We start from the raw sequence: 69,908 nt of genomic DNA on the forward strand, positions 1-69,908 counted from the left end.
TGACCCAAGTTACACAAGTCAAACAGTAAACAAGGAAACCACAACAGCATGAACCACAATGAGGGAAAATGTGATCAAAAATCATGCTACAGCATTGCATTCTCATGTTTCTTTTAAAAATTTAACCATTTTAGTTTTTTATTTGCTCAGAAGAAGGACAAGGGAGCAAAATAAAACCCTAGGAGCATCTGGTCAAAAACCAAAATTAGGTGTCACCTCTACAAGTATGTATTTCCCAGTGTTATATTAACCTCTATTAAACAAATTATTTGGAGAGTTTCCCAGTGTTACATTAACCTCTATTAAACAAATTATTTGGAGAGGCAAAGGCTTCCACTGAAGTGTGCTTTCATGTTTCCTTATGTCTGTTTGAAAATGTTCTGGGAATATAATCTTTTGCTCTAAAACAATCCACACTTGCTTCTCTAGACCCTGAGGTCTTGTGCTGCTATTAACAGTATTTTTACTCCTAGAATCACAGAATAATTAAGGTGGGATGCAATCTTGTGAAGTCACCTGCTTAAAGCAGAGTTCACCTAAAAGTCAGACTGAGCAGGTCAGGGCCCCATTCATTTACGTGCCAGTGATGGAGGATCTACAGCCCCTCAGGCATCATTCCAGAATTAAATCACCCTCACCATGAAAACATTCCTCCTTAAATCTAGCTACAGTTTCTCATTCCTCAGGCTGGCTGCTCCCACCCTCTTCAGAAAACTCTCTTTATATGCTAAACCAAAGCAGCCCTATCCTGGGCTGTCACCCACCACTCCTTAAAGAAGGGATGAACCTAGATCTCACAGCAGCTTTGCTGATCTGCTTTCTTGGCACTGTGCAGCACATCACTTTGCCCAGATCAGACCCAGAGAAAGGAAGGAATATAGATGCCTGCTCTGCCATGAGGGAGGACAGCCATCCAAAGCTGTTGTCCCTTCTTTTGGTGTTCTTTGGGCTACCTGGTCTCACTGCTCTGGGACTTCATAACAAGCCAGTTGTCCCAACAGATTGGTGTATTTGATAGTGTGGATCACAGGTCATTAATCTCTACATTTACTCACTACTGGAGCCAGCACCTTCTGTGTTCCCATCTCTGTATGCAAGAGAAAACGGAGGAGAGGACTAGCCCAGCCACACAATGCTTTAAGTCCAAAGAGCACATTTCAGGAAAAAAGTGACATGCTGTCCTTCCCCACTGCTGGCTGGCAGCTGTGGAGGAAGAACAGGAAAGCACTAGGAATGCAGGAAAACAAAAATATTCATGTTTTCCTTTTCCATTGTGTTGGTTGTTTTTTTCTTTCCCTACTCTGACAACATGTAACTGGAAACTGAGGGTCATCATCAATGTGCTCCTGGCCACTCCTGGCTGCAGGTGTGGGAGATGCACACTGGCTGAATGCCTTGTAATGATACATACATGTATTTATTTACTTATAAGTTTTTTGTGCCTGACAGACTGATATCTGGCAGACAGGCCATGGACTGTACATTAATTAACAATTCAATTTCAGAGCCACATACAATTCAGCTCTTGAAATATTCCTCACTTCCCTCCTCTCCTCAAACCCAGGGTACCCCTTGGAACAATGCTTACCCACAGGGTTTAGGAGGGGAAGTCTGGGGATGAGACAAGCTCCTGCAGTACTTCCTTGTACTTCCAGCCTTGGAAGGGTTTTATGCAGCTTTTATGTGGACTTCATAAGCGTCATGGGGACTGGGAGAGTCCAACAAGATTTGCTATAAAATAACAATACATAAAATTATTTACCTGAGCAGTGTGGATGAGAGCCAACAGAGCTTCACAATCTCAAACAAATCCAAGCCATCTCAGCCCTCTGTTTTTCCAGTCCATCACAGCTTATTTGCTTCTTTGCCTGATCTGCCCATAGCCTGTTTGGGATGGACCTGCCACCACTCTGTGCTTCACAAAAATCTTTAGTCCAGAATAGGCATAAACATTTTCCCATAATGTCATGTAATTTTTTCAACTTCCAATGCTTTAGGAAGCATTTCTTTACCAAGAGAGTCAGCTCTGAATTGTTGTATGTCCCTTCCAACTGAAACAGTACATTCTATTCTGACTATTGTTTTCTAGTTTGTCTATTCTAGTCTATTGTGTTGTCTATTCTATTGTATTTCAATGGAAAAGGATGTAAAATGATCATCTAGTCCAACTGCCTGACCAATTCAGGGCTGACCAAATTCAAGAATGCTTTTTAGGGCATTGCCCAGAAGCCTCTTCAATACTGACAGGTTTGGGGTATCAATCAATTCTCCAGGAAGTGTGTTCCAGAGTTTGACCACCTTTTCAGTAAAGAAATGCTTCCTAAGCATATTTGATTCTGTTCTAACTCCCTATAGGCTCAAAGAGAATTAAGCTCATGTATCTTGTTTTATGACTGAATTACTCTCAATGCACAAACCAGAAGCTCTGAGTGTCATGGGGCTCAAGGCCTGTCTGTGCACCTGGGAGCATGTGGGAAGGTTCCCTCTCTGAGAACTCAGGACTGGCGATGGAGGAACCTGCAAGGAATGGGAGTAAAGGGGCTTTTAGGCAGCATCTATCTGTCTTGCCCAAAATCCTAGCTAGAGATCTACACTCCTTTGCCTGCCACACCAACCACCAATTCCCAGTGCTCCTCCTTTCCTGGGCTGCTCAGGACCCATGCAAACCTGTGCAGTTTGATCTGCACCTCTGGGGAGAGCCCACCCTCTGTCCCCTGACAGATGGATAATGCTTTCCCAGAAGTGAGCTTCTGTCCCAGCAGTGCTCCTTCCACGAGACTCCATTTGGGAAGACCCAGGGAACCCTGGGTGATGGTGGATTGTCCCTTCCCTTCCCCAAACCTAGGGGTTCTGGGCTTAAGGATGGTGGAGGGCTTGTTGTAACAGGGTCAGTGCACAGCTGCCTTTTACACAGATCTAGACAGTTTTGGCACGCTCCGTTGTAAAATGTCATGTTCCCCTTCCTCTTTGTACACTCAACAGGCATCCATTATCCTGACCCCACAGAGCCTGCCAAGGGTGGCCTGGGAGTTCCAAGGGAACAAGAAGCTGAGAGGAGACAATAGCACAAGGAAGAAATTATTTGGAGGCAAGAAGCAGGGTCTCTTAAGAAGTAAGTCTGAAGCAGCCTCAAACCTGCCAGCAGCTACTGCTGAAGCTCCTTCCCGCACAGCTCCCAGGGAGAAAGGGATCACTCACCTGCAGCAGACACTGCCCACATGCGACAACCTGGCACACTTCCCTGCTCCAGGCTGGCAGCAGTGCTTTTTCCAGGCTTTCCTTCCACTGGATCCAGCTAACGAGGGAGCCCACGGGGAAAATCTCTTCCCTTTCTCTTGCAAGTGCCTGCCAAGAGCCAGGTGAGGCTCCCCTTCCTGGTGCCGCGGCAGCACCGAGGTCCGGCGGCAGCCCTCACCTCCTGCCCGGGCAGGTGCATTCCCCAGCTGGGTGGCGTCTCAGCAAACCTGCTGCTGCTCTTGGAGACGCTCCAGAGCCGCGCCAGTGTGCAGGTGCTACCCCTCCCTCCCTCCTCGGGGAGGATCTGGTCTCTGGTCACACACCGATCCAGGAAGGTGGCTCATTTCCCCCCAGCTGGAGGTGAAGGGGTGCCAGAGCCAGGGAGCAACTCCCAGGCAGTAAGGGACAGTGCTAGGGGACATTTGACACACAGCCAGTATTTGGTATTGAATAAAGTAGCTCCTGCTCTGCTGTATAGATTAGGGCCATCCAGTCATATCAGGGCTGCCTCTTTCTGTGGCAGTTGTTCAGGCAAGCACTCAAGTCAGGCAAGATGTCACTGTCACATCTTCCCACCAAAAGGCAGCTGCAGAGCCCGCTCCCTGGGAGACAGCAGCACCAGCAGAGTTTACCATGCTGCAGAAGAGCTGATTTCCTGGTAGTCCAGTGGGGAAAAAGGGTACCTATTTTGAGAGGAATCAGGGAAACAGGAAAGCATTCATTTAAGAGTTGAAGAATAACAAAAGGGAGTAGCAGGAATGTTGAAGTCAGTAGGAGAATGGGACTCCCTGACTGATCAATGTCCTCTCCTTCCTGGCTAGGTTTCATGATAGCAGAAGGGATCATTACTGTTAGTCTGAGCAGCTGGAAAATCTCTGGGGAAATGCAGGAAGAAGAGAACGGGACTGAACAACAGCTCTTGCCTGGCTAATGGAAAGGGAGGCTCGGTTATTAAGTCACATGCTACTTTTTTATCAGGCTGTGAGAAGGGAAGCTTATGATATGCTAATCAAATAGAAACCAAGTAGTGTGACAGGTTCAGGAATTTGTCTGAGAAAAATCTGACATGTCTTTTGAGACTTGTGAAATATCATCAGTCCAAAGGATGTTGTCCTACATGTAAAAAAAACAAATGGTATGTGATAGGTTTTCCTATACAAACACCTCTGAACAGTGAGCTTGACCCTATCCAGAAAAACCTGGTTTTTTAGTTGGCCCAGTTAGCAAAGAAGTCATCTAAGGGGAAACCTTATTTAGATAGCCATATAGTAATTTTAAAAAGTGGGCTGTAGCTTTATAAGAGCATGAAATGCTTACCAGCTCCTTTAGGGAGGTACCAGTAGGAGAAACAGAACAATGAAGGTCAAGAGAGGAGGAAAACAGAAAATGATTTTGCACCCTGAGAGAATTCAGAAGACCATTAGCACACAAAACAAGACTGCAGTTACAGCTGAGTTCTAAAACATTTATAGAGCTTGTGTGTGGGAGTTTGACCTTGGTCTGCTTTTCCCAGTATAGAAGGGGCTTGTGCATCTATTTTGCTTCCAGCAGGTCTGCTGAAGTTTACTTGTAACACTCTGCTGTGCCTGATGTTTAATGCTCCCCTATACAAGCAATGTTTTAGCTGCCCCTTAGACACTAAGATTGAGTTCAAAATCCTCTTCAGCCTAGTCTGGCAGCTGAAGCTACCTAGGCTTCATCTGACAGGCTGTGTATTGCCTTTAAAATTTGCTAACAAGGGTGACATAGGGGCATATTTTTAAGCATATCAGTCACCATTTATAAATAATTCGCTATCTGTATAGGCATATTAGGAAAAGATTCTTATTCAGAAAAGTTGATTGCATTTCTCTAAACACAACTATTAAAGCAGTGCGTTGTATGATTCAAGCACTCAATTTGTTCTGACAGAGGGAGGGGAAAATTATACCACACGAGAGCCTAGCAAATTAAAATGGGTGTGTCCTGAAAATTTTAGAGGGAACTAGTTTCTAAAACATTTACTAATTACATTAATTACATCCTCTTTCTGTACAGGAAGTATCAAAATGATTATATGGGGAGGGGAGGAGGAAGAAAGGGTGTTAAGCTAGCCCATTAACAGACCATTAACTTCTTCCTTTTGCTCCTGTGAAACCTATGTCCCATACAGGTTAAAGATGCAAAATGGAAAAAAAAAATAGACTAAATAAACTTAATTCCACATTCATGGACAAAGCATGCTGCTGAAGTCTCCAAAATCATTGGAACCATCTATTTTGCCATGGTATTGCCCTGGAAATGAGTCTAGTATTCCTGATGGTAATGCAGCTTACGTTACCCAGCCCTGGCACCACCTTCTTCTGTATGATATTAGGAGTATGTTAAAAGTACTTATCACTTTTCCACAACTCAGGATAGGAAATGAAACAGCAATATACTGGATATTGTAATACCATATAGTTCCATGCTCAGCTAGTAGCTCAGATTTCTGACAGATGTGAAATACTCCTCAGGGGGACAGTGTGTCATGCACTGACAACAAAAGATGAAAAATTTAGGGGTTTCCCCCCCTCATTATTAAAGAAATTACTCCCTGCCTTTTTCTATGTATGAGTACTTTGCAGAGTGACTTATTAGGAGAATTTCACTGAAAAACTGAACTAAAGGGAGTGTGGATGTTGAAACAAACAAAAATCAGTTTATCAAAGTTATAGGAGTTATGACACAAGGTTTGAACTTTATTCCAGATTTGGGGAGTTTGAAACTCGGCTGCCTTTTTTGTCCTGCTGAAATTATTGTAGCAGATGAGGCAACACATCTCTAGACAGAAAGCAGAGGACTCTAAAGACTCTAGCTCGGGTGTGCTTGAGTCACAGGTTGCCCTCACAAGGTAATTGATTGTTAATCTGTGACTGGATACCTGCTTAGAATAACAATGACATCGGTTTTAAGAGCAGCAATCCTTTGTATGGACATAGGCAATTTAATACTGGAAAATAAAAGGCTGATGTTGAATTTTGCGGCACAATGACACCAAATTAGAATTCTAGCAGAAAAGACTTACAGTTTGACCATTCTCAAGAGAAAGGTGAGTACCTAGCATGAAGGCACAAAGATTAGTCTTACACTCACTAACATGAATTTATTTTTTTTTTTTTTCTTTTGGCTACTAAGTCTCATGAAAAGGGCAGATTTCAGGAAAGTAGAAGAAGTGCTTAGAAGATTGATTGTTTCATAAATGCTCCTAATGGAAGAGTATAGGATCATGTAAGTCTACTCTATGCAGTTACATTTCTGATCTTGCCAGGAGGATATAATAACATAAGGCATCCTTGAACCATGTCAGCGTTGCTGTGTCTTGTGGCTTCTTCCCAGATTCAGGTCAGGAAGATTTCTGACTGAAAGAGACTGAACCTGGGTGGTTCAGGGCTTGCCCCATCGCCTGGATTTGGTCGCGCAGATACTGAATTTCTAGCTGCTGCATTTCTATGATTTTTTCACTTTCCATCTCTGGATTCAACCTCAGGACAGCTGGGCTGGACAGAAGTTCACCAGAGGGAGCTGGAAGATAAAATAGAGAGGACATAGTGCAGTAACAAAGGCCAGCTAATACAGTTCTTTGGCATGAACAAAGGAAAGCATCTTTCAGGGTTGAAGGAGTAGATCTAAATAGTAAGAATCTGCAGATTTTAGCAGATCCTACAATTAACATTAAAATTAACAGGTACCACCAGGCAGACAAGCTAGAATGAAACACAAACAGTAATAGAATTGTTCACCAAGGACAAAAAGAGTTTCTGTCATGAGTACTGACAATATGGAAAATATACAATAACTATTCACCTGTGTCTTGAATTGCCTTTTTGTTCTTGTTTAATCTCAGTGCTGACTGGAGGTCGTGCACCTGCGTGTTGGCCACCCTCAGTTCTTGCCGCAAGTCATTAATTTCCTTAATCAGACTCACATTTTCCTGCAAAAACAACAAGCTCTATAAGGAAAGGCACAGGTACTATCTGGCTGAGCAATATGGATCTTCATATCTCTGAGAAAGACACTGGAAAGCATAGAATCAGTATCACAAGCAGAAGGTGCCAGGCAATCAGGAGAGTACACAACATTTCAGGAAAGATCACATTAGATATGACTCAGAACATAACAGTATTCAAACCACGTTAGCTCAAAAAACTAATATTTGTTTTGCTTTTCTGACTGCAGCCGCACTCCAAGGTATCATCTTCTTTGTCAATTCCAAAGGGAAGCTCAGGGCCTTCCTAAATGGATCCAATTAATTCAGAATTAATGCAAAGAATTCCCATCTCTCCCTCCAGTGTGTATTATTTTGCTTTTCATTTGTCACTATGTATTTGTTCACTTAAATTATCTTTATCTCCTTGGAATTAGTCAAAGCCCTCTTCATTAATTCTGACAGACATTACTTTTCCACACTCCTTCCAAATTATTAGGAAATATATAAAGCATGTGGAGACTTGAGGTACCTACTGCTAACATGCTGTTATAAGGAAAAGTTAGCAATGTATTCATCTTTTGTTCTTTTTTTTCTTAGTCTGTTCTCAGTCTATAAAAGTTCAATTCTCTAATTTTTTAGTAGCCCACCATGAAGCATCTTCCTGAAGGAGCTGTGAAAGTGCCAGTAAATATAATTTACCCATTGTTGCAACAGATTCAAAGACTTCAGCAAAACCAGTATGGGTTAATACTATTTAAGGATGATAACACTGCTGCTCATTATTTAGAAACAGCAGCACCATTAACTAAATATTTCTTTTCTGTGTTCAAGAGAGTGAAGTGGAATTGTATATTTGCCTCTGACAAGGACAGTGAAATACCTTACCATGTCAATAACTAGGGCAAATGTTAAATGGCTCCCATCATATTTGAACCAAGAATAGCAACTATTTCAGCTACCTGTGGTGTGTTTTTTAGAACTTTTGGAACACAGTGGCAGTATTTAAAAAAGATGGATGGCAAAAAGGCATGTTTAGGGTACCTCACAATACCAGTTCAAGCACTAGGGAACCCTCTAAAACAACAGGAGATAAGAACAAAGGATGAATGAGATTTTCCCATTAAAATTGTGTCTTCAAATCTTGTTTTCTACTTTTGTTTTAATGATAATTTTGGTTGATAGAGATAATTATGTTGCCACAAAAGATTGTGCAAAGCATATGACTCAGTTCCTTCAAGTATACCTATAAAAGTGTTGGCACCACACAACTGCAGGCTGGTTAGTAGCCAAGCACAAAGCTCACTGCACCTCTCAGTATGGGGCTGCACTCAAAGAGTTCAAGTTGGCACAATAGCTCACGGCATGTGTGTGGCAAGATTATCAAGACTTCACACTAAAGCAAGTACAGCAGCTGTGCTTTAGTTTCTCCTCAGCTGAAAGTTACTGACTGGAGGAAGAGTGTGGGATTCATTAAGATCTGAACTTGTTGGGCAAGAGGAGTCGCTCTTGCAGTGGTTATGTTGGACTATAAATGCAGCAGGAGTTGTTGTGATCAGGAAGCTCTGGAACTGTAATATTTTCTTGAGTCTGACTTGTCTAGTGCGAGCCTTTAAATACAGATGAAATTTGACTCTTTGCATTTATTCCAGATTTTGATCCTGAAAGAACACATGAAGTGGGTAACTTCCAATAATCAGTCAAGGTAATTTTCTTTTGACCAGCTTTCAGGGTTGGGTGATAGCATTTGTCTTTAGGTGTACTTTAGTCATGAGCACCTTCATATGTTCAGTCCAAGAGATTACCTGCTGCTGTCAAATGAAGATCCTGCTTTTGGTCTATCAGAAAATATAATACAGAGTATCTTGTATGAAGCAATCTGGGCTATGTAGAAATGTCTTGTTTGGTTTGCTTGGTGCTAAAAGACTGTTGGTTGACACTGATAATATTTTCCTGAAGAGGCTTTCTCTCCAGAGAGATTAGCCTTTAATTCAATATTTACATGCTGACAGAATGCTTGCACTGCAATGCAACATCACAGAACAGATATATAAAATAAATGTTCATGGGAAAGCTCATTGTCACGGGATGTTGTGGCAAAGACCCAATTGTTTCAGAAAAGGGACTGATCAAATGCATGGATAATGAGGCCATCAGGTACAATGACACGTCATATGGATGCAATCTACAGTCTAGGAAGTTCCTACAGTGCTGACTGTCAGAGACAGGTAGGACATAGAGAAAATCTCATCCTATATGGGCTTCAACTACTTCAAGGTTATTCAGTGTCTCTGTTTTTATGTGTCCAAAGAAGCCATTACATATACAGAAGGCTGGAGGAAAAACTAATAGCTGAATAACAGGCAACTTGTCAACTGGCAAGAATAACTAAAATTATCTTGACAGTTCTAATCATCTGTTGCAGCAATCACTAGTGGAGTGTACCTATGAGTAATCTCTCAAAGAGGAGGGCATAACTCTGAAAATGTAAGCACAACTGAAGAATAATAGAAATACAGAGCTAGAAGACTGTCAAAATGTCATATTAGGATTTTCAAAGAAATCCTAATAGAAGTTTGTCTAAACTAGTCTTAAAAGCCCCTGTGAAAGACTGGAAGGCCATGATAATGCCTGCTGGTTGTAAAATCTCATTAATCTACTGGACTTCAGAGAACTGCTTTTTCTTTGAAGAAACCAGGCTGGTTAGAATGTTTGATATCTTCATCTTCCAGATGTTTTATTAATTTGGTTTTAATCATCATTTCATGTTAGGCTTACTGATCCAAGACATCATCAAGTATTATCATTATGAACACCATCTGTCACCCTATTCCAGTAAGGAAATTCTTCAGGTTATTTTCTGAACCCATCTCCTTTTGTGCCAAAGGAAACATCTAACTCAGAGAAAGAGTAAAAAAAAATTAAAATAGTGTCAGGGAAGAAGATTGCTGCTGTCTAGCCCTGAAGAAGGAAATGATGAATAAATAGCAAACAACAGATGACTTAGGAGGGGATGAGATTTAATGATCCTGAGGAAGCATAATAAAGCAACAATGTAGGAAGGGCTACTGAGGGGAAAAGGAAATGCTGACTGAGCAGAAGGAGAGCATGTTAAGAAAAGACTAGAAAAGCTGTCCTTCTAGGATGTCTGGTGTGGAGCTTTAGGTCCTCCCATTCCAGATAAAAACAAATTGGATCTTTGACCCCAGCAGTCACCAGTTTACTTTGCCTTGTAAGAAACAATGATTCTGAGCAGAAGATCTTAGTACAAATAGACAAATTCCCCATGTATTTCTGAACTTCCTTGGAAATTTTGGATGTGAAAAGCAGGAAGTTCTTCTGAATCCACACCAGTAGGCATATGACTGTGTGGACAAAGAAGGGTCTTTTTTATCTTTTCTTCCTCCAGAATTACTTCCTAAACATTACTACATAGCAGATACAGCTTGGCACCCAAACAAGGGCAAATTGACTATGATGGCATTTATAAATACTGTTTGAAATAAAAAATAGGTACATTAATTTCCTTAAAAAACATCCTTGCAACAGAAGTTCCCCATCTCCTTTCAGGGAGTGGGAGAACAACAAAAGATATTTCTGACTTCTGAGATCTTGCTCTTTTTGTTCAGAATAGTTAATGGAAGCACTTGAAAAATGTAGGAATTTCTGGCAAGAAAGCCAACCAAAACTATTTCAAAGTCCTAAGAAACCATAACAGAAAGGTTAATAAAGTCTCTTTTGTGCAGCCACTTCCTTTGTTCCCACTCCATACTACAAGGAAAAGGCTTATTACCTGCATGATGCGCATGTAAGCAGTGTGGTGCATTTCCTTATCCTTCATCACCTTCTTCCTTAAAACTGCCAAATTCCTCTCGTTATACTCTTGCTGTTTCTTGTATTGCTGCTGCAAATCTGCATCTTCTGCTTGAGCCTCCACCTGAGAGGGCACAGCATGTTGCCTCAGTTATTCCACTACTAGACAAAGTCATGGGCAAGGAGAAGGCAAAGTCCTGACTCACCATGTCTGGTTGATGCACATACTTGGTGTAGAGTTCACGGATACCATCTTTCATTTTTTTGGAATCGTTAATGAATCTCACACAATTATGAAGATCTGCCTTAAATCGTTTGATGAGGGTTTCCATATTTTGCCTCTGCAAGAATGATGTAGTCACATTCTTATTTGGTTCATCAGAACGCTCCATCGTGCAATTTTCTAGAAAGTCTAGTGGAACTGGTGAAAACTCTCACATACTTTCTTCCACTTCATTAAAAAAAAAATTAATTAAAAACTCACTGGGAACATGAGCACTACGTGTTGAACAGCAGTCATAGATTTTAGGAATAATAATAAACCAAGATACTTTTATTAGGTAATATCAGTGACAACCTACAAAGATGACAACTGAAAAACAATGGCTCATTATGCTATTGCCCACTGTCCTTTCCCAAACACAGAATCACAGAATATGCTAAGTTGGAAGACCCACCAGGATCATTGAGTCCAACTCAGCCCTGCACAGGACATCTCCAGGAGCCACATCATGTGCCTGTGAGCATTGTCCAAATGCTGTCCTACCTACTTATTTAGAAACAACACACCAAGAGTTAAGGAGAGAAGGCAAGGGGCAAAACATATCAGATGCATGCACAGCCTGCTGATTTCACATCAAGACTGACTTCTCATTCTCTCTTGGTTTCTGCCAGGCCTCTCTACCTGCTTCCTCACTCATGCACATCCTGCTATGCCCCTCCACCTTCACCTGCAGTCCCTTTTCCTCCCTCATGTCTGATACATGTCAAACAAGGGGTCCTTGACTCCTCCATTAATGAGACCTTCCTTTCTGTCATCCTTCTAATGCCTAGGTGGTATCCTACATGCTGCTCCTGTTTAGGCCAAGTGTCTCCAGATTTCAGGCTTAGGCAGGAACAAGTAGTTCAGCATTCACCTCACTGTTCTCTTAAACTCAGGACAATATGTGTTGACTCATAAATAACTGGATTTATTTTTTTAATATGAATGCTCAAAGTTGGTTGGAGACTTGGAAGTTTTGTGTCTTTGTCCCCACTGACCAGAGACTCTCTTGGTCCTTGGACACAGTACCCCTGAAGTAACTGTTTGCTCAGATTAATGCTTCACCAGTGTTCTGTCCCTGCCAGTGTCATTCTGTGGGATCTGCGTGTGGGGGTATCCCATACCTTTTCCATCTCTTTGTGCACCTCACCAGCAGTTGTCTTCTGTTTCTGTTGCAGTTGTGTGATGGTCAGCTTCAGCTCTACGCTCTCCTTGCGGAACTGTTCCAGCTCCTCCTCCATCTGAAACCAAGCAGGAGGAGGAAATCAGGGTTAAAAGGAGACGTGAAAAAACAACACATAACAGGAAAACCAGAGGCTGGAAATACAGACTTGAGGGAATAGGTCCCCCTGCAGGCTGAATGACAACATGAGAAACGTCAATTTTGTAACAACACTGCCCTCTGTCAGAATATACAGAGACCACACAAATGAATGTGCAACTCCCTGTTGAGTCACATTCATTTAAATTATGTGATACCCTCTAAATTCCTTGAGCTGAACGGGAGCTCTACTGTTCCATCTGAATAAAAATGGATAAGGGGGAAATGGACAGTCAATACTGGAAAAAGTAAGGGCAACAATAACTAGGCCCTGATACTGAAAAGAAACAAATAGATGAAAAACTGTGGGTATATATGCAGAACACACAGGAAAAAACAATAAGGGTACTACAGCATTTACTTATGGCACAAGATGGTGACCAGAAAAGACAACAGGGATTTCATCTTGCTAGTCTGAAATACATACAAATTGTTGATTACTTTGCATTTTATTTAAAAGACTATGTCACCATAGTCCTAGTTTGGTTGAGCTAAGGATACATCTGTGCAGAAATCATAGTAAGCTTCAATCATAAATAAGTTCCCTCAATGAATTTGCTACATGCTAGCTATGAATATGTTCAAATTTAACATGTACCAACTGATGAATATAATTAGTCATGTATCTAACCCCTAGCAGAGTTATATTTGCATAAATCTGCAACATTTCTGAGAGAAGAAATTTACTGTCTTCTGCCAGATCAGTAAAAGCAGTGTCTTGTAAATGCTATAGAGCACATGGAGGGCAACCACATAAGCATAAGATCTATTTTTAAGCAAAATTTAGAATTACATACAGGAACTTAAATAGCTATGTTGATCACTGGTAGTATGTGATAGAAAATTAAATAGCTATTGTCTACAGATATTTTTATTAGCTGCACAGATATTGAATCAGTGCTATGTATCCTTGAAAGAAGTCAAGGAACAACCAGGGTGGACTTTCATGGACTTGTTGGGTCATGTTTGTATTTAGACAATGAGCTTAGTAGCAGAGGTCAAATGAGAGTGTTACTCACCTCACTGATCTGTTTCTTCATTGTCTCAATATCATTTTCACGTGACCCTATTTGCTTCTTAAACTCCTCTATTCTGTAATTCAGTACAAACTTGAAATTTTGCAGTTCCTGATTTTTCATTTTTAGATCATATACATGCTTCTCCTGGAAGAAATGGGTACAGAGATCTGAATCAGATCTAGCACTCTTACACAGATCCCTAGGACAAGACACAAATATGGAAGAGACAAAACCAGCAGTCACAGATCTTGTGGAAAATTGAACTCCAGTTGCAAATCTACAGATTAGATGGGAAGGGGCAAATAATGCTGATCCATCTACAGATCCCAGAACAGGGGATGAGAAACTTGAACTTGAAAGAAAGAAAGAAAGAAAGAAAGAAAGAAAGAAAGAAAGAAAGAAAGAAAGAAAGAAAAGAAAGAAAGAAAGAAAGAAAGAAAGAAAGAAAGAAAGAAAGAAAGAAAGAAAGAAGAAAGAAAGAAAGAAAGAAAAGAAAGAAAGAAAGAAAGAAAGAAAGAAAGAAAGAAAGAAAGAAAGAAAGAAAGAAAGAAAGAAAGAAAGAAAGCTCCCCAAGAAAAGCTCAGAATGCCAAGTAAAAACCAAAATCCCAAACTGGAGATCACAAATTCCTTAAGTTGAAACTGAGTTTCCAGTCATGGGATATTATCACAACAAATACTATTAAAATAAATATCTCTATTTAATTAAGGGAGGTGATTTTGTCCTCATCCAATTGTCCACTTTCTCACCTTCTCTAGGATAGTTTCAGTTCTCTCTTTAACATCTGTCTTTAGTGCCAAGATGTCCTTTTCCAGTGATTTAATGATGTCTTGCAGCTTCTGCTGTTCCAGTCTCATTTCCTCAATATCCCTGTTTCGGTCCTTGAGCTCTTTCTGTAGGCTGTTCAACTAGAGAGGCAAACTAGTAAGAACTTTACAGTCTCCAAAACTGTGCACAGCTTGGTCCTCTGATTCTGTAGGATACTTTGTAGACAGTGTGGGATAAAGGATATCAAATTAAGATATGATGAAGGAGCAGCGCATCAGTTGAATGCCTCTAATTCAAAAGGGGGTTGAGTATCCATTTTTGCTTTTTCTGTATATTCTGACAAGAATACCCACTGCACTAGAAGGAAGGAAGGAAGGAAATTGCATCCAGCAGCAAGAAGGGTATGGATATTATACCTAAGCATCAGCTGCAGCTAACACTCAATCCGTGGAATATTCTCATAAGGTGAAGGCAATACATCTCTAAAGAAGGAAGACTGGAAGGATGCTCAGTTCATAGCTCTTGGATACCCTCAAAATCCCTGCCTCAGTACTAAGATCTGAAAAACCGAGGAAGTTGGAGCCAATGGATGGCGCTGGACAAACTGTAAGGACACATGAAGAAATCCCTGAGGTCTAAAAGACAAACTGAAGACAGTACCATGATAGTAGAGGGTATGAAAAGAACCTCTCTGTCTCCAGATAGATACTGGAGAAAACAAAAAAGAAAAAATGTCTCTCTAACATCCTTAGGCAAATGTAATACCCAGATAATAAAAGAGGTAAAATATTTTATGTCTCCTTAAAAATCACAGTAAAGCCAGTAAAAAATGATGATGCAAACAAAACACAGGGATTATTGCATCAAATGAAGCAGTAGAAGTATTTTACTAATAAAGCAAAGTATTCAATGATAGAAAAATTAAAAGTTCATTTCTTTCCTGTCATAGGATGAACAATATTATTTATGGTTTAAAACTATGTGGATCAGAGAAAGTGTACTAATAAAAACATACCTCTTTTATCATCTACCTCTAATCACATCAGCAATGCAATCAGCAGACAGCTTCTTCTTCTGCCCAAATACTCTAAACATTCAAACTAACCTAAGAACGGGCTATTGTTCTCATATGAAATGCCACATATTTACAGACTAGATTAATGGACTAAATTGACATGCCATTAATCACATTCAATCCTTAGTTCTAGGTCTTCTTGTGCAGGTCTGATACTAGCACAGAATAAAAGATACCCTTTTATTCATGACTCCTATTTCTCCTTTCAGTTGCATGTTGGACTCCTTTTCTTTCAAGAGCTGTTTCTCATACTTGTCTTTGAGTTCTGAGATTTCTTTGTCTCCATCTTCATAAATTTGTTTCTCCATTTCTTCATGTGCTTCAATCTGCTTCCTTATATTCTCCTTTGCCTGCAGTTAAGGAAAACAAACATTAGAGAAGGCAAGTGCAAGAGACGAATAAAGGAGAGAAATAAAAGGCTATTTGTAACTGTGTTTCTCCTGGGAGAATCTATGTTTAGTGGAGTATTCAATTGCAGCAATATCATCTAAGATAACTTTTTAGTGGATTAAACTAACTTTAGAACTTTAGAAACTGATAACATACACATTGCAGTTGTGGTTTTGTTTGTTGTTTTTTTTTTTTGTTTTGTTTTGTTTTGTTTTGTTTTTCTGTTTTTTTTTTTTGTTTTGTTTTGTTTTGTTTTGTTTTGTTTTGTTTTGTTTTTGTTTTTGTTTTTGTTTTTTGGGTTTTTTGGGTTTTTTTTTTTAATAATTCTTAAGACTTGAAAGCTTCAAGTTAGGAATCTGGCCCAAATACTAACATCAGCAAATTTGTTAGGGCTGCAGAAATCACAAACCAGTATCACTTAGGATCTTTTAAAATTGCTGTTTCTTCCAGCCTGTGTGCAAATCAAGGTTCCTACCTCTTCTAGCAGAACAGATTTATGTTTAAGTTTTTTCTCATAATGTTCTTTTAGCTCTGCCACAGCCCTGATTTTGCTTTCTTCCAAATTGTGCAATTGTTTCTCGTATTCCTCCTCCATCTTCTGGGATTTCACCTGAAGCTCCTGGTATTTCTCATTTTCCATTGAGAGTTTCTGACTACTGTCAGATTCTGTTAACAGGAAACATATGAAATAGATAAAATCAATAGAAAAGAGGAGTGAATCCTCTCCTTCTGCAGCTATCACTGCCTTATTATTTACTGTCTTTTTGGCAGCTGGTTGCAATAAATTACAAGTATTTAATCACTTTCTTCATCAGTTATACAGGGGCTTTAGACTCTGTAGCCATGCAAAATTGAAAACTAATTTAGGCATTTCCTTGGGGTGACAACCATGGCAGAGCTGTATGAGCTCAACTGCTACCAAGTATGAGTAGGCAATGGAGTTATTTATGGAGGGACTCCTTGGTACTAATTTGCAGTATTTTTATCTTGATTACAAATCTGGAGTCCAGGTATTTCCAGGCTGTGTGCACCTCCTTGCTGAATTGAATGACTGCACTGCTCTTGCACAGTGAGCTGTGCATAAAATAAATGAAGAAATTACTAATGTCAAGAACCTCTAAGATACAGGGCCCACGTGCATGTTCTCATCATGGGGATGTGCATGGTGCAGTTTAGACAACCATTTGGTCTGCACCAAATATCTACATGACATACATCCATTTTTCTTTATATTTCTGCTCTAGTAATCCCCCCCTGTCACATCATTTGCAATCAATACAGCATTTCCCCCAGTTTCTAGTTACAAACATTTGTTGTAGTCTAACCTAGCCGTTGCACCTCCCTGGCCTGTTTATCCATCAGCTCAGACAGTTGAACCTCATGTTGTAGCTGCTGTTTTTCTTTCTCTTCCTGTAAAATCTGGGGGAAGAAAAAAAAGAAAAATACATTTTAATTTGAAACTAGACAAAGCAGTGTCCAAATTGTTTGTGCTCTTGCCCCTGGTGAGGACTACATACACAACAGAAATATGTTTGAAATCTCTCACCAAAACTGAGATGCCATGTGTCACTAAAACAAGTTTTCCCATATATTAGTTTGTTCTGACAAGTTAAGCTAAGGAAAGCTAAGGAAAAGCAGCAGTGTTCATATAATACAAGGTACTGATCCTAATCTAAAAAAAAAAAAGTTTGTGAGCTACAAAAGCCTCCACTGCTTTATGTATGCCTGCCTGAGGAGAATTTGCAGTTCCATAAATTATTGTCCAGATATTAAAGTTCAAGCTGCTTCCTGTCTCACTTGAAGCAACTTTGAGGTCCTAAAATGCTGACATTTGCATAGTATGACATAAACCTATGCAAGAGTGAATTTTAAATGCCATTCACTTGAAATGTCAGCCTGCCACTATAAATTACTTAATCTTCTAAAAAGGCACAAAGAATTGGAGCAAGAAAACAGCTGAGAAATTTCCCAGAGATGCTAGGAATTGTACCATAGTTATATTATTTTCACCTTCTTATTGCAACAACTGGAAGGGATCTTGCATAAGCAGAAATATTCCATTTGTCTGATGGATACAACTAGAAAGTTTAGCCCTTTCAGTTTAAAGCTGTCAGTTTAATCTTTACATGTCAGTACATACTTGGACAGGAAGTCCAACTTGCTTGCCTAGAGAATTATATTCATCTTCAAAGGCATTTGTTTGCAAGCCTATAATCAACAAGTCTAAAGAATTTTCAGTGTAGCTGAGATTATTATAAATACATAGCCAAGCACTACTTATCAAAAGACCTGAAGAACCGCAGGAAAAAACCAGCAGAGATAAAAGAGAGGTAGAGGAATCCACAAGAAATTAAATGGCTTTCTTGTACAAGGTTAGGTTCTACAAAAGAGTGGAAAATAGAAAGGTTAAAACTCAGGTTATTTAGACAAAAAAGCCTACAATGAGACAAGCCCAAGAATCTGAAAAAATACTTGAAGAAAACATTAAAATGAATAATTAAACCTCCTCAAAAAATGAATATCAAAAACCTACTGGAACAATTGTAGGGCCAAAAAACAAGAGACGTATAAAAAGAGTACTTGAAAATTACAAACCTGTAAAATACTACAACTAATAAATCACTTGGCAAGCTTTCATACTGAACTCCTTTATATGGAGTCAAACAGAAATACTGCTTGAAGGAACTATGCACAACTTGAAAAAATAAGCAGTAACAAATCACCAGAACAGGACAATATTCACCCAAAAGCTCAAAAAGAACACGAGGTTGACAGGATTGAATCATGTGATATATAATCCCTTGCTTTGAGTTGTTTTACTGCCAGAGAAATTACTACTGAATCCCTTGCCTTCTACATCTAAAAGAATTCCAGAAATATAACAAATTACAGGTCAGAAATCCAGTGTGTGCACCAAACAGATGGATAGAATAGCATTAGCAGACACAGATAAATAAGACACTGGGAAGAATTATCATAGCCTTTGCTTTTCAGGGGAGCCCTGCTTCATGACCACAAAGAAATCAATAAGCACACAAACAGAAGACATGCAGGGAATATATTTTACCTTTATTTTCAAAAAACATACAAGAAACCTCAGCAGATGTTCTTAAAAATCTAAGCAGACAGGACATAAAGAAGGCAGCATTAAGGAGAATAATTGTTAGATCCTGCAGCAGCTGCAGCTGCAGGAAAGGAGCTTTTAAGGCACAGTGCCATTTCTACTACTGATCCTCAGGCTGAGGCAGCATTTATTGTGCTACTTCTATGTGAAGATACTTACAGGCTACCTAGGAGAGCTCTTGCATCCCCTTGTACCTATAAGATACTTGACACAAAGGTAGTTTCATGCTTTATAAATATCAAGAACATTTTAAACTAGAAAGGAATGATTTTAGATGCTGTATGGCATTTCTACATATGTAATGCAAGCTTGAATTCAACTCTTCAGTGAAAGATTTCTTAGTATTTGGTTCTGCAACATGAATCATACCTGGTGTTTAGTTTTAAGGGAGTCTATTTCCTGAGTGAAATTCTCTTCCAATGCTTTTATTTTTCCTTCACAGTACATGTCCTTGAGACGTAGCTCGTAATCACTTTCTGTCTTTAGATCTCTCACACAAATCTGCAGGTCTAGTATTGCCTGACTCTGTTAGGACATGGATAAGAAAACAGTTTTAAGAGAGAGAATATTTGCTCTTAGCAACAGCTTGTTAAGGATGTTTTATTTACATGCATATATTTATGAAAACAGCCTTTACAGAGAATCTTCAGACAGACGACCAAGAAGTTCTAGAAGTAAAGTTCCTTTGCTGTCTTACAAGATAGTTTATAGAAATTCATCTTCTGACTTCTCTACTCCATTAGAAGTGTTTTCAAGAGACTGGGGAAAGTATTAGAGAAAAATCTAATCCACACTTGCTGTTTGTACAATGATGTTTGCCTATTGACAAGCCACTGCAGCAACTTGGCGTAACCTCTTTGACCAAAGCCATATAGGACTGGCTGGTAACAAGCATTATGGAAATGCAATTCACAGAAATCCTATGGTTTATGTTCACAAGTTGCTCCTCCTACCTTCTTGTCTATATCTGATCTCATGATCAACACTTCTTCAGCATACTCAAGTTCCTGCTCTCCTTTCACTCCCCCACCTTCTTTATCACACACTTTCCAGATAAATACACAGCCATCCTCTGAGGCAGTCAGTAAAAATTGGTCATCCCTTGTTACTGTCATCTTAGAAGGAAGAGACAACAAAATAATAGGTGAGACATGGAAGAATGGAGATACAGTTTTATTTTACACCACATTTTTCTCCCCACCCCCATACTCTCTTAATTTCTACCCCAGAAAGTCAACTGTGGAAATAATAACACAGTCCTACTACCAACATTTTGATTATGTCTCCTACTCCTGTTCCACTCCAGTTGAAACAATAAAGGGAAGGAAAAGAATATGTGTAGATACTGGATCTGCTTCTGGTCTCAAAGGAAGATTTTTAAAAACCTGAAACAGAAAAGACCATCTAGACATTTATAGCACAGACAGGCAATTTATATGACAATTCCAAAGGACTCTAGTGTTTTTCTTTGAGAAGTTGCGTGAGCGACAGATGGCTAAATGTTTTCTTTTGAAGGTACAACTAAGCTCAGCAAGAACTACGTAGTAGTAACTGCTGTCACCTCCTCCAGACCTCCTGTGGCTGCCTGATCTGCCATAGAGTACCTGGGAGCTGATACAGCTTACAACTGAGGTGAAAGTAGAGTTACAGTATTTGAAGTCCATATTCTAATGTTGGACTGTGCAAGGATAAGTCAAGGTGCTGTAGTTGACAGTGGTACTTAAAACACCAAAATTATGACCAGTTTTAACAACACAGAATATGTGGCTTCCTGGAGAATGAGGACCTACCAAAGCACACTGAGGAGCTGGCAGAAGTGCTCACTGAGCCATTTCAGTCACTTGGCAGCAGTACTGGCTCAGTAGAGAAGTGACAGCTGTCTGGAAATGGGCGAATGTGATGCCCCTCTACAAGAGAAAGTGGTGCAGGAACCATCCCTGGAGATATTTAAGAGATGTGTAGATGTGTTGCTTGAGGACATGGTTTACTGTAGACTTGGCAGTGGTGGGTTAACAGTTGCACTTCATGACCTAAAAGCCCTTTTCCAACCTAAAAGATTCTATAACAAAATTACCTTTCTCTTTCCAGAAGGAGCTGTATCAAAGTTCTCCATCCAATATGCCATGTTTTGTAATCTGGTGCAAGCCACTTTTTAGACAACAGCTTATTCCCTGACACATCTAGAGACAGGACTCCTATGAATGCTGTGATACTCATTCTCCATGTGCAGACTCAGCCTTAATTTTAACATATTATGCTATGAATTGAGAAGGAGAATCAGCCCTAAAGGAGCTGTGTGCAGCTGGCACCACAGGGAAAAGAAAGAACTCTGTGCTACCTTTGTAACAGCACCTGCATGGGCCTGGTACTCGCTGAAATCCTTCTTCAGAGTTAATGGGTACTTCATAGCTCGAATTGTCCCCAGGGAGGTACCAACAAATATCATGCGCCCGGAACGAGAGACAGCGACAGTCGTATAAACAACGTCGTAGGCAGGCACCTCCTGCTGGATCTACAACATCAACCAACAGCACAAACCACCACACAAACCTTGTATTACAGTAACTATTTGATTATGCTGCACGAGCAAGAGTTATACCTCTGCCTTCAGCACATAATGCAGGTAAAAGAATCTATATGTCTATAGAAGTATAGCCCCAACTATCAGTAATTAGTATTAAGTTTTATACATTTTTTAAAAAATTTAGATTTAAAATAAATATTTTGATATAAAATCTCTGTTATAGTTACCAGTATTAAAATTTCAAGCCAAGCTGATGTGTGATATAAAAGATGTAATGGTTATCACATACAATTTACTACTTTTCTGGAAAAAAAATACATGTAGATACAATGGTAGATGTGATACACTTGTATTTCAGTGAACAGTTGATACTATATTGCCTAGTTAGTTTGATAGCTGGATTAGAAGATTTCTAGGTAAATGCAAGTACAATTACAAAAATATAAAACTATGACAAAATTTCAGGTTTCATTGTAAAGGACATAAGAACACAAAAGTGTCAGTAAATATCAGAGCTTTCAAAACCAGACTGATTCCTGTTTACCAAATGGATGCTAAGGAAAGCAAAGCATCAGTGCCCTCCCCAGAGAACGTAGCAAAATCCAGGAGTGTTTGTTAGCTCACCGAAGACTCTGAAATTTCTTTGAGAGTTTGATCAGATCCAACAGCAAAGATAATTTTGGCATCATATGTCAGGGAAATGCTGCTGTAGATGCAGGTCTTGAGCACACACTCTGACTCCTTTTTACCTGTCAACAAATTCCACTCATACAGAGCACCATGTGTGTCACAGGAGACAAATTTAGTGTCATCTGCACTCCATTTAATTGCATGTACCTGGCAAAAGCAAAACACAGCAAGGAGCTTGATGTGTAGGTTATAGACACACAGCATGGAGTCATTGTACTGATAAAGCCATGACAACTTCAGAACCATGCTTCAAAGTCTTACTGAAAAACCTCTAGCTATTTCTCAACCAATTCTATTTTAACATTAGAAAAAACCAAACCCAGTAAGAACTACTTTATGAACACACTATCAGGAAAAAGTTCATTTCAATATGGAGTAGTAGATTTTATCTTTATAATATATTACTGGGATATTTTATTTTGTTCAGCCAGCTGCCAATTGTTCACCTCCAATTTAAGAGCAGGCTTTTCAGGTGTATCTAGTGCATGAACATTTTGCCTTCTGACCAATGAAAAGTGAGTTTTCTATTTCTGTTTTTACTTTTTGGGACCATCGCAAGATCCAAAATTGTACTTTACCTCTTCAAAATGCATTTTATCAACTAGTTAATATGTTAATAAGTTGTACTGTATAAGATTTGTTTACTAACCTTCCCAGTATGTCCTTTCAGATTAGTAACATTCTCGAAGGTGATGCTGGAATAAATTTGAATCACATTTCCATTAACTGCAGCAAAAAGATGGCCTCCATTACTGAATGAGCACTATGAAAAGAACATAACCACCCATTACTGTAGATGGAATGGATAAAAACATTCATGCATTGAATTTCAATTTCATCCTTTAATATCAAATTGTTGTATGAAAAGAAAACTCCACTACATAATTAGCCACTTAGAGTTTTCTTAATCAATGCTTTCCCCTGTAAAATTCAGTTCTGGAGTATTTCTGAGCAAATTATCCCTTCTGCTGCTTCCCAGGTACACACTTACACATCAGCCTCTGGGCCTGTTCTCCAATAGTCAGAATCAATTTCTCTAAGCTTTGATATAGAACATCCTATATTCTATTAGGATGTATTGGAGAAGTTTTTATTTTCTGTCATGTTCTTCAGCACTCTGTTCCCCATAACTCCCCAATTTCATTTTTGCACCACTCCTTACCTCTCTACACTTTTTCACAGCAAACTCCTTGAAAACATGCATGTCCTCATACAGGAGACTTATAAATCGTAGTTTGTCAGAAAACCCAACCAAACAGAAAAGGCCAGTGGGATGAAGTGATACTGTGTATGCTTCCTCCTGATATTCCTTACACAGCTGCAAAGTGCTGAAAGAGAAAACCATTGAGCAGTATGGAACAGGACAAACTCCCCACTGTACACTTGACAGGATATTATCTGGCCCAGCAAGGACGCCTGCAGCTAAAATCTGACTCTGCCTTGTCCTTGAGGAAGTGTCTTGTTATTCAAGACAAGTAATGATCACAGAGATGTTACAGGAAACAAAAGCAATTTTGACTTTCTTGTTCACAGAGAAGGTGTGGAAGGTGCAAGAACAAATCCTTGTGTACTGTAATACAATGAAGAAGGTAAATGAATTGCTGATTGCAATCCTATACAAGCATCTCTTGAGATTTGTTTTTCCCTCCAGGGAACATCAAGAGCTGGAGTCATTTTGCTTAAGATCTATGCCTAAGAAGTGGGATATGGGGCAGCAATATCTTAAGACAAAGCTGAATGAAAGAGTTTTTTCCAAAACACAAGAAGTCTGACACAAAAACAGCTTAATAGAAAAGGCTTTGTATTCTTTTGACACCAGTTTTAAAGGCACTGCATAGTCACACTCCCCAAATCATGTCAGTAATACCATTTACATCCCACACCACACAAGAATTTTACCAGAACAACACTCTCATTCAGATGAGATTGCTGCTGTTGCCTCCTAAATACAATATACAAAAAAGCAAGAGGTAATAACAAATACAAACAACTCTTTACTTTGTCTTGTAATTCCAGATGCGGACAGATCTATCCAGGGAACATGTAGCAAGAATGGGTTTCCAAATACACATGTCCAGACCAGTGATTGAATTAGAATGCAATGGGAAATTCATATATGCAAAATAAGATATCTTCTCCTGAGAAGGAATGAGAACATTAAGAAATCACAAATATTTCATTGCAGGCAGTAAGGCAGATAAAAAAAAAAATCTATCATGAGTCTTTGCATACAGTTGTAGAAGAGATTTGAGGGAACTACTTAATCCTTTCACTGCAGTGGTCTGAACATAACAATGCTAAAAGCCTAACAATGTTAGTTTTAAGTTTATAACTAATAATCAAGAAAAGTGATGCAGGGCACAGCAGTGAGAGCAGAACATAATTGTAGGTATATAAAAAAAGGCAAATTAGATAAAGAAATACAACTGGACCTGCAAGAATTCAGTTAATACCTTCTGGTCAGGCAGATACTTTAAAAAAGTCAAGTGCTGAGTGATAGAAAACTTCACCAGGATGTCTAGCTACCTGATGCTGGAAGTGAAGCACCAGTAAAATTTTAGGCTGCATGTGGAAACAGAACTCCTAACTACAACCCCTCTTCCTGTAAAGATCTTTCCGTATGCCTGTACACAGATTAGGTACTCAATTCCATAAAAGCCTATTTCATGATAATACATTTTTCACTTATCTTTGTGTTATTTAATTCCTTCCGAGTAGGGGAGGTTTTTCATTATGTTTGTATTTCACAGGGAGGTTTCACTTCTAGCTAAGACTTCAATAACTATCATTTTAGAGTAGAAGGAGATTCCCATGGCTGTTCCAGCTTTATCATTGCAATAAAGTTTGTGCATATTACAGTGGAGCATGAACCACAGAGTTACATTGAGGATATCTCAGTTAAAGCCTGAGTGAAGTGGTTCAGCAGTAACAGGCACCCTTTAATGGTCTGAAGTGTTCTCTGTCATTCTGCTGAATAGCATCAGGTATTCACAGGGAGAGAGGCTTGAGCAAGGGGCTACAAAAACACTGCCCTCAGAGAAGCACACAGAGCACTTCAGATCTTGAGCTTTAAGGGTTCATTTGAAGGATTTAATGAGAATGCATCACAGAAAACAACACTGACTAGCCTGTATCATTACAATACTGGACATGAAAGCTGTGGAATGTGACTGAACTGCACTTACCCTTAGAAGCTTGGTGGAGAACATAGTAAACATGTAGAGCTGATTTTTATTTGTGCTAACAACCATCATTTCCTCAGAAGGGCTGAAGCATATACATGTAATGTCCTGACTGCTTGATTTTTTTGGCTCAGTGCTGAACAGGTCCTGAGGCAGCTGCACAAAAAAGGCATCCCGTGGCTTGTGCCAGGTTTCCATGTTTTGGTAGTAGGCATGCACACACACAAACTTTTGTTGTAATGCTCCTCTAATAAGCACATTCATAATATCAGCAAGACAACTTGGATATTTAGTAGCACATAACTACTGCAAGGCATGGAATAGAGGACAAGAGGACAACGTAATGGTATTCATAACATCACAGCTGAAATGAAGTATCAGGGGACATTTCAGTAGTAATGTGAATTACTGCACTAAACAAGAATTAAAATGGTAGTAGAAGAATATCAAGGAAAAAAAATAGCCAAGTGTCAGAATGAGAGCTGCCTAAAAATTGTGATTAGGATAACAGCTCTTTGTAATGTATCTTTAAGGTAGATAAGTCTTCTACAGGATCTCATGCATAGGGACAATCTGACCCTTTAGAACCAGTTGATTAGAGTTAAATGTTCTTATCCAGAGATTTCAGTAGGTCAGTGCATACAGTTTGCTATAGAACAGTTAGAAGAATTATTTAAAAGTGCACAGGTCTCATGACAGCTCTAATAAAAACCTGAGGGGATAAAAGCTTCTCCTTGGGAAAAAAAACAAGCAGCCAAGTTCTTCAAAACTGATCTAAACTACCTCTTAGTCCCCAAAGTCTCCACAAACAAGAGTTTCTTAAAGGTTTCCTGAAGTTTAGCAGCCTCAAAGCACATTTTATATGTGGAAAGGAAAGATACAGAACTACCTTGCAGAAGGTCATCAGGCACTGACTTTCAATGTTACCTTTGTCAACTCCTTTCAACATCACCAGGACAGTTAGCTAATCCTTACAATGCAGTTTACCAGTGTGCTAAAAATTATTATTAATAACTGAATCAGAAACACACACAGTTCTCTAAAAGGGGCTCTGCTGCATAATTGCTTACAAAAGCTTTTTTCCTCCTTACCCAGACTTCTTGTCTCTCCTCGTACACCTCCTTACTGGTCTTCTCGAACAGAAGAACAACTCCTGGGCTAGGTGAACATGCAAAACCTTTGGAATATGCTGCAACTGCAGATATTTGAGGCAAAGAATGTTGTTGTAAACCATTATCTTCAAAGGCCAGTCCACTAGAAAAACCAGAAATGCAATTAGGAAATGCATAAAGACTTAAAGAAGCACAAATCAAAAAATGCTAAGCAGCAATTGACAACAAAACTAGACAGGAAAGAAGTAACTAATCTGCCTTCAAAAGCATGGGACTATTACTAATAACACTGAAGAAATTTACCTCTCATATTCTTTAGTTGTGTCTTCTTCTTGTTTCCTGTGTGGTTTTCTGTACTCCAAACTTGTCTCCCAGTGCAGCTCTCCAGTTTCAAACAAGATAAGTTTGCCTGTGTCAGTGCCACATATAACTTCCTCCTCAGACAGCCAGGCATGGCACAAGTAGTTTTCTGGCTCTCCCCTTTGTAAATTCATCTGCTTTAAATATCCTTCACTGTACTTGAAAAGTTTAAAAAAGCCATTTCCAGTGATACAAACCTGGGTATTGTCTTGAGGATTAAAGCTCACCTATGGAACAAAAAAGAGAGGAAGTATTTTTTCCAACTATGTTCACAAATAAGCAAAGATTATACCTGTCCTGAAGACTTTCTGTACCAGATACAGAAAAACAAACAAGGGAAGATGGTTCATAGAATAGAATATTGGAATACCAAATATTACCAAATACCAATAGAATACAGGAATACCAAAGAGAGTAAGAATTAGCCACCATAACTACAGACTGCAGTTTTCTCCCTTTGAAAAGTGTGTCTATTAAAGTTAAATTACAAAAATAAGGCCAAAATACCTCTTTATTACTGATTAACAAATTTTTCCAGTAGCAAGCTTCTAAAAAGTGGGACCATTTGTTCTCAAAAGGCCAGGAATAAGTTCTGTATACCTGTGTTTCAGGCTAACAGTATGTACATGAATTCACACAATTAGGTGTTTATTTGTGAAAATAATGGAATAGCCATCTCAATAATCAACATGAAGGATAGGAAGGGTAGTTTGAAGTAATTTTTTATGCTTAATGGGACTTTACACAGCCAGAGCATTTACACTCCCCTCTTTTTAGGAATTGAGCTCAGGCATTCAAAAATTCAGCCAACCTCTACTTGTAGCTGTACCCCAGAAAAAAATGTCAGCTGGAGTTCAACCAACACATGAACTGAAAGTATCAGACCTCCCTACTACATGAAAGAACCTAAAAAGGAGCACCCAAACCCGGATGCAGAAATCATTTGTGTGCCATCAGCCTGCTCCTAGCCACTCTTCTCCTCCAATCTGAGCACAGAAGACTGCAGGAAGGAAAAGGTGCACTGGGAGCTTCCAAGAAGTGTGTTACAACTACTGAGCACAGCACATACATTTAGTGTGTGCTTTTGCAGGAACACAAGGGACACATTGCACACTCACTGGCCTGTTGTACTGGCCCCGTAACATAGATCTCATGTGATATAAGAGAATCTCATGTGATACAACAGATACAGACATGAGAATGTCTATTATGGGTCAGTGCAAAACTTTATTTAGCCTAGTGTCCTACTGCTGAGGGAGGCCAACAGTAGATGTCAAGAAAGGTTAGAGAAACGGTATGAAATATACAGTGTGGAGCCCTCTCCTCCTCTTGCCGTGGATAAAAAGCCACGTGCCACGGGAAAATGCACTGTGCACATGGCATGAAGGATGAACGTATGTCCAACCTCGCACCTGCTACTTGTTGAACTAAAGTTTGTTCGTTTTATCCATCTTTTTGAAAAGTGAAGCATGCTCCCGAGGAAGCAGTCAGCTGTGATCGGGAGTGTTAACAATGAGCCGCAGAGACGCTGGCACAGCTCGGGTTTGGAAGTTTTGGAGGCAGGCGGAGCGGGAGCGTTACCTGGCAGGGGCCGTCGCCCGCGGCCTGGACGCGCACGGCCGCCGCCAGCTGCTGCTTCTCCCAGAGCCAGCAGGTGAGGTGCCCCTCGGGGGGGGCCGTGGCGGCCGCCAGGAGCCGGCTGTCGGGGGAGAAGGCGAGGGACACCGTCTGCCGCGCCGGCAGCTCGTCGGCGGCCAGCACCTTGCGCCGCCGCGCCCGCTCCGCCGTCAGCTCATAGACCGCCAGCACCGGCTGCTCGCCCGCCGCCTCCGACACCGCCAGGAACCGCCGGTCGGGGCTGACGGCCAGCGCCTGCACGCCCCGGCTCTTCTCCGTGCCTGCGGGGAGCAGAGCGGTCAGGCCGGGCCGGAGTCGGGACCGGGACCGGGGTTAGGGTCGGGAGCGGGGTCGGTGCCACCTGGGATGAAGTTGTGCCACTTGTGCTCGAGGTGCAGCCGCAGGCAGCCCGCCCCCGCGGCGTGCAGCACCACCTGCTCCTCCAGGAAGCAGACACCGCCGGCCACCCGCGGCCGGCAGCCGAACACGGCCACGGGCAGCACGGCCGGCCCCGCCATGCCGCCGCTGCCGCCGCCGCTGTCGCCGTGGTGACCGCGGCCCCGGCGGCCCCGGCGGCCCGGAAGCGGCGGCGCACGCGGCCGGAAGCGGCGGTGGCGGCAGCGATGGCGGCAGCGGTGGCGCCGCGTGGGTCCTTCTCGGACTCCGGCTCGGACTCGGAGGATTCCTCGCTCTCGGACTCGGAGGTGAGCCCGTGGCCGCCGTGGCGAGGCCGGTGGGGAAGGGCCCCCCGGTACCGGCGGCGCGGACCGACCGAACTCTCTCACAGCTCCAGGAGGCCTTCGCGAGGGGCGCGCTGAAGCCGGGGCTCAACGTGGTGCTGGAGGAGCGGCCGAAGCGGCGCAATGACACGGTGAGCGGAGAACGCGGGGGCCGGGAAAAGCCCGGTCCCGGGCCGCGGCCCCAGCGCGGGGTGCGGGAGGCTCGGCGGGGCCGGCGGGCTCGGCGCTCTGCGCTGCGGCGCCGCTTGCGGCTGTGTCCTGGCGGCCCCGAGGAGCAGCCCCCGGCGTCACTCGGCCACCGGGCCGGGCCAGCCGTGCGGATCGGTCCGTGCGCTGCTGCGCTGAGCTGTGCTGCTTTCACAGGACGGCCTGAAGCAGTGCCTGGCCGAATTCAGGCAGCAGCTCGCGTGGGTGGAAAGGCTGGACGTGACCCTGGGCCCGGTCGCGGACCCCGTTTCTCAGAGTGCTTCTGCGTCTGATGCCGTTGACCCTGAGAATGATTTCCAGAGAGAGATGAGTTTGTAAGTGCCAAAAGGAGATTTCCTGTAGTGTCCCAGTGTGTTGCTGCGTTTTTGGAGTTGCATTTCACCAGTGTGCTACAGACTGCTGCTACACTGGCTGTCACTGTGCTACTCTTGGCCATGTTATTTTAAATTCGATGGCTCTGAATGTTTTCCAAAATAACTTCAAATTAGTTCTAATATATTCAACTGCTGTGTGACTGAAAAGAAATCATTTCCCTCTTTCTTCATCCTTTACTGAGTTTATTTTAAAAGCTCCTTGATAGCAGGACTAACTCTTTAACACAAGATATGGATTTTTCTTTGTGGGTTTGTTTTGGTGCTCTTACAGTTCCCTTGTTTTGCTTTACCTTTTATATTCCAACAAAAAAAAAACCTGTAACTGGAAATAAGATAAATGTATATGTGCAAGATATAAATGTTAATGCTGTACTGGCACCTAAGCTGCTTTCAGTAGCACTGGACGTGCACAGAATGGTGTTGTAATTCCAGACTAATGCTTGCTAGGTCCCAGCAACAGCCTGCTTGTGTGAGCAGTGTGCGACATACAGTGACAGGGCTGCTGCAGTGACAGCACCAGTGCAGTGACAGCTGCTGCAGTGACAGCACCAGTGCAGTGACAGCTGCTGCAGTGACAGCACCAGTGCAGTGACAGCTGCTGCAGTGACAGGACCAGTGCAGTGACAGCTGCTGCAGTGACAGGACCAGTGCAGTGACAGCTGCTGCAGTGACAGGACCAGTGCAGTGACAGCTGCTGCAGTGACAGGACCAGTGCAGTGACAGGGCTGCTGCAGTGACAGGACCAGTGCAGTGACAGCTGCTGTAGGGACAGGACCAGTGCAGTGACAGCTGCTGCAGTGACAGGACCAGTGCAGTGACAGCTGCTGCAGTGACAGGACCAGTGCAGTGACAGCTGCTCCGTGACAGCTGCTGCAGTGACAGGACCAGTGCAGTGACAGGACCAGTGCAGTGACAGCTGCTCCGTGACAGCTGCTGCAGTGACAGGACCAGTGCAGTGACAGCACCAGTGCAGTGACAGCTGCTCAGTGACAGCACCAGTGCAGTGACAGCTGCTGCAGTGACAGGACCAGTGCAGTGACAGGGCTGCTGCAGTGACAGCACCAGTGCAGTGACAGCTGCTGCAGTGACAGCACCAGTGCAGTGACAGCTGCTGCAGTGACAGCACCAGTGCAGTGACAGCTGCTCAGTGACAGCACCAGTGCAGTGACAGGACCAGTGCAGTGACAGCTGCTGCAGTGACAGGACCAGTGCAGTGACAGCTGCTGCAGTGACAGGACCAGTGCAGTGACAGCTGCTCAGTGACAGGACCAGTGCAGTGACAGCTGCTCCGTGACAGCTGCTCAGTGACAGCTGCTGCTGTGCTCTCCCAGCTACCGGCAGGCGCAGGCGGCTGTCCTGGAAGCCCTCCCTAGGCTGCGTAAGCTGCAAGTTCCCACGAGGAGGCCGGATGATTACTTTGCAGAGATGGCCAAATCAGACCAACAGATGCAGAAGGTACGTGCAATGAATAGCTTTCTTTCCAGTGTAATGTGTGTTTTAGCCTGGGGTAGAGATTAAATTTAAGGTGTGACGTGTGGGTACTGACCTTCATCGCTTTTCGATTCCTGTGACAATGAGTTTGAAACTTTGCAACAGGAGATTTCTTTTTGTTTAGGTTTTTGGTGCAATATGGGGATTTTTATAACAGGTTGGATGATGAAGTAGAAAAACATGATTTATACTTTGTCCTGAATGGGTTTAATATTAAAAAGGGAGAATTTTTCCTAGTATGTGTAACAGTGGATGAAAAGTTGCCTGTGTTTTTGCTCTTTGTCATAAAACTTGCAGTTGACTGTGGCTTTAATGCAGTCCTTTTTTTCATGTTTAAGTATCAGCTTTTGTTTATTGTCAGTGTATTGATTGTTCAATTGTACGTTATTGAATGAATCTGTTTTGGATAGGAAATTAGATTGGTGTAGGAAATAAGACTTTCACACATTTACTTCTTGACTGTAGCCTTTGTTCAAAATCGAGCTCTATTTTTTGGTTTAGATTTGGAAAAAAGACTACATTGTATAAATTAAAGAAGCATGAGCTGGAGTCTAGTTTGAAGGTTCATGTATCATTGGGTCACTGTTCTGCTTTCTGATGGAACCTTTCTAGATAAGATGAAGAATGATAATTAGCTGGTACTAAGGCTTAAGTCAATCCTGCACATTACTGTTCTCTTCTTTTGCTGACTTGCATTTGAAAAAAGTTTTTATCTCCTATTGGAGTTATTAGACTGAACCACAAAGATCTGTGTTGAAAGCTTTGTAATTCTTCATAAGGCAGCATCCTTACAAAAATGGTTGTGAACAAGGAGGGAACAGAAAAGATGTTTTCTACAGGACTGTTGTCTTTTCTTCAGTGCTTTACTTTTAATAATGACAAGAAAGAAACTATTAAGTCTTTTTCATACATCCAAATAGACTGACAAGATACTCTCATTTCCATTAGAGCCCATTATAAGGCTTTGTCTTCTCTCTTGTGTGGGTTTTGTCTTTTTTAGCCGGATTTTGGCTACAGATCAGTACAGAAATGATAAAATTCTCTTTTTTTCTTTTGTGTTACTGATAAATTTTGTTTTTTCTATTCTTTAATTAGATTCGACAGAAACTTAAGAGTAAACAGGAAGCAATGGAAAGGTCTGAGAAAGCAAAACAACTCCGTGCAATGAGAAAATACGGCAAGAAGGTGAGGAGCTACAAAAGGGACGTGCAAAAGGATCTGTGAAAAGAATTTAGAGCCTGAGTGGGGAGCTGGAAAAGTGTGACCACGAGAGTCTGGCTAAAACACACAGATGAGTCTAGTCTTCTGTCTAGCTGCTCTGAAGGAAAACAGAACAGAAGTATGGGACACTGCAAGGAACAACACTAACATTCTGCTTCTAATCTCAGGTGCAAGTTGAGGTTCTGCAAAGAAGACAAAAGGAGAAGAAAAATATGTTGAATGCAGTCAAGAAATACCAGAAAGGTAAAGTAAACTTGTCTGGGGGAGCAAATGTGTAAGGGCGGTAGTGATGTGTGAGCAGTGTAGGCAGCGTGATGTGGTCACTGTGTCTGTAGTTCTGGGCCTTGAGTTTGGAAAGCTGCTACTATGCAGAATTGTGTGCCAGTGGCAGTGAAAAACCTCCCAAGCAGCTGTTCTTCAGTGAGGATGACGTGTTGTTATTACTTGCTTAGAGTGAAAATTTGTATTTTCTGAGGTGTAGCTGTGCTGTCTTCACTCCTGCAGGTCTCTCTGACAAGCTGGACTTTCTAGATGAAGAGCAGACGTCATCTCAAGGGAATAAAAAAGGCAATGCAAGTCAACGGACAAAGAAGGGGTGAGACCAGACACGAAAGATAGTTAAACACAGAATGTCTGAATTTTCAGTCTTTTTAGGAAATAATTTTGGGGAACAAGAAAACTGTTCTATGTAGTATTAAAGTAAGTCCAAGGTGGCTTTCTGTCACTAAAGAGAATAAGACTATGGCCAAAATGGAATGGAGACTGAAATGTGGTAATTTCTGCATCTTTGTTCAGAGAGGAAAGGTACATGATGGTAGATGGGAGAACATGAGTGTCTTGAGTGTCTAGACCATATTTATGTCTTGAGAGCTTTCTGAAACAAGGAATGCAGGCAGTGATGCTGGTTGGTTGTTTTTCAGACCAAATGCCAAAAGACGATACAAAAACCAGAAGTTTGGTTTTGGTGGGAAGAAGAAGGGCTCAAAGTGGAACACAAAGGAGAGTTTTAATGATGTATCCAGCTTCCAGTCAAAAGTGGCTCACAACAAAGGCCCAGGAAAAGGAGGAAGAGGAGGAAAAGGAGGGAAAAAAGCCCTTAATGTAAGTAAAATGTTGAATGAAAACGATCCTGGTTGGCTAGGAAGCCAGGCCATGTCTGGCAGGGAGAGATGAGTGCATGATAGATGCCTCCAGCATCAGCATGTCTTTGGGACTTAAGCACAATTCAGTTACTAACAGAGTTGGGGACAGTGGTTTGGTAGGAAAACAAGAAAGGGAGTTAAAAAGTGCTCTTTGCTACCTATGTGCCAAAACCTTCCTCTCCAGATGTTCTGACAAATACCCTCTCTTTGGTATCCTCCCCAAGCTATAGAACTAGAACAAAGATGGAGAACATGAAAATAAAGATCTGAATCTGTCTTTTTGTTTTTTTTTTTTTTTTTTTTTTTTTTTTTTGTTTTTTTTTTTTTTTTTATTTTTCAGAAGAGACCTGGAAAGAGAGCAAGGCAGAAAATGAAGAACCGAGCCCGCTAAGAGAACTGTGCTCCCCAGTGGGGTTCCTGTGTTTCTTTGTGTTGCAAGATGTGTTTCTGCTGTCATCAAGCAGTAAACTGTGGAGCAAGCTGGATGCTTTGCAGTGGCAAGGAAAAAAAGTCAGTGGAAACCAGTGCCTTATCACTAATTTTTTCTTACTGTCTGTTTCGTTGAAGGATTGTTTTCTACTTAAAGCTTTGGTGTGTGAACGCATTAATTGGTGTGCACAGAACTATGTGTAACTCATGTTTAGCTGTTCAATGAATGGTGGCTGAAGCCTGCCCTCTGTACCCTTCATTCTGACAGCTTTTTCCACCACTACTGTTAAGATGAAGTTGGTGACCTTGAGTTCTGGTTCACGTTGCCAATGTCAAAATAAGAAGTCTGAAGCTTTTTGAGATGTTAGAGTGTTTTTTTAGACTATTTGTGTAGGTGGGTATAGGAACAGCAGTGAGACGAATACAGAGCCTTACAGATAGGTTTATTTGTGTCACTGTTGTCAGGTTGTAAACCTGGACAGATTAAAGTTCTCTTTTCTATTGCCTCTCACTAGAAATCTGCCAGACTTGCTAGAGAACGAGCAGGACCTAACACATTAGATGTCATTAACATTCTATCTGTGGCCTTCCCCCTGTGCTAGTCTTTAGGCTTCTCTCCCCGTGGTGCAGGGTAGCCATGGATGGTAATCTCAGTTGTCTGGCGTGGGAAGTAGAATCTGATATCGCTGCGGTCGACAGGAACCTGGGAAACAAAAATGACAAACAGTCAGGAGCTTTTACTAAAATCAGTAGTAGTAGTAGTCCCTCCTGGGGGGAGTGATGCAAGGTATTCCACTGCTGAGAAATGTCCAAATGGCAGAAGAGCAGGGTACCACTGTACTGTTCACTGCTTTGTCATGGTCAAACCTGCCAAATAAGGAAAACTTAGCAAATTAAACAACATCATCGTTCTGACTCTGAAAATCGAACTTGCTTCCCTACACACACGTTTAGTTGCCTCTACTCTGTCAGACTAATCCTACCAGCAGTTCCTTAATACCACAGAGCCCAGCTGGGATGTCTGTCTCTACTCTTGTCATGAGTAACTACTTTACTTGATATATAATATGAAAAGTCAATGAAGACTATCTTATTTTCTTATTTATCTTAGTTCTCTTTATAACAGTCCAAAATTTGCCTTTCCCAAAACGCTAATCTGCAGAGTCAGTCATCAGTATAGCTGTTTGCCAGATATGATTGATGTCTCAACTTGTTAATCATATTTCTTTCCCTTCTGTTTATTCACACTTCCCTAGATGAATCCTCACTGGTGAATCTACTTTGGGTATACTTACATGATTATTAATTTTATGGTTCTGCTTGCAATTTATTTGAAAGATGCTGTGCAGCAGCACATTTCTTTTCACAGTACTTCTGTACATCACTTCCCATTGCTCACTGCACCATTTCTCATGGCTGAACGCTTTAATAAACAGCCCTGAGTACACCTGTGGCATTTGGCAGTGAGCTCTCACTGTCACTGTAGATGTTTTGCAGTCAGGTTTCTCAGGGGAAGTGTACTGCATCTCTGTTCACAAGTTTCTGCCAGTGTGAACAGTCCTCTTAGGTGTAAATTTTAAAAACTTGTTTTCTGTGAACAGCTCTGCTCACTCCCTGTAATTCTTGTTTTCCTCGTTTGTCACAAATTCTTTTCCTGCCTGAGTACTTTTCAGTGTGGCAGGCTTAACATCTCTGAATCCTGTAAAGGGCTGAGTCTTTAAACATCCTACTCACCAAAGGTGTTGTATGCCAGCCAATTTCTTGGCTTTCAGTTTGTGGCTCTGAGTATTTCTTTCTTGGCACCACTGCTGCACGGTGAAGAAGATTCAGGAATTCATCTGTTATTTTAAGAGACACAAATACAAATGAAAAGTGTGTTTAAAAATCAGTGACCCCTGGACATGTGTTAGAATGGGACATCTTAACACTATCCAAGCAACAGCAAGAACAGCAAGGGTAGAGGCAGCCTCTGTGCTTCTGTGAATGATACTGTCAGAATGCACGGTGACATTTCTACTCAAATATTTCCTGAAGAAGTTTCAAGATTTGCCTTACAGTACTGTCCTGTTAATTCTGGCGTCCCTGTCTACTGTACTGCATCTTCCTTTTCCTACACCACATCTAATACAAACCAGTGCTCCATGACAGCTCTCAACTTTCACAGTTGCCTGAAACCTGCAGCCTTTCCCTGGTCTGGTTTGCCACCCTCCCCAGTCCTTGAATAGAGCAGGCCAACCTTACCTGACCCATTAAGGTTTTTTAGACAAAATTAGCATGTTAGAAATAAGGGTGCAGCTGCTCTTGTTACCAGTGTTCTAAAGTAAGACTGGGCAGTCATTTCAGCAGTTTAACCTGCGTGGTGGTTGGGTAGAATCTGCAATGGCAGGCAACATGTACATAGAGAACATACTTCCAGGTATTTTTGTTTTCCCAAAAGGTTTAGATTCTCAACTAAAATTTTATAGTATGAATATAAGGAATTGTATATATTTTTAGCTGATATATATTTTAATTAAAAATAAGAGCATAATTGCATGGCTGCAAACTTGTGCTAAAAATGGAAAGTAATGGGAAAGGGCCTTAAAGTGGAAAAAAACCTGCTTTACAAACAAAAATCATAAATTAGTTTAACTTACTTATATGGTCACAGAAGGTGTTTCCACATACATGATACTTTAGACTGATTACAATTATTAAATCTTACATGTTAATAATTTTCTTATGTAGTTACCACAAGCTTTTCAGAGACTTCTTACCATCTATTGGCTCCTGTACGTTCTCATGCCAAGACATTGGCTTCCTAGCAACCATGTGAACTGGAGAGAAATGAGACAGGTGAATGGCTTTAATGTGAATTTGGCATCACAGCCAGGTATAGAATATGTATTATTGAACTGCATGTGCATAGAAGAAACTGAGTTAGAAATACTGATTAATGGCAACTTCTAGAACTTCTAGGAAGGGAAGGGCATTAACTGTGCTAAAGGCCCTTCAACAGGATGCTGCCTGTGCTTACCGTATCAGAGTCCCACCCCAGGCAGGGCATGGCCTGCAGAGTGCCAAGTCTCAGGAAATTAGTTCTCTTTGTTGTTTTATTGAAAAACCTAGACCTGAAAGAATCTACTTATATCACCTGCCTGTGCTAGCACAGACTGTGAATTGGCAGGTAGAAAGCAATCAGGACCTGAAGGAACAGGGTGTAGTCTTGGGGCCTTCTACTCTACTTTGGCTCTGTATTTACATTGAATTTTTAAGTCCCACATCCTAAATAGTTGCCTCACTTCTGTGTGGTCACTGAAGGCACCATCTGGGCAAGTGGGTCATGTCTTGGTTCTGTCTCTGAGTGTGCAGACCGGTTCCTCAGGCAAAAGGGAAGTGCACCAGTTGCCCTTTCCAGCTTTACCCCCCTCACTGGCCACTGCTGCCCCACTGCGGGCCTTCCTCCGGTCCCCCCGACTCCCCTCACGGCTTTTCTTGTCCCCGGCGCTTTACGCCGGTTCCCTGTGGCCGCGAGGCCTCACCGGGGTGGAAGGGGTTCACGGTGTACTGCGTGAAGAGCAGCTGCCACCGGCGCTCCTTCTTGGCCCGCTCGGCGTGGCAGCGGTTCTGCAGCGCGTCCGGCGGGTCCCTCTCGCCGCGCCGCGCCTCCATGGCCGCGCCGGCTGCGCGCGTCCCGCGGCCGTGGCAACGCCCGCGTGCTGCCGGCGAGGCCGCCGATTGGCCCGCCCGGCGCTCCGCCCCGCGCCCCTCCCTTCTCGCCTCCTATTGGCCGCCGAGTTAAAGCCCCCGGCGCTGATTGGCGGCGGCGCACGCGGCGCATTTGAACGGTCGGCGGGGCGATGGAGGCGGCGGAGCTGCGCTGCACGGCGGCCGTGGAGCAGCCGCTGCCGGGGGGACTCGCCCCGCGCCGCCGCGTGATGCGGAACGCGACCGTGCTGCTGGGCCGCAACGAGCTGCGGCAGCCCGTGCTGCAGGTGGCCGGCGGCAGCGGCGCGGCGGCGGCGGCGCTGAGCTTCGTGCTGGCCGGTGACGCCGTGAGGCTCTTCACGCGGTTCGCGGGCGAGGGGCGGGCGGCGGTGCGGCCGGGGCCGGACGGCGTCCAGGTGCTGCTGTCCGACTGCCCCCCGGACGCGCTGCGCCGCTTCCTCCGCCTCCTGCGGCTCAAGGTGGCCGCCGGGTCGCGGGACGCGCCGCGCCGCCCCCGCCTGCTGGAGCGGCCGCCGCCGTCCTTCTCCGTCATCAGCCCGGTGCAGGAGCGGGACCTGCTGCGCGGCCCCGGCCGCCGCCGCCCCGGCGAAGAGAGGGGGGAGCGCCCGGCGGAGGTGAGTCCCGGGGCGAGGGGGCGGCCCCGGGTAGCGGCCCTGCCCTCACAGCGCAGCCCCTCCTGTCCCGCAGGTGCCCCGCGCGGAGAGGCGGCCCCCGGCGAGGCTCTCGGCGGAGCAGGAGGCGGTGCTGCGCGCCGTGCGGAGCGGGAAGAGCATCTTCTTCACCGGCTCTGCAGGTGAGGGCTCCCGGCGACTCTCAACGGCTCCCCGCGGATAGTCCTGGCCATTGACCTGTTGCTTCTCTCTCGAAGGGACCGGGAAGTCGTTCCTGCTGAAGAGAATCGTGGGCTCCCTCCCTCCGAACGTCACCTACCCTACAGCCAGCACGGGAGTGGCGGCTTGTCACATCGGTGGCACTACTCTCCACGCCTTTGCAGGTGATGGCCTGCCCGACAGCAATGGGCTGGGAGCTCTTACTCCCTTCCCAAAGAATCAGGAGCATCCTAAAGCATTGGTTTTTTGTCCTGTGACAGGGATAGGCTCTGGGAAGGCGCCGCTGGAACAGTGCATTCAGCTGGCAGAGAGGCCAGGGGTGCGCCAGCATTGGCTGGCCTGCCAGCACTTAATTATTGATGAGATTTCAATGGTGGATGGCAAGTTCTTTGACAAGCTGGAAGCAGTGGCAAGGTGAGCAACTGTCAGATCAAAGTAGCAGAAATTAATTTCTCTAAACTTCCAGTATGCTTCCTTTCTTTTGTTTTGTGCATGGATACAAGGCAGCTGCTGGTACAGGGCTCTAAGGAAGAATGAAATCATAGTATCTGGGTTGATCTTTACCATGAGATAGGTTTTGGTCCTGTCCACTGCTCATTGAGCTGTGGCTGTTTGGGTTATTTTCTCCATCTCCTGAGCTACGTGCTGTCTATAGAGGTGAATCCAGAATATACAGCTCTGCCCAAAAGGTCCCTCTTGGAAGACAGAATTAGCTGTAGTATAACAGCCACTAAAGAACCAAGACTGGTAATAACCTCTGGGCTAGGTAAGCAAAGCAAATTTAATGTCTTGTACTAGTACTGCTTAATTATTTGAGCTCTTCTGAGGCAGCTGGGGATAAACATCTTTCACTGCATGTTGTCTAGGTTTGAATGTACGGACAGATTAAGAAGTAACTTCTGGGACCTGACTATATCCAGATTCTGGAGGACATTCAAAACTTCTCTTCTATCCCTTTCAGGGCCGTCAGAAAACGGGATGAGCCTTTTGGAGGAATTCAGCTAATTATCTGTGGGGATTTCTTACAGCTACCCCCAGTCTCCAAGGCTAATGAAGAAACCAAGTTCTGCTTCCAGGTACAGAACTGTCCCTAAACTCCTTCTCATACTTCAGTCTGTCTCTTTCTTAACAAGAGAATGATTTTTTCAGGCAAGATGTTGGAGGAAATGCGTCCACATAAACATGGAGCTGACTGAAGTGCGGAGACAGACTGACAAGACCTTTGTCTCAATCCTGAGTGCAATCCGTTTAGGCAGGTGAGAAACTCATCTCTCTTTGTAATCCCTGCTCCCCACTGATGAAGCAGAGGAAAGAGCAGTTTGTCACTTTTCTGTAATCTGTCAGGATGTGTAGCTGTGGGCAAAAGCTTTAAATGCTTTAGTTAACGTAGGCAGGTTTCATATATACTGCTCTGGTAAGGAAGGACCCTTCCTAGGGTCCCTCTGTAATTTCTGTGAATGAATTCAAAGGATCCTGAGCTGGCAGGGCTGGGGCACGCACTGCCTCTGCTCTCTCACTTTATGCAGGTATCCTTCTCTGTCCTCTCTGGAGGCCTGTAGCTTGCACAGACTGATCTAGCTGTGTGGAGGTTATTGCTGCTCAAACCTGTTCCTGATCACTTTAAAGAAGAACTCCCTTTTCCTGGCTACCAGGTGCACAGAGGAGGTTACCAGACAGCTGATGCAGACAGCTGCTCACAAGTCTGAGCGTGATGGGATCCTGGCTACGAGGCTCTGCACCCATAAAGATGATGTAGACATAACCAATGAGAGACGCTTGCAACAGCTACCAGGTGAACTCAGTGGAGGAAACTGCTGGCTCTGGGGCTGAGCTCTGCATGGACACAGTGGGGGTACTGGAGTGTTGGGTGGAACTAGTGTTCTGTCATGCACAGCAGCACCATCCAAGCTCTGTGTGTTGGAGTTGAGGTGTCTAGGGAAAAAATTAAGTTTTTTTGTTTAAAAAGCCACAATGTCACTATTTGGTTTGTAAGAAACAGCAAGCTCATTGCTTACTGTGAGATAGGGTGGGTAATTTATTGCCTCCACACCCCTACTTTTTCTTTCTATAGCATCTTAGAAAGGCCATGCTCTATCCAGCCATGACTTGAATTCAAGCCTATTTAATTTTTTGCCATTTTTGGCTTGCTGGCCCTTGGATTCTTCCTTAGTCTGCTTTGTAGATCTGGTATTGGTAGTGAGTGAAACTGCTCAAAATGCTGTCTGCTCAGTTCTTATTTACTGCTGACCTTTCATTCCTGTGCCTTTTCATGCTCTGGAAGTTATATAGGGAAGAGAAGCAATAGTGGGCTCTCTGCTGTTAGATGTGACTAGGTTTGTGTGAGGATGTCCTAGCAGCAGAGCAGAATGGATATTAAAAGAGGAATTACTGTTAGAAATAAATTCTGAACCTCCTGAAATGCTGTGTAGAGTATGTTCAACAGTTGTAAGTCCTGTCTTTCTTTCCTTAACAGGAGAAGTGCATGTATTTGAGGCTTTGGACAGTGATCCAATGCTAGTGAAGTTAATTGATGCTCAGTGTCCTGTGGGTGGTAGAGTTGAGCTAAAGCTTGGAGCTCAGGTAAGTGTGTACACATACATGTGTGATAGACCAGAACAAATGGCATAAGAAAAATTGAAGAATATCAGAGAAATGTATAGAGTAGATTAATATACAGAATGCAAATTCAGTCTGGAATGGTTATGCCAGGCCAAAGATATCTTTGGGATACAAAGATATCCCAATCTGTGTATCTTTTCTGCTTAGAGTCTTATCCAGACAGAAGATGAGTTCAGGTCCATGTCTTGGGGACAGTGATGATTGCTGGGACTTTGACAGACATGTCCAATCAAATTTAGAAGCTTTCCAGTAGCAGAGAGCATAAGCAGTCCTTGCCTGCAGTCTCAGCTCCAGGTACAGCAGCCCTCCCCACCTGTAAAGGTATGGCACAACTTGCCATATTTGCTAGACTGGGCACCTAGCTCTGAGCTAGGGCTGTCAGAATGGAAAGGATGTAGGATTGTACTTAGCAGTAGCATTGTTTGCTTTGGAAACTTGTTCCTTTGCTGTTCCCAGAATCTGTATATGCACAGGCTGGTGATGCCTGGTGAAGGGGAAACTGCTCCCTGGATCTGAGCTCACAGCTGTGGACAGAAACAGCTCAAGTAAAACGTTCAGTGCTGTAAAATGAAGTAGTTAGGAAGGTAAGACTGTGAAATAATTCCAATCAAATGGGAGATGGTGCTGCAATAGGCAGGATAGGATGATTTGGCCAAATCAGCCTGATGTGCTTATGCTTCCTGGCAAGAAGTTTAGCTGCAGGTAGCTGAACAGGCTGTAGAAGCCGTGCATTAAACATTTTTCTTTTTCTCTGTAGGTGATGTTAGCAAAGAATCTGGATGTGTCTCAAGGGCTGGTGAATGGGGCACGAGGTGTTGTTGTAGGGTTTGAAAGTGAACAGAAGGGTAAGCAAGCCTTTTGATCTTTTGTTGAAGGAAGTGAGAAAATAACAAAACTGTTTGCCATTGGTGGCTGATGACTTCTTAATTTTGTTTACAGCTTGGTAGTAATTTGAAGGAAAGCAGAGAGATCTCTGCAAGCTTGGGGCTCTCACGAGCTGTGATGTCATGCACTGCATCAGCTACAGCTATCTGTAGGCCTCTTGTGTTCTGTATGTAAATGTGTATGCTCATTTGAATTTCCCGTTTGTTCTGTTGAAGCAAATTTTGATGAATGTTTGTTTTTCTCAAAGAATAATGTTCTGCTACCTGCAAAATGTATTTTTCTCTGCATCACAACTGGTAAAATACCTGCCTTTAATTCTTCTGCTTAAGTAGGTGTGACATGCTATTAACTGTCTGTGGATTTAGGTTTGGCTTATGCAGAAGAAAGGTGTTCTTAAGCTGCTGACATCCTGGTTGTTGAGTGTCAGGAATACATCCCTGTTTTTTTCCTGCTCCCATTCCTACAGGGCTGCCTAAGGTGAGGTTTCTCTGTGGGGTCACACAGCTCATAAAAATGGAGAAATGGGTCATTAAAGGACCATCAGGAGTTCCTCTGAGTCGTCAGCAATTACCTTTAAAATTGGCATGGGCCATTTCCATTCACAAGAGTCAGGTGGGTGTTCTTGTACAGCTGTCTATAGACTTTTACACCATTCTAAACCTTTTTTCCTGGGTGAGCTTGCATTGCTGGTGAAACAGGAGGGAAAGCTGAAAGGCCCTTGCTGGGGGGGGAAGCTCCAGAATGTGTCTAGCTGCAGAGAGATGGCATCTCTTTTGCTTGTGGGGCTGTTAGTGGTAGTGGGGTTTCCTTAAGGGCACTGCCACCTGCAAAGTTGGTGTTGGACTACAAAGCAGCATTATTTATCACTGTAGGGTGAGGAGGGTAGTGCTCCCCTGAGAGCATTAGGGACCTGAGCTCTGCAGGGTAACTGAGGAAGCTGCTGGAGCCACAGCTGTGCTCTTCAGGCTGGACCTGCCCTTTGGTGGTGTGCAGTGGTGATTTTTTCAATATAACTTTCAGTGTAACAGTGTAATATTTTCAAAGTTCCTTCATTTCCAGAAGACTTCATACTTGATAAATACTGGTCTTGGAGATGTGTGACCTGTGAGTTTATGCCCATGACACAGTTGAAACTAGGCCATGCTGCAAATTCTGCTGCACCTGGGACAAGCCATGAGACAGGGCTGGCCAGGCCTTACCCAAATTCTCAGGACTGCTTGAGAAAAGTGCCTGTCCCAGTTAACTACTAAGGGTGAAACCAACAGGATTTCCTTCCCTGCTGTGTTGGAGTATGGAGTTTGATGCAACAAGAGCCTTACTGGAGTTAGTGGATCCTGCTATCTACTAGAAATTTCCTGACAGTGGAAAAATGCCTTTGCTTTCTACTGATTCCCTTTTTTTTAAATCAAAACCTTTTACCAAAGATAGTACCTTGGACAGACTCACAGGACAGGTTAGTGTTGATACACCACAAAGTTCTTGTTTGTTTGCTCTGTAACCAAGCTCTCTGTGCCTTTGATAGGGCATGTCTTTAGACTGTGTGGAAATCTCCCTGTCTCGTGTCTTTGAAAGTGGGCAGGCTTATGTAGCCCTCTCCCGAGCCCGAAGCCTTGAGGGTCTCCGTGTTCTGGATTTTGACCCAAAAGCAGTGAGAGCTGATCCTGCTGTGCTGCAGTTCTACAGACAGCTGAGACGTCATCAGCTTCCAGCCCAGGTAAAGAAAAATCTCACACTAGCAAAGGCTGCCTGGTGCAACCAGGATCAGAGATGTGGGCACCAAGATGTTTCTTTTTCTTCCTAAGCAAGAGCAACACTTGTAGTAGCAGGAGAGATAAAACTGCAGAGAGGGCATGTAGCAGGGCAGCTCTTGGTGGCAAAATATCGACACTGCAGTGTTGGGGTTGTGTAACACTACCTGGTCCTCTGGGTGAAAGGATGGGTTGGGATTCTTTGATCCTCCTCTTGCAATAAGGAATGAAGGAGAAGTGGGCACAAAATAAATTTCTGCTTTTTTTTTTCTTTTTCTTTCTCCTCAAAGGATTCACTACACACCCATTCAGATACTGATGAGAAGGAGAACTGGAAATGCAACTGAGAATGCTCTTCTGGTGTCTGTGAGGTGTCAGCACAGACTGCTGAGATGCAACAATCTTGCTGTGTGTATTTGATAACACAGACGAAGTGAAAGGAGATTTTTTAAGATGTTTGCTTCATCCAGCTGACTCTGGATATGTAGAACTATCCCTGTCTCACATCACTGGAATTTGGAAGGCTTCTGCAGACCCCTTCTGAGCCCCCAGCCTTGAGTACTCCTGTGTCACAAATGCAACCCTAGCAAACAAAATGACTGAACAAGGATGTGCCTGAGGGACATTTCTACAGTTTGATCTTGTCTGAGGGACCTTCCTACCCTTCTCTCCTGCCTGCTAAGTGTAATTTATTACCTGCACGTATAGACTGAGACCTGTGAGCCTTTCTTCAAGTATACCACTGTTGAGAGACAGAAAGTGTGTGTCCTCTTTGCTTGGATGGATTGTTCACAGGAGCTGCTGACACAAGGGAAAGCTGTGCTAAATATCTGGAATACCTGATTTGTCTGCAAGAGAAAAGCTGCTCTTGCTGCCTGACTCCAGGAGTCTGCATAACTTCTTCCACAAGCAGAACTGTCAGAGTTGCACATTGCCTCTTATGCTATAGCATTTTTATTTGTCTGTTGCATACAATGAGGTGATTTTTTTTAACCTTTTGAGATGAGCTGGCACTATTTAAAAACGGGAGGAAGTTCTACATCTTATACCCATAATCGTGGAACTACTAGAACTATGACGATTCATTACCCCATGAGCAAGAAGGGGGTCAGAGGAGATGGGTGCTGGTGCCCTCTTGTTTAAACACATGAGGCTCCCATTCAGATGGGAGTTTCTTCTGGAAAAAATGTCTGGCTAATAAGGTGGAACTTGAGTGTGCAATAGAGTAATGGCTAAGGACATGTGGAGTGAGCTGTAACTTCACTCATTTCACCAAAAGCAGAGATGAGCAGAACTAAGGTACTGCCTTCTTAATAAAGAAGTTCTGGTCTTTGTATTTTAGCACTTTGCTTAAAGCTAAAGTAACTTGCATATTTTAAAATGTTTTACGTATGGGAATAACATGAAATAACATTCAGCTGGAACTTGTCTCTTGCAGTGTAAACAGTTGAAGGCATTTCTTGGCAGCTGCTCTCCTTAAAGCCAGGAAAGAATGTTGACTAGCCAGTGGTTTACATACAGAAAACAGACTTTAATAGGATTTTTTAGTATTTCATGTTTTGTTTTGTGTTTCTTTGTTTGTTTTGTTGCTTTTTCTGGGCTTGAGAAGGTAGAGTCTTGGAGGAAGCAATAGTATAAGGCAGAAGTGTGACTATTATTCAGAGAGGTTCTTAATGTATCAGCACATTGTTTCTTCAAAGAAGTTTGGTGGGGAGTGGATGGAAGTACCTAGAGGTGGAGCTGGAGCCCATGGAAGGCAAGTCCCAAACCTTGCACTTGGCCAGGGGGCTGGTTTCAGATGGCACTCTCGTGGGTTTTTAAAGATGGGATGCTGCAGGATAATGAGGGATTTGTGTTGCGTTGGACTTTAAAGTGTGGGATCTGAAATGCCCAGAATGTTAAAGTGAGTTTTACTGTTGGGGTAGACAACTATGAAGAATAAGCCAGGCAAGTCCAGTCATTGACAATAAATTGGTTTATTGATTGGTTATGTAAGAGCAATGAGATAATGCAGGTTCAAATCCCTTTAATACCTCTTTAAAAGTTCCTGTACTCCTGTAATTGCAAGATAGAGTGTAAGACTGGTGATTATGTACAATGCAAATAAACTTTTAATTATGATCTTGTGAAGTAAATCACTTAACTGCAGCTTTCATAGACTTAGGGATTGAAATCTTTGCAGTTGTATTGGGGGGGTGGGTTAGTGCCAATTTGAGATAAAATGCTAAACAGAACTTAAAGAGGAAAAGGTTATCAATATTTAATTTAGTATTAAATCTATGTGAAATATTGGGGATGCATTCTCACTGATGGAACTGTGGAAGCAGAATCTCTGCAGCTTTTGAAGGGCTGGCAGCTGTTCTGAGGCCAAAAGGTGTCCATCTGTGTAAATTTTGGATGCTCTCACTTCCAGCTAGAGCAAATATAGGGACAGGTGCTGAGTTTGAAAGCTGCTATTTAAATCCTAAAAGAAGCAGTCAGGACAAATCTGAGCTGTCAGGCTCTGTCATGGCTCCTCTTTGGTCAGGATTATGATGAGGCCTTTTTTAAATGGAATAATGCTTCACTATATATGAGCTAAAAAAATCTTGTAATACAATAAATATCCCTTCTTCCACATTCTCCGTAACATGTTAATTTTTCTTACAGAGGTACTATCTAGAAGTAGAATTCAGTACATCACCATGGGATTAAAAAAAAAAAATAATCACAACTTTTTGTTGTGGCGATTGTACTGGAAGAAGAGAGATGCTCCTCCTCTCTTCATTAGTCCGTCAAATGCAGAAGACTCCGAAGGCCGAGCAGCTTTTTCCAGGAGGCTGCCCCGGGCCAGCCCCAGCCTGCCTGGTGCTGCCGCTGTTCTCCGCCGGGTTACTGCGGGGACAATTCCCGTGGCTCGGGCCAGAGCAAACACCGGTGCCACCCTCAGCTCGCACAGCCGAGAGCTTGTGCCGGTGGATCCTCTCCGCAGGCTCTGCTCCCGCAGGGCAGCTCTGCGCCGCCACGGCCTCTGCGGGGCTGCGGCGGACCCTGGAGCTCCTCCCGCCGCTGCCCCTCCGGCCCGCCTGCCCCCACGCCTCCTTCCTCCCATGTTTTCCCCGCACTTTCCCCCCTCAGAGCTGGAGCTGGCCAGGTCGGGCACGGGGCAGCCCCGACCCCTCCTCTCAGAGGCTCCCCGCAGCACCGGGGCTCGGCCGGCAGAAGCGCCGAGGGGCGGAGAGCAGCGCCCAGCGCCGCCGGCCGCCCGCAGGGCCTGTCCCGGCGGGAGGGGAAAGGCCGCAGCCGCTCGGCACAGGCACAGGGATAGGGACAGGCACAGGGACAGGCAGGAGCTGGCCCGGCGCAGCCCCAGCCCAGGGGACAGGACAGGCTCCATGAGGGCACTCGGCTGTGCAGTGATGGCTGGTGTCCCCGTGGAAGAAGAGGCTCCCATGACTGTACTCCCATAAATAGGGGGAGTGAATATCGTCTCTCTTCACAAACTGAAGAGAAAGCATTTAAACGTCTGCCTTAACTGCAGCTATTATTAAGTGAATTAAACTAAGAGTTTGATTCATAATTGGTATTTCTGTTACCACAAAGTACAGCCGTTCTCATTTCAAATACATTAAACCATAAGAAACTGCGTTATAGCAGCTAAATCTCCATAATACATTTATGTGTTATTGGAAGCATAATTCACAAACAGCGTTATTAAAATCTTACCAGCTTCCAGTTTAAATTTTTGTATGGTGATTTAACACCCTGCCTCTCTGTGTGACATTTTCATTATAATTAAACCTGACTGTGTCCTCACAGTCTGTGCCCACAAGTCCTGGGAGCAGAGGAAAGGCAGCAATAGTCCTGTTGATCTTGGATGCTGTAATAAGATTGTGTCCAGGAATTAGACCTTCATATCCAGAATTGCTCTGAATAGATAAAAAAATGCTACTCTTAAGTAATGGAAATACAGTACATTATTGGTTGTGCTATGAATGCTAATAATGTCATTTTTCTTGCAGCTATTACAAGTTTCTCATTTTATATTAGGCCACTCCGTGACATGTAATTGTCTTCTGCTGTTGAATCTAAGCAGTTCTATTATTAGCAGGAGAAAAGACCTGAATTGCTAGAGATTGCATTTAGATGTGTAAAATTTCTATTTTGCTGTTTCCTCTATAACTATTTTATGCTTGTTTCTATTACAAATAGTAAGATGTTGTATGGAATATTTTTGCTGAGCTACTTACTAGCATATAATTTATGAAATCTGGTTGTAGAGGCAAAATAAGTTGATAAGAAGTCTAAGAGTAGTTTGTCACTTACAATTGTGGAATACTGCACTATTTGATTTTCTTTCTTTTAAATTTGTTGTGGTGTTGATACAGGGGGCTGTCAGATGTGACAAAGAATGTATGAGAGCGCTCCTGGGGTGGCAGCTCTGTAGGCACCAACAGCTTCCTAACTGGTACCACATGTGGGCAATTGGGTTCCAAGGTAACACATGTTTTTACTAAACTGTTTATTACAATATTTGCACAATTACAGCTAAGATAAAGATGTCTCTGACAGAAATTTAAGATTTTAAATTAAGATTTTATTATTATTATATGGACTTCATTGGGGTTTTTTTCCCTCTTATTTCTCAAAATATATGTTTTTTGTCAACAGACAGGTGAATGTGTACAGGAACTACAACTTCCATCTACTGCTTCTTAAGCCACGGGGCTATATATCGGTTTTCTGTAGAACATGTGATTTTTTTTTTTTTAATTACCATAAACACCCTGAGAATTACAGGGGGATTTGCACAGACTTCTAGGAGTTGGTCCAGGTCTTTAGATTTTGGGTTCTGTTTTGTTCTTTGAAAGATCTGTGATTCCCTCTAATTGAGGTTAGAGAGGGTATAACATATTTGAAGACAATGCTAGACATTAAATTAAAAACATAAGAAAACTTCTTAAGATTATTCCAGTAGCTAATAATTCACAAATACAAGGCATCACATATCTTTTAGTATTTCCAAGTGAAGGCTGGACAAACTTACTGAATGTAACAAATCAAATATGAAAGACATTGATGTGAATTAATGAAAATAACTTGGATTAAAAAACAACTTCTAAAGGTTGTGATTTATCTGGGAAGAGAGTGTGTAGTGACCAGACTGTTTTTAAGTTGTTCCATAAGAAAATTCCAGGTAAGTTACCTTTGTGTTTGTTGGATTAATAGGACATCTTGTAATAAAATATTTGACCATAATTACACCAGGTCCTTTCAACTGACACTTGGAAATACAAAGTAAATTTTAAAAACAGATCTTGACTCTTGAGCAGTGAACTAGTAATTCATTGCCAGAATGTCAATGCGTAATGCAGAGGGATGTTACCAGGTCTAATTTAAGAATAAAGAAGGAAGCTTTGAAATTGTTTCGGTTTTATCTGCTTCCTCTCCAGATGAGAGAGACCTTGCAATAACCTTAACCCTTTTACTTGTGATGGTAGCAAGCTATGGCTATTTTAACATAAAATCCCCAATGAAAATAGAACACATCAGATGTTTCAGTCAGGTCAGAATGATAAACTTTCATAAAATGTTGTCCCTTTGTCTTCATTAGCCATAATTATTGCTGTCAGTTAAACTTTGGGACAAATACTACATGTCTTCCTTTTGTTTTAAAAATAAAGGATAAAAATGGCTCTGTAGAGACAATTTTAAGTTCATGTTCAAGATACAGTAATATTTTTGACAGATTGCTGTGAAATCTTGTGCACTCTCGGATCTCAAAAAGTACAAGGTCAAAAATATTGTTTGTGATGCCCAATATATTTTAACAGAAATATTGTCAAAACAAATTACAGTCAGGTTTTGACACTTGTCCTGAAAGTGTCAAAGCCTCCATAAAATACAATACCTCAGAAGCTTCAGGCAAAAAGTCATAAGTGTAATATTCATTCAATAACTCTGTAGGGTATAGATCATCTTGCAGTGCTCAGTTTTGGGGTCAGGACACTAATATAAGAAAGAGGTATCAGCTCCTTGACAACCTTTGCTATGAATTTCATGAGATGTTCTTGGGGAAAAAAAAAAAAAAGGGGAAAACCCCCCAGCTAAACAGAAAAAGCCCAACCCCCCAAAAAAACAGATCCAGCACTGTACCAAGGTCTAACAGCTCCAAGGAGGGTACTGGGAGTGGGATATCAAGCTGAGGTGAAAGCTACGTCAAAAACTGAGGATGAAGAGGGCACACAGCATCTGAAGAATTCTATTTAGAGCCAGAGAAATGGAATTATTAGGAATATGTCCAGATCAAGGCGTGCAGCTGAAGTAAATTTAGAATAGTTACCAAGCATTTTTCCAGATTCAGTAACATCTGTGGGTCTTTGGGATAGTTAAGAGATCCAGTATGGTCCATAAGTGTCTGAAAGTGCAGAGGGAGGCACAAGATCATCCTTTAACACCTTTGGTGTTACTGTGGAATGGCCAGAAGTATAAAAACAGAGGTGATGATGTGAGGAAGGAGGGACAGGAGCAGCACCCAGGCAAAGGCCGTTCAGCAGTGCTTGCAATGCTGTGCACAGACAGGACATCAGCTCAAATTCAAAAGGAGCTGCTGGCTGTTTGTCAGCTGTTTGTCAGCTCACCTTGGGGCAGCAGATGGGCAGTGTGTTCGGAAGCCATTAGGAAGCATTATGGTGAACTTGGTGCTGGGGGCAGACAAATGACTACAGCCCTTGTCAGATGCACCCCAGTCCAATGAGGAGATGGTGAGGTACTCTGAAAAGAAGTTGTGGCTAGGGGCAGATACACTGCACATGTAGGCAAGTGCTTGGAACAGTAGAAAACCTAGCAATCTGTTTCAGTAAATCTTTTTTGACTCACATGAATTATGTTTTGCTATGATGGACTCCTTAAAGAGGGGGAGGTGGGTGGAGAAGGCATCTCTAGGACATTTTAGAGATGACAAAAAATACATAGGATGATGATATGTCCACAGGCTGGTTATATACAAATAGATTTCATCCCAAACAAGTGGAAAAAGATAAACCCCCCCCTGTAGTCTTACCAAAAGGGAAGATATTTTATTTCCAGAGCTCAGTGAAGCATATTTTGTCTTTACCTCTCAGTTCATAAAGACCTCATCTTGCTCTCACTGAAAATATTTGCTAGAAATCACAGGTGAATTCTATGCTTAGCATGCTGACAGGGGAGAAAACTGCTTTATGTCTTCTTTTTTTTCCCTTCATCTAGACTGTGGCTGGGGGTTCCTTATTTCAAAGGGAATTTACTTGTGCTAAACCCCTAAATGTGTGTGCTTTCTATAGTGAAATGAAAACCACATTTTTTCTAGTATTTGTTTTGCATACTTTCCAATAACTGAGGGGAAAAATGATACCTAACACATATTTGAATAGAAAATGCTGCTCAGGAAATAGACTAAAAGCCAGCCCTTAGTTTGAAGGGAAGTTGGTCTGATGTTACTAAACACTCCAAAGTAAACAGCTCCTGTTCAGTTCACTTTTTTAGAAGTGTGGGATTGTTTTCTGCCTCTAAAATATGCAGTTTCATTAAAGAGAAGATAATTGACAATAAAAGCAGGGGAAGAGTGTGCATTCTGATCTTAAATGCTATGTAAGTGAGATAACATCAGAAGAAAACTGCATTGCCTACTTAGCAGGCTGGAAGCTGCTCTTATTTTCTATCAAACAAGATTTTCAAAAATCACTTTACAGCTTTTAAGTGGTATGCAGGCTTAATTGTTTCCTTATGCTCCATTCTGCAAATATACTAAACGATAACAACCAATTAGCTATTGGTGTGCCAGACGGTTTCTTAATGTGGCATGCCTGCTGTGCCTTAATTTTTCCTTGAACAGGTATTTTCACAGAGCTAATTCATAATATCTTACAGTCTCAGTATAATAATCTCAACTAAACATTTTGATACTTAGTCCCATGATTGCCTCTTGGAGTCAGAGAACTTCATGCTCCATGGGACAGGTTATTCCATAGCCTGTCAGGGAACATGACATGCACCTGGACAAGTGCAGATGCCAGTGTGAGACAAGTCATGTGGAATGCCTGAAGGATGTCATAAATATTGTATGCAATGCAAATTCTGTTGACAGAGATATGCAAGGGAGGGTAAAATTCTTATCTGGCTGTTTGGAGGACTTTGTATGGAAATGAACCACTGGTGGTGCTCTAGGAATTGCCATATTCCATCAGAACATCAAGTTTGATTTCTTGCCCTCAGCAATGCCTACTGTTTTATAAGCTGGTTATTCAGAGAATGAAGGACCACCCTTCTACAAATATGCCAGTCTAAGTCACTCAGAAAGCAGCTATACTTGTTCAGGGATGAGGGGTAGATTCCATGTTGATTTTTTTCTTTGCAAGCCCTGAACTTCTTCCCTGAAAGATGAGAGTGCAGCATCTTCAAAACATGTACACATTGACAGGGCTACAACAGGTCTAATTACTGCACTTTAAAGCAAACAAATAAATTCTGCAAACATTTTGTGTCCAGTTTCTTTTAACTGCAATTGGTAGAACTTTTTACCTGATACATCTTATCTGGTATTTTCCCTGTACACAGCTGAGGAAAAGCATATATTTCTCACATTTCTTTTTCAAGTGTATTAGTTAAAAACCTTTCCTTAAGTTGCTTAAGGTGACTGGTGTTTAGAAAGACAGATTTTCTTGGGTTTGGCTGGTCTTCACATTCAGCTGCAGTCTGAGCTACTGGGCAAGGTGGATCAGGCTTACTGGGACTGCAGCTGGGAGCCTGGAGGCACAGAGTAAACTGTGTTAGCTTCATTCTGGTCAGACATAACCAGTATTTGCATTTACTTTGGATATTTCAAGCTAAGCAAGTGTAGTCTCAGTGTATTTTATCAATTTGCTGATTAGGTCCTCTGCAAAGTGTGACTTTTATGAGTAAATGACATTAAACATCCCCTGTGGGTCTCAGTGGGAGCTTTGCACAAGGGTTTGCATGCAGTTTGATGATCCACCATAAACATGAGTCACATGCAACTTTTAATGGCACTATTAGGTTCTTCTTTATCCTAGAGAAACCTGTTAATTCTAAATATCTTCTGTTTATTTTCTAATTATTCCCCTTCCTTCAATTTCTTACAAGGAACATTGAGGACATGTAGCACCTATAGTCCATTTTATCCAAATTTGTGTCAAAGCATATGAGAAACTGTATACAGATTAGTGTATATATATTTAAGAGACTATCAGAATATAGTTTTTTTTCCTGCAGTTTTCACTAACAGCTGTTGGAAAACAGTTATAGACAGAGAAAATATGGAAAGATGTGAAACTTAGGGCACACTAAATGCAACGCTGATTAAATTCATAGCAAGATCATTTCCTGTTTGGCAAAGCTTGCTCAGCCAGCCAAGAAAAAACAAGAAGACAGATACCCAACCTGCCTTTATTTTCAGTGCTCAAACCTTGTGCATTTCATCCTCAAGCTTCAACAGTGTGCTTACACTAAAGCTTTAGTTGGATCTGTATTATTGAAAGCCTATTCTGGAGAGAAGCTCACAACACATTACCACAGAAATCACCCCTGGCAGTGGAAACCGAAATGCTGCTTAATTGCATAAATATAGGCAAAACTCAAGGCATCTACAGGCTGCAGCAGGGGTGGCTTAAAATAACATATTCACAAATTGCTCAGCTCTGGTAACAACTGATAATAAGCATTAATGCATAACACAGCAAAGAAATTATAGACATTTCTATCCATCTCCTCTCTACAAAATGCCATAAATATTGTTCTTTCAAAATGTGTTACTGCAATGTGTGAAGCTTGATTTGACATTGGTGTGATGAGATAAACTATTTAATTGGGGTTTTAGCATACTAGCAATGTACTTATCACAGTATTTGGCATTCAGTGACTAGGGAGCCCTGACAGATTATCTTTCCTGAAGAACTAGAAAATGGCACCTCCTTTCCACTTGCTGTCCTCTGAGCCTCTTCTGAATATCCTATTTGCCTTTTGGAATCACCTTGTTTTTCTCTGTGTCCAGTTTCCAAGGGGAAGCTTATCTTGGAGTTGTTCTTCCAGGTTAAATGCATTGCCTCCATCTATTTCTCTAGACAGATGAAAGCCTGTACTTATCTAAAGGTGTTTGAGGCTGTATTAACTTGTGCTTTTTCTCTCTCTGCAGTACATTGCAGTTGCCTTCTGAATGCAGGCAATCAGGGTGGCTTTGGGAGTTTATTGTTTGGAAGATTTATGGTGTGGATCACACTGAAAGAAAAGAAAAAGAAGACAAGAGAAGAGAAAAGCTTCATGTGGATGTCCAGTGATTCTCACAGGTTCTGGGAGCATCCTACTTTCCAAATGTGTATATTTCAACTCTTTTTATTAAGTGATAGGACAGGTGGAGACACTTTTATCTTAAAAATATTGGATGAGCTACAAAGTAGTTCTCTCTCCCATTTTTATGTTTTACATCCAACAGAATGAGGCTTTTTTTTACTGCTACACACTGGTGTGGTCCGGTTTACTCAGGCTCTCTCTGCATTTCCAGAGGCAGAAAAAATTGATCACAATCGAGAAACAGCAGCAGGGCACAGGTGAAGGCATTATCCACTGTTCCATAGTCTTGAGGATGAGGAAGGGCAAAGGAAAAGTTAAAAAGAAGGTCAGCACTGAACCTTTCCAGCTTGACAAAACAGTCTGAAATACTTAGCTTCATTTTCACGTTTGTGGACATCATTGATCCAATCTATAGCCTGCAGTTTGACACAAGTGGGAATGGGCAAATTTACAAAGTCAAAGCACTTGTAACATGTTTCTGGTGTACTCAATTCCTCCTCTGTGGCTACCAAAACCACAAAGCTTTAGTCACGTTTCCTTTATGGTTGGAAAGGAGAAAGAGTAGACTGTGACATAGTTTTAATATTTAACTATATAATGAATATCACCAGGATCATCTTGATAGAGCTGTAGCTGCCAGTGGGTGAGGCAATTACTAAATGAGGGCATAGAAATACCCTTGAATCAAGATTTTGCAATAAACTGCCATATTTATGGGTACTAGAGAGAATATATTTTGTAGTAAAATACGATTTATTATATTTATGCAGATTTGGAAACTCTGAACAGCTGGGCAGACAAGGCTGTGTATGTGGGTATCTGCTTGTGCTATATTTTCTACAGAAATACAAGAATTCCTACACCTACCATTTGCAGAGATGGGTTCTAAAGGCTGGAGAACATAATAGCCTTCCTTTAGGTACACCCATCAAGCATCTGTCCAGTTAAAAACTCAGCTACTGCAGCACCACTTTTTTCTTCTCTGCAGATATTCTTACCCCCAGATTATTAGAGTGCTGAGTTTTATGCCTTTCTGAGGATTGAGATGCAGATCAGATTATTTTGTGGGCTTCAACTTGTTTTTCCAAAATGCTCAGCTCTTTCTGATTGTCATTGTCTTCCATACTTTCATCCCACAGGTAGCCTTTCTGTGTCTCTTTAAATCAAAGAACCTGATCTTCAGATGTGCTGATCTCCTTCCATTCCATGTGGCTGCAGCTGGCACTTGTGAGCACTCAGCACTACTGTAAATTAGTCTCCAAGTGTGTAACTGGTAGCATGTGCTCTTTGTAAGCATTGGCTCACTTCAGCTGAGCTGCTGCTTTAGGAGCTTTGAACGTCATTTTAAGTCACTGAAGCACAATTAATTTCCTGTTGGAGTTAATGACTGTATGGGAAAATCTTTATCTTGTGGGAGACAAAGGGAAAGGATGTACTGGGTTTGTGTTTTAGACTCTGTTTGTGTCATATCAAGCACTGCTCACTAGTATCTGCACAGGTTTATTGAATTTTAATTCACAGGACTACCTGGAATTGTAATCTTCTTCATCCTATGTTTTCCTAACACATCCTGTTAGGCTGATCACCACCTCATATGACCTGCAACCTAAGGCTGACAAAGACAATTTCTAAATCATATTGGCTTAAATGCATAACTGCTTATATGAACAAAAATCAATGACTTTGCAGTGCACAGACCTAACACATCAAGACTGCTTCTGAAGTTCTGTGGTCACACAGTTTTCAACTTATTTAACCACACCATCTCTAGAGCTGAGCTTCCTGAGCCAGATATGCAAGATTCCCAGGAAAGCTCCCAGCTTGCTTTGAGAAATCTCTTCTTTGCTATTTAAGACACTGAACTTTTGCCTCTACTCAGGTTGGTAACATGCTAGTCAGGAGTGCTGGCTGCAGGGATTTGTGCTTGTTCCCAGAACACAGCAATGCATTATCAGCCTGCCTAGCTCTCATCAGCAAAGGCTGCTCACGAGCTGTGCCAGCTAAACCTATTTGTCTCACCTATATTCCATTGTAATCCAGCGCCATTGTTTCTGCAGGAGTCACTTGTTTTGGCATGCTACACAACTGCAGTATTTCAATCACACAGCACAGAGGATGTTAACTAATGGGATTTCACATTCTTTCACTAAGGTGTTGCTGAAACTGGATGGCCACAGCAAAATGGCTGTGGGGCAACTGTTTGTAGCTATATAAAAGAGATGCTGGGATGCACAATAGCTGCAATGATTGCCTGCTTAGCATACACCAACATAATTCATCCTGACAACAACTTTGTCCCATGGCCAAGGCAGGTTAAATGTTGTTGCAAACACTGCTCAGAGAGAAAGATGGCACTGTAGTGCTCCAGCTGGGACTGCCAGTAAGGACAAACCCTCTGTAGAAGCTGGAGTAAGAAAAACAGCATTTAATTGCCAACTCATCCTTTGTATTTATCTATTTCTTATCTATTTCACCTGGGAGCAGTGCCTTCTAATGGAACAAAGTTATTTTCAGAACAGAATAAAACCAGCATGGACATGAATAGCTAAAAGGCGGGTTGAGGTTCCAATACCATAGAAACATATTAGAGGGGGCAGCAATTGAGCATTTTTTTTTTTCTTAGTCCCCCCACACATCCTTTATTTGCACTAGAAGAGCTTTCCACTATTGTATTATGTAGTCTGTGATTGTCTGTTGAAAGAAAAAGCTACAGAACACTTAAGTCACAATCTAAAATCAATCACCAAGTACAGTGGTCATGTTATTTCTTGTTCTCCATGACTGTTTGTGGTAGTAAATGAGAAGAAAACTTGGCACTTCCAAAGAATTTTAATATCATTTATCTGTTGTAAACATAATTAATTAAGCTTCCCTGTGAAAAACATCTGTGCCTTTTGCCTCCCACATCATTCCCTTTTGCAGTCAAGTTTCCAGCTCTGCAGATCTGGGAAATAGTTTGTATAAAAAAATTTGGGAGAGATTCTCTGACATAGCAGATACAACTAGCAAGAAGGGCCAAAAAAGATACTGTTGATTTTTCCATTTACATTTTGGCTATTCAGTTGATCAAGATAAGGGAAGTTAGGAACTGCTCGGTTGTATGAGTGACTCTACAGTGATTTACTGTGGGTGGCTTTGTGGTTAAAAACAGCATTCATCACTGCAAATGCAGCTCCAGACGTGCCAGCCCTGAGTAGTACCTGACCCTTTCTCTCTGCAGGAGGAACTGAGGAGCTTTGCTTAATCAGTCCTAAACAACTTTATAGAGGACATTTTCCTCCTGTGTGGTTGAAGTATTTTTCCCGAGAGACATGTAAGGGAGGGAGGTGGTGGCCTTACCAGGTGCAACAAAGTTGGTTTTGATAAACTTGGACAGTTTATGAACTGGAAGACTTTCTCATGCTCTCTGTAAGTAAGTGGTCAGCTGATGGCAGTATCAGCATAGTTTGATTGCCTAAATGAGATCCCAATTGTCCACCTTGGTTTTATAGCCTCTACTTTAAATTAAATGTGAAATGAGATACCAAGTGGAGTCCCAGCAGTAAGCTACAAGTGGGGATCAATTTGAACTATGTAATCTAACATGAAAGAAAGAAGAAGCCAATACATACCAAGAGAGCCAGAGAAAGGAAGCAAAAAGAACCTGACTGGAGAAAGTGACACAAATGAGTTGTTTGTGCCAAATAATCAGATTAACTCTAACTGGAGCTAGGAGACAATAGTTTGCACAGAATGAAGGCCTAGAGCTGCAGAGAGTTAGTTGTCTGACTTTGGTAGTAGTAAACGAGTTAAATACCTAAATACCTTTGAAAACCTGGTCTTCAAAATGCTTATGTGTATCCAGCTGTATACATGTATACCTGCTTAAATGTATACAGCTTTTACAGACTTTGTAAACCTGCCACAGTTACTGAGCAAGCGAGCAGGTAGGACAAGGCTACACTAGCTTTGCCAAACGGCTGCAGAGCAGAGGCTCTGACTGTGGCAGTCTCAGCTGCCCGAGGATTGCCAGGAAGGGGTGAGGTGGGTGAATTGCTGCCTGGGCAGGTTGCTCTCCATGGCTGATGTAGCTGTAATCCAGGGCAGGGAGGTGCTTTCCACTCCAGCAGCTTTTCACTCTGGGTTTGCACTCAGGAGACCAAGTTGAGCGTTGTGTCTGGGTGACTGGAAGGAGTAGGGTGTGCTGACAAAAATTGGTTTGCAAATGAAGCTGGGTTGGTGAGGTGTTCTTAGGAGTGGTTTGTTCTTGAGACGTTACGTGCGCAGTGCTGGCTTTCTACTACTAACACATTCCAGAATATCTTCACTGTGTGGGCTATGCTGTCTCTCAAGCAGCCTGGAGTTTCAGATGCATGTTCAGGACAATGAATGTATATTGTATTTATTTCCCTATTTTGGAATTATTTGTTCTTTGTATTAGAAATCTTTTCACTTTGTTTTAAGTCATTTAACTAATGTAGATCTTGAAGTGTCATGAGGATTAGCTTAAATATTTTTACTGTGCTTGCTTTGAAGATGTGGAATACTATTCAAGTGCTAAGATTAAACATGGGCTGTGAAGAAAGTGCTGCTGATTGAATTTTTAGAGGCAGTGTGCTAGATAATGCTGAGTTTGTTATTTAAAGGTAAAATGAAAGCCATGGAGAACTGCAAAGTATGAATAGTAGAGAAAACTTCTTAATGACTTTGTAGAAAGCAGTATGTCTCTCTTTTATGGTTGCTTAAAAACATTTAGGGTTTGATATGGATTAGAGTACCTAAGGGATGGTGATGGGAATGGCAGTCAAAGCCCATCTTTTGGCCTGAGACTATCTTATGTCGTTATTGATGACAGATATAATTTATGCTTTATAGTTTTTTTGTTGTTTTAAATTTTGTTCCATATATGCAAAGCCAATAGAATAAAGACACAAGAGCTTTACTATGTGCACTACACCCCCAGAGGACAAGGAAATCCAGATAAACAGGCTTTAGATGGAAGGGTTGTAATTCTTCCTCTAAATCAAATACTATTCTGCAGAACAATATGGCACAGATATTAATGGGTTAAAGTATGCTGCTAAATATGCTGTTAAGGCTTCAGGAGAAAAAAAAATCACAGTTTAATTCAAGTTTTCTTCAGGGGATACAAGTATATGGATTGTGGTGTTGTGTTCTATACAGCAGATATAAAACCCATGTGGCAAATTTTTTCATTAACAAAAAATTTGAATGGAAACTTAATAATATATGTGCATACAGATTGATGTGTTTCTAGTTTTTCTCTTTAAACAGAGAACATTTTAAAGTCTCTCTGAAAAACAGTATTAATGGCTCTTTTGCAGAATATGCAATAAACATTTAAAGTGTTTCCTCTGTCAGTGTCTTCTGTAGCCACGTTTCAGAAAGTTAAAATCTTTAGGTATGAAATGCTGCCTTCTGTTTTGAGCAGGGTTTTTTTTTTTTGTTTTCTCCCCCAAGAACTGAGAATATTTTTGACTAATTGGAAATGAGTTTTTGTGTTCCCCAAGCAACGTACATTCTCAGTTATATGCATAGCCTTAGTCTTACTGTGTATCATCTGCTGTTGTGTGTTCTCAGGAAGACAGCACTTCTTGGATGTGCTGGAACATTTCCAAACAGCCTGAGTGGTAGCTTATATCAGTTTGATTCTGTGATTTACAAAATCAGCATGAAGATGGAAGCAAATCTATTTTCTATTTGTTTCAGCAAGCAGCTTTGTTTCACATAACAGTATTTTACCACACTTCATCTGACATAGAATAATCCTTGTAACACATTCTGAGTAGGATACTGGAAGGATGTTCTAAAAGAAAGGGAAAAATATGTTCTCAAAGGAACCAGCACTTCTGAAGAGATTGAAAGGCCAATGAATAGTTGAAGCCTCTTCCTTCACCTTTCTCCAGAGATTTTGCAAATATATTTTGACAGAATACAGCTGTCAGCACTGTAAAACATAGAATGCTTGTACCATGCCAAAAATGTGATGTAATGTGCAGGAACTATCAAGAATATCTATTTTCTATTTTAGAGGGCACCCTAAATCATGAAATGGAGTGAAAATCTAAATTCTTGGTCCCCTGCAGGCCTAGGCAGAACTTAAGCACTATTTTTGCTGATTAGTTAAAGAAATTGATGCATTATGTGAGAGTGTGCTGGATTTGGAGAACTTGTAACTGAGGTGAGAGGGCTGCAGCATGGAAACATTCAGGGATGGCAGCAGTGGGTAGAGAGCCTTGTATTGGCCAGGAAAGCCAGGTAGCAAAATCAGGAGAACTATATAGAGCATGTATTTATTGTGTACTTGGTAAGCTAGCTGTGGCTCTTTATGCTGTGTTGGGTATTTTTCCTACAGAAAGGCAGCTCAGACTCCCCTTCGGTTCACTGCAAGGTTTCAGTTTGAAGTTATGAGTCAATATTGATGTTCTGCCTTGGTGTGCTTGGCATCTGGTGGGTAGGTGCACCCTTTATGAGACTTTGGCAAAGGAAAACTTGAGGAACAGGTGGTCAGCGTTGGAAGTCCCTTTTATGTGCTGCTAAAAAGCTTATTCAGATGCTGCAGCAGTGACAAGAGGGTACCACCGTGGCAGATGGGCACCACTGAAACTGTGCTGAGGTGTTTTTCCCAGGGTCTTGCCTGGCATTTATGACCTCAGTATTTGGGTGCTTCCCAGCCATTAAGTGACTTGCATGCAGCATCCAGTGCTTTGCCAGCAGCAACCAACAATTAAAGCTCCTATTGGAAGCAACTGGAGGAGGTGGACACTGCTCAAGCTTCACTGGTGTGTGTGGGTGACTTCTACACCCATCCTAGTTTAGCTTTCCAGGGTAAAGCAGGTAAGCTTGAAACTTGTTTGATGATTCCAAAACCTTCACCTGCCGGTGGATACCTTCCCTGGTGTCCACTGGTAACCCTGCCAGCCAAGTTGAGCTTGTGAGATGGAGGTGCCCCCATGCAAGAACACCCTAGGGCTGTTGTTACACTCTCTTTGAAGGTTTGCAGAAGTCTCTTTTTCCCTAGCAGATGTTCTGCAGCTGGCTATTTCACAGGAAGGAGGCAGTAATAACTCTCCCTTGTTTTTATTGAAACAGATTTTTAAGAGTTATAAGTATCTACCCTTGGCAGTGTGTGACCACAGGAAGTGCTTGTATGAGATCTTCAAAGACGTGGCTTATGGAGTTTTGTGGCAAGCTAAGGGCATCATTTTAGCTACGGGTGGGGAAGTCAATGAGTAAGTACAATGGGAGCATGTTAATTTGTGCAATAATCACTGTCCCCATCCACCTTCATTCTGGAGACTGATATCAGTCAATTCAAGGCTGCTTAACCCCTCAAAATAACAGAAAAACAAGTAATTGATATAAAATCTGATCATGAAATTCAGCAGTAGGAGTGTTAGGGTTGTGTCTCAGGCTTTGCTTTCAGGTAACAGTCACTTGATTACTGAGAAGAATAAGAGCTATAGTAGGTGAAGGCTGTAATCTTCCTAAAGAAAGAAATCTGTCAAAAGCTTCCCTATGAGGTTCTGAGTGTTAAGCTTGGGGAAAGAAAATCTGGAATTAACTCAATTAGTTATATAAGCATATGTGATTATTCTTTTCCTACAGGGAGTATGCTATAAACGGAGTCAATCCAGAATGGCTCAAGGGCTTTTTTGTTTGTTTTGCTTTTATCAGCTTGTAAGGGTCACTTGTGAACTCATAGCTTCAGAGAACAATCACATGGAGGGTCTCTGGCAAATATTGGGAAGACACAAATCTGAAAATGCTTATCAATGACAGTCTCTCATCTGTTCCTTAGAAGGACAGGAATTTTCAACTGATTTGAAATTTCAGTCATGAACGTATGTGAGGATCAGCTATGGGGAGAGACAAAAAACCTTCTAGGGAGGATCACAAAAAGATAATTAATTCCAAAGGACAGCAATTCCAGTGAGATAATTCACTTTTCTCATATGTATGTTATGAACTGCTGCCACAGCAAGACTGAGTGATACAAAGTCCAAATGACACAATAGATTAACTTAGGGGAATTTTGAAAAATGAAATGGAAAACATATGGAGGCAATATGAATGTCTTCTTAGTGTGAGGATGCAGACTAGATCATTACAAAGGGGTGGTGCCTCCTTCCTGTGATCTTGCATCATGTTTGGCTAGTCACAGACAGGAGTATTGCCATGATTTGTATCCCCCAGCTCTGCAGAAAAGGCAGTCATTCTTCAGAAACTGAAGGATCCAATTTGAATCACGACTCCAACTATTGAAAGCTTGTTTATTTTAATTGCATGCATTTTTCTGTGGTTTATCTCCTAATAACTGGGAATACTTTAGTGGAAAACATCAGTTGTTTCCAACAGTTAATTGAAGTGGGAAATTCAGGTAGACAAGCCCATTCTATTATTTAATTCCAACAAGAAATGGTAGATTGGCTCTTAGTCCATATTCAACATGCTACTGGTATTTGCCCTAGGATGCCCAGTGTCTATTTCTCCTTTATTACTCTTTCTCTTGAGGCTAATTTCAAAGTAAGATAAGACAGGCCCAGGTGATCCTTTATAATCCCAGGTGATTATAAAGTTTTTGCTTAATAATCTAACTGATTATGTGGTCCATACCATTGAATGCCAACATCTTAAAAAATATTTTAATGTTTGGTTTTTATTAAAAATAAAAATAATCTGGTTGGGCTGCAAGTAACATATGAATACAACTGCAATATTTGATTCAATTTGTCTAGACTGGTGGAGCTGTTTGTAAATGTAAAAATACATAATGTCTGGCTAAATTGGGCTGAGTTCAGCTATTCTGTGCTATCAGAATGCTGCACTTGAGACTACTGGAAAGGAGAGGAGAGCAACAAGGTTAGAGAGGGCAAGTTAGAAAACTGACTCAGAAAAGTAATTCAATCTTCTCACCTGGAGAGTCACTGTTAAGTACAAGCCATGAATTGCACTGTTGTAGTTCTGAATGGCATTTAAGAACTGCAGTGAGCTGTTGTACGCAGCCAAACACCATGAAGGGGAATGGAGGTCAGTGTATGTGCTTGGGTGCCTTTTGAATTTGTCACTTTAAAGTGTCCATTCTCTGAATGCTGCTGCAGGCATGCTCCCAAGCAAAAGCATTCGGTGAGAATTGGAGAGCTCAATGCTAACATGTTTGTTTTCCTATGTTACTTTGTTTCATTACCCTCTGGTGAAATCTTGACCAAAATGTACTGAGTTTGCTCCCACGGCAGTGGTTTGCCTTTGAACCTCCAGGAGAAAGGACATGGCTATAGAAATTTGAGCACTCTGTCTAATGGCACAGCATAACCCCATCACAAAAAAATCTGTCTTGGAGGTTGCCAGTGCCAGGCTCTACCATTGTTCTTGTGTTCTATTATCGCTAGAGTTCTGTTTGACTACAAATTCTGTTTATTATCCTTCTGGGAAGGTTTCTTCTCTCTTACTTTCCAAAACAAATCTAAGTGTTCACTATTTAAATTCTTACTTCATTAGGTAACTAAGCCATTAAAGGCTGTGAGACAAATACCCTGAAACAATTTTGAGGGCTAGTGTGAAGAAACTGAAGTGTGTTCACAGCCACAGAAAAGAAGCTAATTATATGAGGACTTTATATACATACACCCACAGACATACGTGCATGAAACCAGACATACATATTAATTAGCCACCTCGCTGGTGGCTAATTATATTATAGATCATTTAATAAACTCAACTCTTTTGGATCCTTCTCTTCTTCTGGGTTGCACTGTCCACATAGGAATATCTGATATGAAATTTGCTAATCCAAGGTGAATCCTTCTAGTTTGTCATGACATGCACCTAGGAATATTTCTGCTATATGATTCTTACCAGTATTTCAAATACCAAGATATTTTTAATTAAAAAGAAAAAAGGGTTTATAGCATCTTTTCTCCCATATTTCTCTTACTGCCTGCAGAACAACACTGGTTGTAGAGGAAAATACCCTTGTTTCTCTTTAAAATTAACAGTTCTGTTTATAACTGATAATTGGTAGTACTATGTGCAAGAAAATGGAAGCAAAGATCCTGTTACCTGTGGGTATCATGGAAAATCCCAAAGAATAATACTGCATGAGAACTAGAGTACACTTGAGGCTAAAGCAAAATAATCTCCTAACGGGGTATTTGCTGCTCAAGACAAGTGACTCTCCTGATGATAACTTAATTAAGAGCTTTTATTTATAACCCACCCTGCCAACTATACACTTAGTGGAACTACTGGCCCTCACACAGAAGGTACTTTGACGTCTGTGTAAGTGGTTGCCACCATTCCTTGAGTTGCTTTATGGTGCTGTGCAGGTAACCAGTCTGCAGCTCAGTCAGTGCTGCTTTTCAGCCATGTCTCGAACACTCAGGCACAAGTAACAGGCAACAGCACACATTTGGCATAGAAGATGTTGAAATAACTTTTTCCTAGGAAAGAATTCGGTTCCAGCAGAGCAAACTGTTAGATTTATTTGCCTTTACCTCACTAAAAATGCATGTACTTACTGAGAAAGGGGTGGATGTCATGACCACCTAGTGGGGCTTGTTTTTCCAATGTGTAAATAATTTGTTTTTGGAATAACATGTGCCAGTACTGACGCTGTGGCCTGAAGTGAGACCTGAAAGAACCAATATAAATCTGTGGTCTTCTCTCTCTCAGGTTCTTCCATGCAGACTTGCAGAGTCCTGATCTAGTTTCATTTTGCCTCATGGAAGTTTAGTCATTATTTTTGTCAACCGTAGCAAACAAACAGTTAAACAGAAATGTTGGCTTTTTGTAGATAATTACTTGCTCCCCAGCTGATATTATTTCCTCTAATGACCCATCTCCCCTTGTGGTATCAAAATTACTTTTCCCCAGCATTTACCTGGATATACTGAATATGGTGCTATGTGGGTGATCTCTAATACCATCCTAGTTTGGCCATGGTCAGCATCCCTGCTGCTGCTTGGAGACAGGGAAGGAAGGATGAAGGAGAGTAGGAAGGGGAAGCTGGAAGGCTGGGGATATTTCTGCAGCTATTCTCAAGGAGAGACAGGATACCATGATAAAATTCCAAAAGCTTTGCTCAAAGTACAGCAGAGCTCCTGTGTGAATTGTATTTGAAGCTAAATTCTCCTGCCCCTCCAGTGAACTCACTTTGTGTAGCAGTGTGTGTTTTGACTGTGCAAAAGAAAAGCTTCAAGCGATGCAAATAATGGCCTTGTGAATGCTGGATAGAAATAAACTGGGCACGCTCTAGAAATGTAAATGACAGTAAAATCTCAAGTGGGTTTAAGAAACTGCTTTGAAAATTCACAGATTTGCTCTCACTTAGCCAGGCCTTCTGTTGGGGAAGCTATGTTAAAGGGAGAGATTTTAACTTCAGCAAAACACTCTCCATTTCTGTTTGTGGAAACAGAATTAAATGCCAATCTGCCAGTTTTTTACCCATCCCTGATGCTGGTCTGTTGAACAATGCCAGTCAGTGGCCTGGTCTCTTTACCCTTCTAGCACAGAGCTGCTGTCACCTAGGAGGAATTCCTGATGCTTCACTTTATGGGATTTAAAAAATAGTAATGAGGGGAAGGAAGGAAGGAAGGAAATGCTCTTGAAGTTGGAACAGGGTAATTTTCTGATTGTCATTGTTCTTTATCACCCCACCATCTATTAATTATTCCAAGACCTTTAGTCCCAACTGAAACCTTACTAATGTTACAGCCCTTAGCACACTGTGGCAACAGCAGCGAACTGCATGGCTCACAGAAGGAAAGTGTGATGGCCTTGATATTTCCAAAAAGGGAACTTTTTACTGGTCGCTGTTATATTAGACTCAAATTTTTAAAGGACCACAGCAATGTGCAGTTTTCTTTATTCTTATCAGGAAAAGATACAGAAATATTAAATTGCAAAGCAAATTGTCCAAGAATACTAAGGCTATATCTGAGGTATGAGCTGAAAAAGCTGTCCCTCCTTCCTCCCACTCAACTTCTGACCCAGCTGCCTCTCAGTTGTTCATGACTTCACCCACCAGTCAGGTTTATTTCTTCCTTCTCATGAAAACTCTCAAAAGATTTTGATTTATACCAGGAAGGATGTAAATAGCATCCTGAACAAAGTTCAGTGGATCTGGCCATTTCTCCCATGGCATCTGCTTCTGGAATGATAGTTCATTAAGGGAATTAAAGGAGAGGGTTAGTCCAATATAATAAAATCTCCCTCTATCCCAGTGCCATAGATATGCAAATCTACTTCATAGGCCTTTAACTGCAAAAGATAACTTAATTTCAGGTTAATAAAATGGAGGAACTCTGTGTTTGTAGGTAGGTGTTTCATTTAGTGTCACGCAAAAAAAAAAAAAAAAAATCTAGGCAATCCATATGCTCTGACACTTTCTATTGCTAGCAGTCATGCCGTTTGCATCTGAACCCCTGAATTTAAATTAAACCAGTCCTTAAATTCTGCCATGGACCTGTCCTGACAGCTTGTTTCCATGACTGTTATATAAAATGCCAAAACAAAGGTGTAAAGTAAATCTTAGCTACCAATGTGTGGTTTTTTCAGTCAATGAAATCTGGTACTGCAGTTTCTCCAATGCTGTCATAAATTTTATTAAAACAGAAAGCCAGGCACAGTAAGTTTATCTCCAACTATAAAGTATTTTCTTTAGCTGGTACTGCAGCATTATAGACAACTGAGCTATGGGAAGAATTATGTCACATTTTGATAAGGAAAATCCTATAAGGTCTCAAAAACAATAAAAATGTTATAAAACTGTATTATGCAGTGCATAATAAATTACAAGCTATTTTTAAATTTGATGCTTTCTGATGGATTAACAGAAATTCTGTAGTTTTATTGAGATTAACACTAATTCTAGTGATATGTCTCTGGGGGAAAATGAAATGGAGTGTTACCCACCTGAGGATGATTAAAACAATTTTCTTTCCAAAATGTTTTATATTTAAAGTATGTTATTTTTTTCCTGTCCTGGATGTTGACATGCAACATTACTTTTACTTTTGGTGTAAAAGAAATAGAGTGTTATGTGACCTGCTAACACTGATGGTATGCTCTCAATAATAAGAAGAGACATAGAAAAATGAGATGCTGATAATCATCTAGAAAATATAGGGGCAGGAAAGGTCTTAACTTGTCATGCACATAAATTTTAAAAATCGGCATTATGAACACATTTCATTTAGATGTTCTCAAAATAGCTGGATCCAAGTTCTTATTCCTTTGCTCCTGATATGTAGGCTGTAATTATAAAGCAATATGAATAAACCTCTGGAGATATGGAACTTGCTTCCAGTGAAAACTTTGCAAAACCTGGTATTTTACATCAAAGGTCACTGTATCCATGAAGTCTCTTACTTGGCTTAGAGTGATCTGTGGCAGGATTGCACTGCTCATAAAAAGCATTTTTAAAACAGTTAGACTACCAAATCTTAGTGTTCTGTCACTACAGTGGATATGTGAATCTTCAACTTTCAGTTTGGGGAAGCTGTTAACAGAGGGCTTAATGACTTTTTGAAAACTCAAAACCAACTTTGAGCAAAATATCAGGGTCACCAGAAGTCTTAAAATATCAAAATTACCAAATTACCTCTGCAGCCCTAATTATTTTAAATTATTTATTATTTCGTATCTTAATTATTGATCTAATTATCTTCTAAACATAGTCTTAAATTATATGATTAATAACATGTTTTTGTTCTAATGGTTCTGGCTTATTTATATTCATGGGCTGGCCAGATGTAGGTGGAGAGCAGCTATTTAATATTCTGTTTGCTCCACCGTGCCCCAGTGTGGCTCTGTGCCACGTGTTACTTCATGACAGTGAAAGCACTTCCTGAAGACAGGTTGCCTAATTTCCTAATGGACACTCTTATGCCATTCACTGTAATATGACACCTTGACATTAAAAATTATTACTGTTTCATAGGAAAGAAAGTGAGTCACAGGGAAAAGAATTAATGTGTCCTTTTATGCTGCTGTCCAATATCAGGTGCCTAAGATTTTTTTTTTTGTTCAGAGCACTCAGCATTATGTTTCAATTAATATAATCAGATTGTAGCTCCTATTACCTTCAATTGCAGCTGCAATACCCAGAGCATTGGTAAATAAGCCTTTGTGGTTTCAAATTCTGAGTCCAGAAAATGAGGGAAAACAATACCAGTGCCTAGCTATTAAATCAGAGACCATTGCAGTGGATTTCTGTTGGAGACAAGTTCAAAATCCACCTCTTCACAGCTGCTTTCAGTGATTTAAATCATCAGACTTCTGCAGCTTTTCTTTAAAACCATTTCTCATGCACTGTATCTTTTTTTCCTAGGAAATGAAGTAGTGATCCTGTAGGAAACAGCATATTCATGTAATGCTGATTCAAACTCATCTTTTGCAAGTTTCATCTTTTGAACTAGAAAAGGGTGGACAAATGGGAAAAAAAAAAACAAAAACTGAAGCCCCAAACCCCAAACCTCACTTCTCACTCCAACTGAAAAAACCCCAAACAAACCTAAACCCAAACAACAACCCACAACCCCAAAACTTCCTTTGGGGAAAGAATGGTGTGATCATGTAATTAAACAATTCTGAGATCTGTATACTCGGGCTGAACTCCTGTATTTCTTTAGTCTTGTTTTCAGTGCTGCAACTTTGATTTCAAGGTTGCTGTTTGGTCCAACAAAGCAATATTCACAAATTTTTTTATTTATTAAAAACCTTCAGATGCCCTTAGAGATGCATCTTTTTATCTTCCTGTTTACTGTTACACAGCAGTGTAGACAACTGTTGAAGGCAAGACTGTTGGCAGCTGTAAACTCGTAAAATTGTTAATTACAACAATTGCATGGGATAGATTTTGTTAAATATTTGTTTGAGAGCTGTCAGATGTTCCAGAAGATGTAAAGGTGTTTTCCTTGAGTATATATGTTAACGGTTTGAGGTAGACTCTTCAAAGTATGGCAATGCTTTGCTACTGGCAACTTTTATGGGTGAAAATAACTTCATTAACAGTATATTTTCTTCACTTTATATCCAGTGGAGCAAGGTCTGTTGGTACTAGGGCACAGCATGATGGCTGGTTAGAGCCCCTGAAGGCTCCAAAGAGTGTGGATTTAACAGGGCAGTAGGGTAGAGGTTTATTTGGCTTCAGAGGAATAAAGCTCATGACTCCAGATCTATAAGCAGCTTTTGCTGTTGCTCATGCTATGGCTAGGTAAGATATTAAATTTGCCAAGAACAGAATTTCACTGAGAGAATCTTAATGGAAGGAGTAGAGATGGACTTCAGTATAATTCAATTGGTTTCATAATTCAGGAATCAAGTACAGAATGAGGTTTAAAAACAGAATAGGTGGTTTTTGTGACTTTCTGACTATCTTCTGTAAAACTCCCCATATGACACCTCTGCTACTGAGAAAATATTGCTTACTTTTGTGGTTGCACAAATCAAGTTCTTTTCTGCATGTCTCAACATTGTGGCCATAACTGAACAAAATATATCCAAGACAGAAAAAAAAAAAAAATCTGTGAAAACCTTTTTTATTCCTAAAATTAAGGTAATCATGTTAAAGATTGATTTATAGCATGCTAAAAAAATGCTAATTCATGCCATTTCCAGAAACAAGACCACCAGTTGCACTTGGGGCTAGTTTATATCCTGTTTTGTGATGGTGTGAGTAGGATGTTGCTGAACAAGGTGGCTCAGTTCTGGCACGGCTGGGGTTGAGACCCTCTAGATGTTACTTGAGCGT

At 41.6% G+C, this 69,908-nt stretch overlaps 5 protein-coding genes across 5 annotated transcripts in view; 2 read left to right on the plus strand and 3 right to left on the minus strand.

The window, feature by feature from the left end:
* Positions 1–1,667, minus strand: part of TMEM125 (transmembrane protein 125) — a 7,385-nt gene extending 5,718 nt beyond the window's left edge. Inside the window, exon 1 of the mRNA XM_053950907.1 lies at positions 1,589–1,667. The gene's annotated coding sequence lies outside the window, so the exon portion shown is untranslated. The remainder of the gene's footprint in view (positions 1–1,588) is intronic.
* Positions 1,668–6,360: 4,693 nt separating this feature from the next.
* CFAP57 (cilia and flagella associated protein 57) lies at positions 6,361–28,958 on the minus strand. The gene is made up of 22 exons (XM_053950984.1): positions 28,802–28,958; positions 28,405–28,721; positions 26,767–27,050; positions 26,443–26,605; positions 25,355–25,507; positions 24,168–24,307; positions 23,332–23,497; positions 22,819–22,932; positions 22,104–22,316; positions 21,294–21,467; positions 19,909–20,070; positions 19,325–19,480; positions 17,157–17,250; positions 16,307–16,497; positions 15,618–15,791; positions 14,348–14,506; positions 13,599–13,742; positions 12,383–12,499; positions 11,203–11,337; positions 10,977–11,120; positions 7,063–7,189; positions 6,361–6,780 (listed from the first exon to the last, which is right to left on the minus strand). The coding sequence occupies exons 1-22, from the start codon at positions 28,956–28,958 to the stop codon at positions 6,602–6,604; spliced, it is 3,663 nt and encodes a 1,220-aa protein (XP_053806959.1). The 3' UTR covers positions 6,361–6,601.
* An 81-nt stretch (positions 28,959–29,039) lies between these two features.
* EBNA1BP2 (EBNA1 binding protein 2) lies at positions 29,040–34,154 on the plus strand. Its single transcript, XM_053950534.1, has 9 exons — positions 29,040–29,144; positions 29,228–29,311; positions 29,544–29,701; positions 31,093–31,216; positions 32,348–32,437; positions 32,641–32,716; positions 32,978–33,068; positions 33,394–33,574; positions 33,956–34,154. The coding sequence occupies exons 1-9, from the start codon at positions 29,064–29,066 to the stop codon at positions 34,004–34,006; spliced, it is 936 nt and encodes a 311-aa protein (XP_053806509.1). The 5' UTR covers positions 29,040–29,063; the 3' UTR covers positions 34,007–34,154.
* A 314-nt stretch (positions 34,155–34,468) lies between these two features.
* On the minus strand, positions 34,469–37,730 carry CFAP144 (cilia and flagella associated protein 144). Its single transcript, XM_053950535.1, has 4 exons — positions 37,566–37,730; positions 36,801–36,860; positions 35,779–35,882; positions 34,469–34,747 (listed from the first exon to the last, which is right to left on the minus strand). Exons 1-4 carry the CDS (start codon positions 37,693–37,695, stop codon positions 34,643–34,645), a joined length of 399 nt encoding a protein of 132 aa, XP_053806510.1. The 5' UTR covers positions 37,696–37,730; the 3' UTR covers positions 34,469–34,642.
* Positions 37,731–37,804: 74 nt separating this feature from the next.
* PIF1 (PIF1 5'-to-3' DNA helicase) lies at positions 37,805–45,955 on the plus strand. The gene is made up of 12 exons (XM_053950533.1): positions 37,805–38,366; positions 38,440–38,545; positions 38,621–38,746; positions 38,843–38,996; positions 39,544–39,658; positions 39,732–39,838; positions 40,235–40,374; positions 41,056–41,162; positions 41,959–42,046; positions 42,553–42,698; positions 43,609–43,800; positions 44,125–45,955. Exons 1-12 carry the CDS (start codon positions 37,884–37,886, stop codon positions 44,179–44,181), a joined length of 1,821 nt encoding a protein of 606 aa, XP_053806508.1. The 5' UTR covers positions 37,805–37,883; the 3' UTR covers positions 44,182–45,955.
* The last annotated feature ends 23,953 nt before the right edge of the window (positions 45,956–69,908 follow it).

The sequence above is a fragment of the Vidua chalybeata genome, chromosome 9, assembly GCF_026979565.1.
Source record: "Vidua chalybeata isolate OUT-0048 chromosome 9, bVidCha1 merged haplotype, whole genome shotgun sequence".
Classification (NCBI taxonomy): domain Eukaryota; kingdom Metazoa; phylum Chordata; class Aves; order Passeriformes; family Viduidae; genus Vidua; species Vidua chalybeata.

What these genes read in the sequence shown, in the direction of transcription:
- CFAP144 (XM_053950535.1), bottom strand. Translation starts at nt 37,695, where the DNA reads ATGGAGGCGCGGCGCGGCGAGAGGGACCCGCCGGACGCGCTGCAGAAC. An exon ending in CGTACAGGAGCCAATAGATG is followed by an intron (nt 35,883 to 36,800) that starts GTAAGAAGTCTC and finishes TTAAAATAACAG; the next exon opens with ATGAATTCCTGAATCTTCTT. An exon ending in GCTGGCATACAACACCTTTG is followed by an intron (nt 34,748 to 35,778) that starts GTGAGTAGGATG and finishes TTTGTTTCCCAG; the next exon opens with GTTCCTGTCGACCGCAGCGA.
- PIF1 (XM_053950533.1), top strand. Translation starts at nt 37,884, where the DNA reads ATGGAGGCGGCGGAGCTGCGCTGCACGGCGGCCGTGGAGCAGCCGCTG. An exon ending in GGGGGGAGCGCCCGGCGGAG is followed by an intron (nt 38,367 to 38,439) that starts GTGAGTCCCGGG and finishes CCTGTCCCGCAG; the next exon opens with GTGCCCCGCGCGGAGAGGCG. An exon ending in CTTCTTCACCGGCTCTGCAG is followed by an intron (nt 38,546 to 38,620) that starts GTGAGGGCTCCC and finishes TCTCTCTCGAAG; the next exon opens with GGACCGGGAAGTCGTTCCTG.
- EBNA1BP2 (XM_053950534.1), top strand. Translation starts at nt 29,064, where the DNA reads ATGGCGGCAGCGGTGGCGCCGCGTGGGTCCTTCTCGGACTCCGGCTCG. An exon ending in CGAAGCGGCGCAATGACACG is followed by an intron (nt 29,312 to 29,543) that starts GTGAGCGGAGAA and finishes CTGCTTTCACAG; the next exon opens with GACGGCCTGAAGCAGTGCCT. An exon ending in AGTCAACGGACAAAGAAGGG is followed by an intron (nt 33,069 to 33,393) that starts GTGAGACCAGAC and finishes GTTGTTTTTCAG; the next exon opens with ACCAAATGCCAAAAGACGAT.
- CFAP57 (XM_053950984.1), bottom strand. Translation starts at nt 28,958, where the DNA reads ATGGCGGGGCCGGCCGTGCTGCCCGTGGCCGTGTTCGGCTGCCGGCCG. An exon ending in CCCTTAAAACTAAACACCAG is followed by an intron (nt 17,251 to 19,324) that starts GTATGATTCATG and finishes TTCTTCCCCCAG; the next exon opens with ATTTTACAGGAAGAGAAAGA. An exon ending in CAGGGAGGTGCAACGGCTAG is followed by an intron (nt 16,498 to 17,156) that starts GTTAGACTACAA and finishes TCCTGTTAACAG; the next exon opens with AATCTGACAGTAGTCAGAAA.